The sequence below is a fragment of the Lampetra planeri genome, chromosome 27, assembly GCF_965212315.1.
Source record: "Lampetra planeri chromosome 27, kcLamPlan1.2.h2, whole genome shotgun sequence".
NCBI classification, from domain to species: Eukaryota; Metazoa; Chordata; class Hyperoartia; order Petromyzontiformes; family Petromyzontidae; genus Lampetra; species Lampetra planeri.
The window spans coordinates 10,602,244-10,669,632 of NC_136133.1; the positions used below are offsets into that span (position 1 = coordinate 10,602,244).

The window sequence follows — 67,389 nt, forward strand, 5'->3', positions numbered from 1 at the left end:
GCTGTGAGAGTCTATGGGGAAGAGGGGGGGGGGGGGCTGTGGGTATCTATGGGGAAAGGGGGGGGGCTGTGAGTGACTCTGGGCAAGGGGGGGGCTGTGGGTGTCTATGGGGAAGAGGGGGGGGGGCTGTGAGTGTCTATGGGGAGGGGTGGGGCTGTGAGTGACTCTGGGCAAGGGGGGGGGGCTGTGGGTGTCTATGGGGAAGAAGGGGGGGGCTGTGAGTGACTCTGGGCAAGAGGGGGGGCTGTGGGTGTCTATGGGGAAGAGGGGGGGGCTGCGAGTGTCTATGGGGAGGGGGGGCTGTGAGTGGCTATGGGGAAGGGGGGGGCTGTGAGTGACTCTGGGGAGGGGGGGGCTGTGAGAGTCTATGGGGAGGGGGGGGGGCTGTCAGTGTCTGTGGGGAGGGGGGGCTGTGAGTGTCTATGGGGAAGAGGGAGGGGCTGTGAGAGTCTATGGGGAAGAGGGGGGGGGGGCTGTGAGAGTCTATGGGGAGGGGGGGGGCTGTGAGAGTCTATGGGGAGGGGGGGGGCTGTGAGAGTCTATGGGGAAGAGGGGGGGGGCTGTGAGAGTCTATGGGGAAGAGGGGGGGGGGGGCTGTGAGAGTCTATGGGGAAGAGAGGGGGGGGCTGTGAGTGACTCTGGGGAGGGGGGGCTGTGAGTGACTCTGGGCAAGGGGGGGGCTGTGATTGTCTATGGGGAGGGGGGGGGGCTGTGAGTGACTCTGGGCAAGGGGGGGGGGGGCTGTGGGTGTCTATGGGGAAGAGGGGGGGGGGGCTGTGGGTGTCTATGGGAAAGAGGGGGGGGGGGCTGTGAGAGTCTATGGGGAAGAGGGGGGGGGGGCTGTGAGAGTCTATGGGGAAGAGGCGGGGGGGCTGTGAGAGTCTATGGGGAGGGGGGGGGGCTGTGGGTGTCTATGGGGAAGAGGGGGGGGGGCTGTGAGTGTCTATGGGGAGGGGGGGGGGCTGTGAGTGGCTATGGGGAAGGGGAGGGGCTGTGAGAGTCTATGGGGAAGAGGGGGGGGGGGGGCTGTGAGAGTCTATGGGGAGGGGGGGGGCTGTGGGTGTCTATGGGGAAGAGGGGGGGCTGTGAGAGTCTATGGGGAGAGGGGGGGCTGTGAGTGACTCTGGGCAAGGGGGGGGGGCTGTGGGTGTCTATGGGGAAGAGGGGGGGGGGGGGCTGTGAGTGTCAATGGGGAGGGGGGGGGGCTGTGAGTGACTCTGGGCAAGGGGGGGGGCTGTGGGTGTCTATGGGGAAGAAGGGGGGGGCTGTGAGTGACTCTGGTCAAGGGGGGGGGGGTGCTGTGGGTGTCTATGGGGAAGAGGGGGGGGGCTGTGAGTGTCTATGGGGAGGGGGGGGGCTGTGGGTGTCTATGGGGAAGAGGGGGAGGGGCTGTGAGAGTCTATGGAGAACAGGGGGGGGGGGCTGTGAGAATCTATGGGGAAGAGGGGGGGCTGTGAGAGTCTATGGGGAGGGGGGGGGGGCTGTGGGTGTCTATGGGGAAGAGGGGGGGGGGCTGTGAGAGTCTATGGGGAAGAGGGGGGGGGGGGGCTGTGGGTATCTATGGGGAGGGGGGGGGGCTGTGAGTGACTCTGGGGAAAGGGGGGGGCTGTGAGTGACTCTGGGCAAGGGGGGGGCTGTGGGTGTCTATGGGGAAGAGGGGGGGGGCTGTGAGTGTCTATGGGGAGGGGTGGGGCTGTGAGTGACTCTGGGCAAGGGGGGGGGGGGGCTGTGGGTGTCTATGGGGAAGAAGGGGGGGGCTGTGAGTGACTCTGGGCAAGAGGGGGGGCTGTGGGTGTATATGGGGAAGAGGGGGGGGCTGCGAGTGTCTATGGGGAGGGGGGGCTGTGAGTGGCTATGGGGAAGGGGGGGGGCTGTGAGTGACTCTGGGGAGGGGGGGGCTGTGAGAGTCTATGGGGAGGGGGGGGGGCTGTCAGTATCTGTGGGGAGGGGGGGCTGTGAGTGTCTATGGGGAAGAGGGAGGGGCTGTGAGAGTCTATGGGGAAGAGGGGGGGGGGGGGCTGTGAGAGTCTATGGGGAGGGGGGGGGCTGTGAGAGTCTATGGGGAGGGGGGGGGCTGTGAGAGTCTATGGGGAAGAGGGGGGGGGCTGTGAGAGTCTATGGGGAAGAGGGGGGGGGGGGCTGTGAGAGTCTATGGGGAAGAGAGGGGGGGGCTGTGAGTGACTCTGGGGAGGGGGGGCTGTGAGTGACTCTGGGCAAGGGGGGGGCTGTGATTGTCTATGGGGAGGGGGGGGGGCTGTGAGTGACTCTGGGCAAGGGGGGGGGCTGTGGGTGTCTATGGGGAAGAGGGGGGGGGGGCTGTGGGTGTCTATGGGAAAGAGGGGGGGGGCTGTGAGAGTCTATGGGGAAGAGGCGGGGGGGCTGTGAGAGTCTATGGGGAGGGGGGGGGCTGTGGGTGTCTATGGGGAAGAGGGGGGGGGGGCTGTGAGTGTCTATGGGGAGGGGGGGGGGCTGTGAGTGGCTATGGGGAAGGGGAGGGGGCTGTGAGTGACTCTGGGGAGGGGGGGGGGGCTGTGAGAGTCTATGGGGAGGGGCTGTCAGTGTCTGTGGGGAGGGGGGGGCTGTGAGCGTCTATGGGGGGCTGTGTGTATCAGCACGCGCGTTCCGCCCAACGTACCGTTATTTACCCAATCACATCCGGGGGTCTCCATCCCTCAGGACTGGAGTATGGGGCATTCATTCATCCTGATCACAGGTGATCATCCCGTGTTGACCCCGGGAGGGGAAAACAACTGTGAGGATATCCAATAATTACCTCCCCCTGCTCCCTGCCTCTCCCCCACTCCTCCTGCTCACCCTGCTCCCTCCCTCCCCCCCCTGCCCCTTCCCCCTCCTCCCCCTGCTCCCTCTCCTCCACGTGGCGTCCCAGTCGAGGCGGGGATCGTGGTCGCGAGTGACTACGAGCGGCACCACGAATCGGAGATCAGCGTGAGCGCTGGGCAGCGTGTCACGGTCATCGAGCGAGACCACTCGGGTGAGACATGGACACAGGAAGACAGAGACACAGAGACGGGGACACAGAGACACAGAGACAGGGATACGGAGACGGGGACAGAGAGACACGGAGACACGGACACAGGAAGACAGAGACACAGAGAGACAGGGACAGAGAGACAGTGACACGGAGACAGAGACACAGAGACACGGAGACAGAGACACAGAGACACGGAGACGGGGACAGAGAGACACAGAGACACGGACACAGAGACACGGACACAGGAAGATAGAGACACGGAGACACAGAGACAGTGACACGGAGACGGGAACAGAGCGACACAGAGACACGGAAACACGGAGACACGGAGACAGGAAGACAGAGACACGGAGACACGGAGACAGGAAGACAGAGACACGGAGACATGGAGACACATAGACACGGAGACACAGAGACACGGAGACACGGAGACAGGGACACACAGACGGTGAGTGCGGGTGAGCGAGTCTCCGTGCCCACTCCCTGTGCCCCCCCCGTGCCCCCACCCCCGTGCCCCCCCACCCCCGTGCCCCCACCCCGTGCCCCCACCCCGTGCCCCCCCCCGTGCCCCCACCCCCGTGCCCCCATCCCCGTGCCCCCACCCAGGCTGGTGGTTCGTGCGCACCGCCCACGCGCAGGGCTGGCTCCCCGCCACTCACCTGCGAGTTCAGCGCGCGCCCTGCGAGCACGGGGACAGCCACGATGAGACCTTGCGAGGTCAGCGCCGCGAGCTCGCGACCTGTGTGTGTGCTGTGTGTGCTGTGTGTGTGTGCTGTGTGTGTGCTGTGTGTGTGCTGTGTGTGCTGTGTGTGTTCTGTGTGTGCTGTGTGTGTGTGCTGTGTGTGCTGTGTGTGTGTGCTGTGTGTGTGTGTTGTGTGTGTGCTGTGTGTGTGTGCTGTGTGGTGTGTGTGCTGTGTGTGTGTGTGTGCTGTGGTGTGTGGTGTGTGTGTGTGGTGTGTGTGCTGTGTGTGTGCTGTGTGTGTGTGGTGTGTGTGGTGTGTGTGTGCTGTGTGTGCTGTGTGTGTGTGCTGTGTGTGGTGTGTGTGTGCTGTGTGTGTGTGTGCTGTCTGTGTGTGGTGTGTGTGCTGTGGTGTGTGTGTGCTGTGTGTGGTGTGTGTGTGCTGTGTGTGTGCTGTGTGTGTGTGGTGTGTGTGTGCTGTGGTGTGGCGTGCTGTGTGTGCTGTGTGTGGTGTATATGTGCTGTGTGTGGTGTGTGTGCTATGTGTGTGCTGTGTGTGTGTGTGCTGTGTGTGGTGTGTGTGCTGTGTGTGTGCTGTGTGTGCTGTGTGTGCTGTGTGTGCTGTGTGTGTGCTGTGTGTGCGGTGTGTGTGGTGTGTGCTGTGTATGTGGTGTGTGCTGTGTGAGTGATGTGTGTGTGTGCTGTGTGTGTGTGCTGTGTGTGTGTGCTGTGTGTGGTGTGTGTGCTGTGTGTGTGGAGTGTGTGGTGTGTGTGCTGTGTGTGTTGTGCTGTGTGTGTGTGCTGTGTGTGTGTGTGGTGTATCTGTGGGGTGATGTGTGTTTGTGTTGTGTGTGTGCTGTGTGTGCGCTGTGTGTGTGTGGTTTGTGTGCTGTGTGTGGTGTGTGTGTGTGGTGTGTGGTGTGTGCTGTGTGTGCTGTGTGTGCTGTGTGTGGTGTGTGGTGTGTGTGCTGTGTGTGGTGTGTGTGGTGTGTGTGTTGTGTGCGTGAATGCGGCCTGCGTGTGTGTGCGCTGCGTGCAGTGTGTGTGCGTGTGCTGTGTGTATGTGGTGTGTGTGCTGTGTGTGCCGCGTGTGGTCCGTGCGTTGCCTCACTAGATGTGTAGCATCTGTATATGCTGTGTGTCTCTCTGAGCCTATTTCTCTGTGTCTTTGTCTGTGTCTCTCTGTCTTTACCTGTGTATGTGTCTATATGTCTGTGTGTCTATATGTCTCTATGTCTGTGTGTTTATATGGGTGTGTGTCTATATGGCTGTGTGTGTCTCTGTCTGTGTGTGTCTCTATGTCTGTGTGTGTCTCTATGTCCGTGTGTTTCTCTGCGTCACGGTGGCTCTAGGAGTCCACGTGTCAAGTACCGGCTGTCTCGGTCGCCTGGAGAGGAGGTGGACCCTGGCTGGGCCCGGCAACAAAACGACGAAAAATGGTGACACCTCCTCACCATCGCTTCCTACTCCTCACCACTTCCACCCCCTCCAATACCCATCCACCTTCTCATCTCCACGTCAACTACACCTCACCTCCACCTTCTCATCTCCACCTCCTCATATCCGCACCTCCGCCTTCTCGTATCCTTATCTCGACCTACCCCAAACATCTCCTCACCACCTCCTCCTCCAATCCGCCTCAACTCCACCTCCTCGCCTACACCTCCTCTAATACACCTCCTCACCTCCCCTCGCAACGCCTCCGCTATGGAACTTTACCAGTAGGGAGTTCCACAACCGGGTGTCCACCACAGTAAACGGCCGATCGGCACAAGAAAGCAACGGAGACCGTGGTGTGTGTACAGAGCAGGGCCTTCGTAGGCTGATGCTAAAGAGTCTTGGGCTTGGCTTTTCGTTCTTCCACGAACCCAGATGGAACCCGGTCATAAAAGGTCGTGCTGATGAAGATGTTTGGTGGGGTGATTAAACACGACACGTTCCAGACTCTTTGAACAAAAAAGGAATATTTATTTTATATAAGATGAAAGTTTGCCAAATTATTGGGATTAAGTGAAGTTTTATTAAGAACAGGAAGGATGGAAAATCCGAGACACGACAGTGATGATGATGGGGGTAATGATGTTGATGGCGTTGTGTGGGAGTAGCTATGGTGCTGTTGATGGTTATGATGTTGATGAAGATGATGTCGATGATGTGGATAATGTTGACGGTGGTGATGTTGACGGTTCTGATGTTGATGGTGGTGATGATGTCGATGATGTTGACCGGGGTGATGATGTTAATGGTGGTGGCGTTGATGGTGATGTGGCAGGATGCCCGTGCGTATCTCTGGCGGGGGATCTGCTCCCCGTGGAGATTATCGGCACCATGATGGACGTAAGTAACTTACGCGGCCAGAGGCAGCAGCAGCACAGAGAGACTGCACTCAACAAGCCGCGGTTACAAACACAGCCGCATCGAAGCCTCATTCAGCACCACGGCCAGCAGCAACAGCAGCAGCATCCGAATGTACAACATCAGCTAAATCAGCACCATGGACAGCAGCAACATAATGTGCAGCAGCAGCAGAAAAATCAGCACCATGGAGAGCAGCCTCAGAATGTGCAGCAGCATCCGCAGCAGCAAAATCAGCCCCATGGACAGCATCAGGAGCCCACGGAGCAGCAGCTGCAAGCTGCAAAAGAAAAGTTGCCGCAGCGCCAGCAGCAGCAGCAGCTGCAGGTGCATACAGCTGTTTACCGACAGCTGCCCCTGCAGGTGTACCAGTGCAAGGGGGAGCAAGAGGAACAGCAGCCGCAAGCAGCTGCAGCAGCAGCAGAACAGCAGTTGCAACAGCAGCAACAACTACAGCCATCGCCACCATCGCACACAGAGCCAATATTACCCCAACACTCACCACTACAGCCAGACTCACACCAACACTCACCACCACAGTCAGACTCACACCAACACTCACCACTACAGTCAGACTCACACCAACACTCGCCACTACAGTTAGACTCACACCAACACTCGCCACTACAGTCAGACTCACACCAACACTCACCACTACAGCCAGACTCACCCCAACACTCGCCACCACACACGGCCTCCCTCCCATGCCCACACAAAACTCAACTCTCACCCTCACCGCCCCCTCCGTGCAACCCCCCGCCCCCGCTCCCGCCCCCGCCCAGCCCCAAGGGGAGGGGTCAGGGCCTGACACCAGCCGCCCTGGGGGCAGAACACGTGACGGGCAGATCACCAGCACGGATACCACCATCCTCGTCATCAGCAGCCCCATCATCGTCATCATCGTCATTGCGAGCTCTGAACGCCTCACCGGCCCCATCAGCACTTGCTCCGTCGTCACCTGCGCCATCATCACTGGCGCCATCATCACTGGCCCCATCTCCTCTGCCCTCTTCCTCCCCTCGGTCCTGCAAGCTGAGGGCAGCGCCACCGCGCCCCGGCATTCCACCACAGACCCCGACACGGACCCCGACCCTGACACAGACCCCGACACGAGCAGAGACACAGACCCTGACGCAGACACAGACACAGACACGGACCCCGACCCTGACACAAACCCTGACACAACCAAAGACACAGACCCTGACACAGACCGCGACCCTGACACAAACCCTGACACAACCAAAGACACAGGCCCTGACGCAGACCCCATCAGTCGCGCTGATGAAGCTAAAGTCGAGGTCACTGCCAGCCCAGGGGACATCGCGATCTCCTCCGTGCCGCCGCAGGATCCTCCGCCCCACGCTGCCTCCTCCTCCTCCACCGCCCCTCCATCCCCGAGCCCCCGCTCTGCCCCCCCAAATCGACGTGGACCGTGGGGGGCCGCCTCCCGCCACCAGCAGCATCAGAAAATCTCCGGCACCAGCGCCCCCACGCATAGCCCCCGGCACCGACACTCGCGATAGTGGCCGGACCCAGATCGTGACAGAGAACACGATCAGATTAGTGGCAACATCATCCCTAGCAACATCATCACTAGCAACCACATCACTCGCTACCACATCACCAGTGACGACCACAGCACTATCAATATCACGACCAGCATCATCACTACCATCACTGGTAATACCATCACGAGCAACAACATTGCTAGCAACATCGTTACTGGCGACATCATCACTAACAACACCATCATTAGCAACACCGTCGTTATCAACATCATCACTAGGATCATCATTTCCAACAGCACCACGGGTAACATCGTCACTACCAACAACATCACTAGGAACATCATCACTGCCAACAACATCATCATTAGCAACATTACTCGCAACATCATCATCATTATCACCAGCGCGCACTACATCAACAGCATCTCCGCTGCTCGTGTCCGTCGCTGCTGCTGCCGGGGTGAAACGCCGCGCTCCGGCGAAACCTCTGAGGCGTCTCAGCCGTGCGTCCCAGGGAGAGGGGGTCACAGCGGGGGGCCCGACCCGAGCCTCTCACGGGGACCCCGCGCCCGCGACCCCCGGCGCCGCTGCAGATGGAGGCGCTTGAAGCGGTGTTGCAGGGTGGAGGAGGCGGTGCTGGGTGATGGATGAGGTGGTGATGGGTGAAGTGGTGATGGATGTGATCGCTTAGGTAATGGACGAGGTGGAGATGGTAATGGAGGTGGAGATCGTGGCCTCAACTGCCATGAACACCATGTGTGACCGGCAAACACTTGTGTCCCAAAACCTAAAACGTGTCTCAGTATCGTCGTGTTCCCATTTCCACGAGTCCCAATATCCACGTGTTTGTATCACTCTTCTATTGCTCCTTCCATGGTTACTGTTCTCCTGAACTTCACTCGTTGATTCATCCGCTCGTGTTGAGGACTCTCATCCACCACACTGTGGTCAACCACCACACTGCAGGTCACAACAACAACAACACACTCACCCACTCTATGACACGCTAATGCGCTCATTCACTCACCCACCCATCCACTCACTCGCGCACTCACCCAACCACCATAAAACTCACCACACTGCCAGTCACAACACTTCTCTTTCTGCTTCTTCCCTCGCACTGTTCCACATTAGAATCCCTCCTCCCATCGCCTTTCCCCCCACGCTATTATAATAACCTTCAATTTAAGAAAGTGTTTACTCTTATCTATTACAACTTTGTTAGTGCTGTTTGCTGCTGGCCGCTCGAGCGTTTGCGTCTGTGCCCAGCAACTGCTAAAAACATAACGTGTCCCAGTCTCTTCGTGGCCCAGTCTCCACGTGTTTGTGCAATCACTTATCCCAATCTCCAAGTATTCTGATACCCATGTGTTCATATAACCATGTGTTCCTATAACGGCGTGCTCCATTCTCCACGTGTTCGTATAACCACGTGTCCCAGTAACTACGCCTTGGTATAACACGTGTTCCAACATCCACACTGTACACGCAGCCATCCGTGATGTGAAAGCGAAATCCCCTGTGACTGACACTGTAGTATTTAAAATGCTGTATTTAGTAATTCAGATATTTCATCTGCATAATCCCTTGAGATGCAAGGGTGTCCATGCTCTCAAGTGACACACATCATCACACGTGTATACATACATACACATAGGCACACATACACACTCTCACCCACACACAAAGACACACATGAAAACAGAATAATAGGTTGTACCCTTTCTGGTAATAACCCAGGCGTTACGATGGTCAAATACCAAATATACACCTATTACCAGAAAGGGTTCTTCATTTTTCATAATTTTGATACAGGGGAAAAAAGGTCCCACACAACACAGACCCATTCATTCGCCCACTCATTCATCCATTCACTCAAAAACTCAATCACAATCATACCTCACACACACACACACAAAGATATATACATATGTACACACACAAACATACACGCAATACAAATATTTAAAAATTGGTTTCTGAAATGGCTGACACCTAATGTGGTGGCCGACGCTGCGTGACTTCACTGCGGACAGCGTCTCGCTTTGTGCCCGACAGCGCGATGCATGTGTGCTGCCTGGCAGTGTGTAAGTGCAATTTCCGCGTGTGCTGTAGCACTGCCCTACGTGGACTGTGTGCTGTGCAGTTCACATCTCATGAATGTATAAAGAATCGAGCTGCGAAACTGCCATGTTAATCGATTAACTCTCACGCACACCAACAACAGCCGCCGAATAATTAATCGATGATCGACTGTAAATACATACAAGCGAGGTGCATTTGGAGGCCACGTGAAGTGTGGAAGACTCGCTGGCAGATCAAGGGACCAAGACCCAGGTGTAACAGGTTGACTGAGATAGCAGATAAACCACCTGTGCTCCCCACTGTGCCAACTTTCTGTATTTTAGCTGCCCGGCGCGAGCATCGCTGTTTCGAATACCTCCAGCTGCACTTTGCCTGGCACTGCCCAGTAGCGTCCTCCACGAGCCTCTTCCACAGAGGCCAATCTTGACACCGCTGATATCAGTCAACTCCACATCCTCACGTTCCGCATGAGCACGTCTCTTCTCCAGCCCGTGTCATAATTTATCCCCTTCTATCTGACCAACATAAGGTGCTTGAAACTTGATTTTAAGCTGTCGTGACTGCAGGAATCCGTACTCTTTGGTTCTTTCGGTAAAGTCACGTAGGTGTAAAATAAGATTATGACGGGCGCTTGTGTTCCGCCCAAAACGTCGTGATTTATTTTATTTGATACCTATGTAATGACACTTGTAGAGGTAGCTTCTTTATTACAATCCAACACTCCAACACTCCAACTCTCCAACTCTCCAACAGTCCTGATACTCTGTTACAGCCTAGGTACACAGCCTAGGTTCACAGCCTAGATACACTACTCTGGCTACGCTCTGGAACTCGCCCTCACAAGGTCGTAGAGTCGGGAGTTCCAGAGTCCCACCACTGGCCCTCACAGCGTCCCAGGGTTCTCAGATGGCTGGTCTTGGGTCTTGGGTCTTGAGCTACAACTGGCCCTGATCGTCCAGGGAGCTCCCCTTTTATGCCTAGTCCCCAACGAGGGGTGGGGCCGTGTGCGCCCCCAGATATCCCACAGAGCACACACAGCCCCCCCCGTTGGTGGCGCCAAGGGGCTCAAGCGCCTGGGCCGCCCGGGAACCCAACGCCTGGCGCCAAGAGGCTTAAGCGTCTGGGCCGCCTGGGAACCCAGCGCCTGGCGCCAAGGGGTCCAAGCGCCTGGGCCGCCCAGGGTCCCAGAGCCCCCAGCAGCCCCTCCCTTCTTATGTCACTACATTACCCCCCTCTACGTAGCCTCCAGCCGACCCGGCTGTCAAAAAATACAATTGTACAATAAATTATTTGTTAACCATCAGAATGAGTGTGTGACAAATCAAGAAAAAAACGAGAAGAAAGCGCCTCTCCCCCTACTGTGGTCACGAGTATAAAAACAAACTCGAGGCCACCGATGCAGAACAACACTGTATAAAGACATATATGCAGGATGAACGCACGCCCCAACCGCCCACTATACATGATGGCAAGGTGAGTGGCGGCGCGTTGGGACGAGAGTTCGTGGGCGGGGGTCATGAAAATCGTTTGAGTTTGGAGCGAGTCCGAGTGGCAGGTCCATCGGTCGCGATGGAGACGGGAGGGGACCGACGACCCGCTGTTGCACTTGTGTCCTGGGTCGCTGATCCCGCGGGCAAGCTTGTTCCCGCTGGGTCGGCCGTGGCGGGTTTCATTCCCGAGGCACCTGAGGGCGGGACAGTGGGACCTGCCCGAGAGTTAGAAGCAGCATCATCGCGGCGCGGCTCGTCGGACATGTCGCGCTCTCGGCCCCGGAGAAGTGAAGGAGGTGTGTAGGGTTGAATGTAAGGTTTTAGACGTGACGGGTGCACGAACCAACGTCGCTTGCCATGCTGGATCCTGACACACTGCGGGCGGAGAACGCGAATAATAACAACCGGGCCTCTCCAAGGCTTAAGCAGTTTTGAGGAAGTAGCCAATGGTACCTGCGGGCAGTGGAGCCAGGCGCGGTCCCCTTCTACCCAAACGTGGCGGGACGTGCGGAGGTTCCGCAACCGCTCGTTGGCAAGCTGACGAACTTCTGAATTATTTTGAGCAGCCTCCCGGGCATCCACGAGACGACGCACATTAGCACGGATGTGGTTGGCAATCTTAGCCTTAGGTGCGGGCTGTTTAATGCGCAATTGTACGTCAATTGGGGGGCAAACCTCCCTACCATACATAAGATAGAATAGCGAGTACCCCGTGGCAGCATGGGGCGCCATTCTATAGGCGGCCAAGACACCAGGTATGTGGAGATCCCAATCAGTCTGTGACTCAGACACCTGGTGGCTTAGCATGGAGGTAAGTGTCCTATGTAATCGCTCGACCATACCATCAGTCTGGGGGTGATATGGCGAGGTGCGAATTTTGTGTGTCCCTAGCAGGTTGCACACATCCCGCAACAGGGTGGAAGAGAAATTTTTCCCTTGGTCGGTCAGCAGGCGTTCGGGAGCACCCTTATCCAGGACGTAGCCCTGGAAAAAGGCCTCCGTAATGGCTGCTGCAGACTGGTTGGGGAGTGGTCAGGCCATGGCCCATCGGGTAAAATATTCCACCCCAACCAAAAGGTACTTATTACCCCGAGGAGTAGCGGGAAACGGACCCAAAATATCCAATGCGACGATGTCATTGACACGGGAAACCTTAATGGATTGGAGCGGCGGGCAGGACGGCCTAGCAGGTGGTTTCCGCCGTGCACATTCTGTGCAACCTTGCACAAGGTCAGCCACATCATTTGCCATGCCCGGCCAGAAAAATTCCAATTGAATTTTAGCTAGTGTCTTCTGAACACCCAAGTGCAAGAGGCGACTGTGGGTTTCCCACACAAGTCGCCCTCGCAGGGAGGTGGGCACCACCAACGTGTGGAATTGGGACCCCCCATCCCAATGCATGAGGACGCCTTCTCGGATGACATATGATACGGGGCCCCCCTGCCCCCTGTGGCCCTCGGCATCCCTAGCACGGCGTCTCAATTTGAGGAGGGAGACGTCTTCCATCTGAAGACGTCCCCAGTCGTCCAACCCGAGGCCCAGCAATGCGTCCTGCGGAACTTGCGTGGAGGGAGCCCCGTGGTCCCCGACCCCATCCCCGACCGCGGCCGCAAGGGATGGGGGCGGTACCCCGTCAGGCTGCCTACAACGCCCCGCACCCAAAAAACAAGCACAGCGCCCATTGGTCGGCAGTCGCGACAACCTGTCGGCGTTCCCGTGTTGAATCCCCTTGCGGTAAATGACAGTGAACGCAACGTCCTGGAGGATCTCCAGCCAACGCGAGAGCTGTCCAGATGGTTGGTCCACTCGCAAGGCGTATTGTAGTGCCGCGTGGTCGGAGCGTACTGTGAAATGCCTGCCATACACGTAGGGTCTGTACTGCTTTATGAAAAAAACGATAGCAAGCAATTCGCGGCGCGTCACGCTGTAACGTTGCTCCACGGGCGACAGCACCCTGCTGCCAAAGGCGACTACGCGCTCCACTCCATTGACAATTTGCGACAGCACCCCTCCAATTCCGGTGTTGCTGGCGTCTGTATCCAGAATGAACGGAGTGGTAAAATCTGGATAAGACAGGGGAGGAGCATCGACCAGTGCTTTTCGGACGGCATTGAACGATGCCTGTTCTAACTCTCCCCAATGGAATTTTACCCCTTTGGCCGTTAATGCGTGGAGGGGCGTCGTGATGGATGCGAATCCCGCAACAAATCATCGATAATATGAGGCAAAGCCGATAAAACTCCGCACCTCCCCAACAGAGGTAGGAGTTGGCCATGAGCGCACGCAATTTGTCTTTTCGGGGTCCGTGGCAATTCCCGAGCGGCTGACAATATGGCCCAAGTAACGAACCGAATCCCTCATGAGGTGGCACTTTTGCGGTTTGAATTTGAGGTTAGCCGCCCGCATTTTAAGGAAACTGCCTTCAATCACGTGAGGTGTTCATCAAAAGTTTTTCTGAACACGGTTACATCGTCGAGGTAGATTAGGCAAGAATCCCACTGGAGCCCAGCGAGGACCAGCTCCATCAGGCGCTGGAACGTCGCCGGGGCCGAGTGAAGACCCATGGGAAGTCTGTTGAATTGGAACAGTCCCTGCGGCGTGCGAAAGGCCGTCTTTGGTTTGGATGCGTCATCAAGGGGTAGCTGCCAAAACCCCGAGAGGAGATCCAAGGTGGAGAAGTAGTGCGCACCTGTTACGGCATCGAGCGACTCGTCCATCCTGGGAGGCGGGTAGGCGTCGGCCACAGTAATCTTATTAAGTTTCCTGAAGTCAACACAAAAGTGGAGGCTCCCGTCGTGCTTCTTAACAAGAACGATCGGCGCCCCTCATGGGCTATTTGATGGCGCAATGACATCGGCCGCCAACATATCGTTGACGGCCACCCGTACATGTTCCTTCTCGGCCGGGCTCAACCGGAATGGGTTTTGACGAATTGGAGCGGCACTCTCCAACAGTCCTGATACTCTGTTACAGCCTAGGTACACAGCCTAGGTACACAGCCTAAATACACTACTCTGGCTACGCTCTGGAACTCGCCCTCACAAGATCGTAGAGTCGGGAGTTCCAGAGTCCCACCACTGGCCCTCACAGCGTCCCAGGGTTCTCAGACGGCTGGTCTTGGGTCTTGGGTGTTGAGCTACAACTGGCCCTGATCGTCCAGGGAGCTCCCCTTTTATGCCTAGTCCCCAACGAGGGGTGGGGCCGTGTGCGCCCCCAGATATCCCACAGAGCACACACAGCCCCCCCCCGTTGGTGGCGCCAAGGGGCTTAAGCGCCTGGGCCGCCCGGGAACCCAACGCCTGGCGCCAAGAGGCTTAAGCGTCTGGGCCGCCTGGGAACCCAGCGCCTGGCGCCAAGGGGCCCAAGCGCCTGGGCCGCCCAGGGTCCCAGAGCCCCCAGCAGCCCCTCCCTTCTTATGTCACTACACCTACGTGACTTTAGCGAAAGAACCAAAGAGTATAGAAGTTGCTTGGGCAAACGGTGGCTAGCCATGCAGGCTACACAACCCAGCCAATGCAGCCTTGCTAGCCGGAGGAGCTGACCGATTTGACTGTGTCCAGATCTTTCAAGGCTCTGTGAGATCCTCACACAATCCACTTGAGTTAAACCCAGGAAGGATCCTAGGCAGGCCAGTCTGAACGTTTCAAACTGGCACAGATGTTCCATTTGAGGGGTCCACATTGAACAGACATAGAGCAGGGAGGGCATAACTGTGGCCGAAAAGACTCGGAGCTTTGTGTGGAGTTACAGGTTGGCTTACACACAGCATCACTCAGCATGAAAATAATGCCGTTCGACTGATTCGGAGTGAGACCTGTTGTATATGTAGTGACTAGCAGCGTCACTACTGTGTACACACACGCACACGTGTGACGTCACTAGGCGGGTCCAAACAGACACACATGATGTCATCCCGGCTGGAGGCAGGGATGACGTCAGGGCAGGTTCAGGGACCTGGAGGTTGGGTGAGGCCGTGGCACTCTTGAGTGAACCCGGCTGTACACGTGACCTATCAAGGTGGGGGCTGTAGGCCCCGGGGGGACCTTGGGTGGTCAGGTGGACAGCGAAGGAGCTTCGAGAGGGTTCTCGAAGGGAGGCATGGCCTCCTCACGGGGCTGGAGGTTGCCCGTGTCAAGAATGAAGATGGGTCATGAAGAAGCCTCCTAAGAAGAAGAGTCAAGCCTCCAGTCAGCGGACCCGCCAGTAGCCCACCTGGCTGGGTCATGCTAGTGTATCCGAGAGTCTGAGATAGAGAGTGACGGTGTTAGTCAGAGCAGGTCGGTGGTTACCACCCTATGTTAGTGTAACGTGTTTGGTGTTAATAAACGGTGTTGCCTCCCAAGAAGTGTGCGCGCCTATCTGAGCCCACTACATTTGGTGCCAGAAGTGGCTATCAGAAAGTTAAACTTAGCTTGAGGCGCTATGGCAACACGCCGTAGACAACCTGCGAGGCACTCCTCTGGAGAAGAAGTGGATGATGGAGGTTCCGTCCCGCCGACAGCCCCGGGGTCAGCAACCCCGAAGAGCCCGCCGACATGACACCGGCAGTGGAGCAGCACGGCACGGTCCGCCCGGCAGACCCGTCTCTGGCTGACGATCGCCAGACGATGAGCACCCACATCGGAGAGCTGCTGTGCGCCGTGGCGGAGTTGGTCGCCAAGTTGGACATCGGCCAGCCGCCGATGGCCGACCTGGGACCGCGTGACGATGCCGCTGCTGCGGCTGCGGTCTGACCACGCGGCAGCCATTTTGGCGGGAACGTGCGGTGTGGAGGCCGCCATTTCCCCTCACCCACCAGCCGCGCAGCGGGACGCCCCTCCGTCACATCGCCGACTCCCCTTCGTGTGAGAGTACACGGCGGCTGGCGGGGACTGGGAGGCGTTTAAACGCCGCTTCTCCGCGAGCTGCTCCTTGGCGGGGTGGACAGACAAAAAAGCATTGAAGGCGCTCCTCACGTGTCTGGACGACGATGCGTTTGGGGCGTTATACGCCATTCCGCCTGAGCGGTGCTCCTTGCTGGCGTTGGCCATTAAAGAGATGTTCACCATCTATGATCTCCCATCCACCATCCACAACAGATTCGTCGAACGACAGCGGGGGGAAACCGAGGCGCCCCTCGCCTTTAGGAGTGCCCTCTTGTCACTGGCACAAGCGGCATATCCGAATCTGGGGCCGTCGGGGGTCGACTCACTGGTGTTGGACCGGGTGTGTTGGGCTGGCTAAGGAGCTGAACGTTGCCCTGCTCGTGTCCGAGGACGTGATAGCACGATGCATCCAGACCCATCTTGGGTTGAGAAAGTGCTCGGCCCTCGTGGCCAGTGTTACGCCTGCGGGCGAGACGTCCGAGGAGGACGAGCCCGCTCCTGCTTGCGCCACTGTGGCCGGCACTGGAGGCCAGCGGCGAGTTGCCGAGCGCCGGGGGTGGCGAGACCGGCCTCCACGGGTCCCTCCTCGTCCGGGCTTCACTCGCGGCGTCTGCTTTAACTGCGGGCGACCAGGACACGCCGCTGTGGAGTGCCGGGCGCCGCGTCAGGGACGTCCCAGGCTGCCGTCTTCGTCTATTCGTCCGCCTTCGACGTCTAGGGGTCTCCAGGCGAGTCGCGGTGCACCACACATGCGGCCCTCGTTCCCACCTCACCCATCTTACGATCGTGCCGATCCGCGTACGGTCGTCGTTCCGTCGCGTTGGGTTGCGCCGCGTGGGGGTTCCGTCGAGTCTGGGGTGCTTTGGGCCTTGGGGCGTGCTCAGTGGTCACAGTTGGCCCGTCGTGTTGTGGCCGCGGCCGTTGGGTCGTTCAGGGTGTTGACGTGCAGATCCTCGTTGACACTGGTGCCTCCGCCACCATTATCTCTGAGTTAATTTTTTACATATTGCCGGCTTATGCCGTCTGTTGCGGCCCGTCCCCATTCCCTATTTTGCGGCCAACAAGGGATCATTGTGGATTTTTCTTGGGTCAAATTTTCGCTGAAATTTCCATCAGCGGAATTTCGCTGCACGAGCCCGTCCTAGTGTCTGAATCCCTGGCAGTGTCGTGTCTGTTGGGGACAGACTTCCTCGGGAAGATGCCCCTAAAAATCCTGACAGACCACGCCGAATAGCGTTTTTGTCGTCACCTAGTGACGCAGCCAAGGGCTGTGCGTCAGTGCAGGCCCTGGTGACGGACACTGTTACGATTCCCTCAGGGGGACAGATGCTCGTCCCCCTCCGGTTGCGCAAGCCACTTGATCGGGATGCCACCGAGGGGGGTATCGTGCTGACGCCCGTAAATATAGCGGCCCGAGTGATTACGTTCGTGGGGGCACAAACGTTGGTGTCTCGAGACCGTCAGCCCTTTATCCAGGTTTTAAATGTGGGCTCCGATGCGTGGGTCATTCAGGCGGGTATGGTACTCACGCACGCAACGGTCGCGGGTGTGGGGGCTGACTGTGTTGCGGCTGTTCATGGTTCGCGGGGTGACGTGCACGCGCGGCCTCGGGATATGGAGTGGGTGGGTAAAGTCCAGAGTTTTATTGGGTTCGCTTCGTATTACCGTCTATTCGTGCCGGGGTTCGCCACCATTGCCAAGCCTCTCCACGCGCTCATGGCTAAGGGGCAGAAATTTCACTGGGGCAGGGAGGAGGAGGCCGCCTTTGTTGCACTCTGGGATAGGTTGGTGCGCCCCCCTCCCCTGCGGTACCCTGACTTCAACCTGCCCTTTATCCTGGACACCGATGCCAGTAATACAGGCATCGGGGCTGTACTGTCCCAGGTGATTGACGATGTCGAGAGGGTGGTGGCGTACGGGAGCAGGGTGCTCTCGCCGGCTGAGCAGCGTTATTGTGTGACACAGAGGGAGCTGCTCACCATTGTATTTTTCGTTCAGCAGTACCGGCCGTATTTGTATGGCCGGACTTTTGAGGTGCGCTCTGATCACGCCACCTTACAATACGCTTTGCGTGTGGACAAGCCTTCGGGACAGTTGTCGCGCTGGTTGGAGATCCTCCAAGATTACTCCTTCCGGGTGTCACATCGTAAAGGGACCTGGCACACTAACGCCGATGCATTGTCGCGGCTTCCCTCGGGCGGCCATTGTGCCTGTTTGATGGGTTCACTCCGCTGTCGGTCTCCGGACGCTCAGTCGCCTGCTCCCGTTGTTGCGGCAGCTTCGATGTCCTCCCCTGAGACCCCGGTCCCTTGCGATGCTGTGTTACAGTTGTCCCACTCCGAGTGGAGGCGCCTCCAGGGTGAGGACGCCTCCCTCCTGAAGTTGCGCCGTGGGCTGCAGCAATATAACGTCGTGGTACCCACATGCCTCAGGGGCAGGTTGGTTGTCGCCGTTCATGAATGGCTGGTACATTTGGGCTGCCATAAGACGCTTGCCGCCCTGAAATTGAATTATTTTTGGCCCAGCATGGTGGCTGATGTCGCGAATATTATCAAAGGGTGTGTGCAGTGTGCACGCCGGAAGCCGCCGCCTGTTCAATGCTGCCCACCCTTACAATCCATTTCAGTATCCCGCATAAATAAGCTTGTGGCTCTTGACATATTGGGTCCCTTCCCTCGTGGGGGTAGAATATTTCTCACGGTGGCCTGTTGCTTGGCCGCTCCCCAATCAGACTGCTGTCAGCATTGCTGAGGCGTTCCTGCATGGATACGTCCTGGACAAGGGGGCCCCGGAGTGCCACCTCTCTGATCAGGGGCGAAATTTTTCGGCCACGTTGCTTAAGGAGGTGTGTAACCTTCTGGGCACCGAGAAGGCTCACACCTCGCCCTACCACCCACAAACAGATGGGACGGTGGAGAGGCTTAACCGCACCTTGGTTTCTATGTTGAGCCACCAGGTGGACGAGTCACAAAAAGATTAGGATCTGTGCATCCCGGGGGTGCTTGCGGCCTACAGAATGGCCCCTCATGTTTCCACAGGCTACTCGCCCTTCTTCCTAATGGGCGGGAACCTAGCCCCCCATTGATGTTCAGCTCAAGATGAGCCCTTCTAAGGCCAAGGTGGTCATTCCCGATCCGTTGCGAATCACCTTTCAGCGTGTTTCGGAGGCGCGCGAGGCCTCCAGGGCCCATTCGGCCGCCAAGTAGGCGGCCGACGAACGCTTGCGGGGCCGTCGGGTGTCGGGCAAACAGTGGGTCCTTGGGGACAGGGCCTGGCTGCACTGCCCGTAGATGCCAGTCGGGACGTCCCCTAAGTTATACAAACCTTGGTGGGGGCCGGTCGAGATTGTGGAAGCCGACCGCCCTCAATGTGAAGATTCGGTTCGGGCGTCGGTCTTGGTTTGTTCACCCATCGCGGCTTAAACTATTTGTTCCGCCCCAGGGCGTTTGTTCATCCCCAATCCCCGAGGGCCGTGTGTCTGGTGTGCCGGGCGAGCTGGGGCTCTGTGGTCCCGCTCGCAGGACCAGAGCCCGTGATCCCCTCCACGCTGTCAGGAGCTGCTCGTCCGGATGTCCCACTCAAGGTGGTGCGGGGGTCGTCCCATGGTCCTCCACCAGCCCCGCCATCCCCGCCGGAGGGCTGTGGCCACCTACCTTTGCTGACAGGGCCCCATCGCCCTCCGGCATGCTTCAGCTGGCCTCGCCTGGGGGTCTGGCCACGCGGACTCGCTCCCGCACCGCACTCTTTAAATGACATTCCATGCAGGTGTCTTGTTCTGTGTTCTTTATTATAGCAGGCGTGCATCGTCCTTGTTATTGCCCCCCCCCACAGGTTGATGGTTGGTTCGTTTCGCTCGCCGCGTTCATAGGTTGTCGCGTGTTCTGTTATGGTGTACATATGTTCTTGCGTTATTTATTACTTATGGTTATTTATGGACTTTGTTGTTGGGGCATACGGGTGTGGCTTGTTCGTACAGCCGGGTCGGCTGAAATTTTTCGTGGGGGGAGGGTATTGTAGTGACAGGCAGCGTCACTGCTGTGTACACACACGCACACGTGTGACGTCACTAGGCGGGTCCAAACAGACACACATGACGTCATCCCGGCTGGAGGCAGGATATGATGTCAGGGCCGGTTCAAGGACCTGGAGGTTGGGTGAGGCCGTGGAACTCTGTGTGAACCCGGCTGGACACGTGACCTATCAAGATGGGGGCCGGGGGCCCCGGGGGGACCTTGGGTGGTCAGGTGGACAGCCGAGGAGCTTTTAGAGGGTTCTCGAAGGGAGGCGTGGCCTCCTCATGGGGCTGCCGTGTCAAGAATGAAGGTGGATCATGAAGAAGCCTCCTAAGAAGAAGAGTCAAGCCTCCAGTCAGCGGACCCGCCAGTAGCCCACCTGGCTGGGTCGCGCTAGTGTATCCGAGAGTCTGAGATAGAGAGTGACGGTGTTAGTCAGAGCAGGTCGGTGGTTACCACCCTATGTTAGTGTAACGTGTTTGGTGTTAATAAACGGTGTTGCCTCCCAAGAAGTGTGCGCGCCTATCTGAGCCCACTACATTTGGTGCCAGAAGGGTGAGGCACACCCCCACCCCTCACACCCCAGCTGCCTTGCCACATTAAAGCAATCTGGGAAATCTCCAGATTGTCAAAGGACCATATGACACGGCCTCCACGGGCGTTTTGTACAGTTTCACAAAAAATCTCCAGACTCGCTGGCGCGGCAGAAACAACCTGGTCTCAAATCGAAACTTGTTGACACGGTCGTTGCACCACCCCATTCAGATCTCCACGGACGCAGAGCAGTGTCAATCAGACATTACAACTGGCGTTTTTTTTTTACAACGGTAAAGTTAGAAACTTAGCGATAAGAATAAATCCACATTATAGTCTGCCAGTACACTCTTAGATTAATAACCAGACTGCAGTCTACATTAGTGGCTTTGATTATTACTTACTTTATTTTACTCTTATTCACCGCATATATTGTTTTTTTTATTGTATCTTTCTATCTACGTGACTTTACCGAAAGAACCAAAGAACATTAATTCCGGCAGCCACAAAAGCTGAAGTCAAACACTTAGTTACATCTCCAACCTCAGGATATCAAAATATAACTCGAGAATTAAAGCACGGATCCCTGGATACAGACGGGGAACAAAGGTTAATACAACCCTAGGAATACCTGTGGTAACAACTATGGTAAATCACAAATCTTGGTTAAACATAAACCAAATAATAATTATGAAGTATTAGACCGAGGGTCATCCAGAAGAAATACAATGCAAAACAGGTCAATCACACACGACCAAGATGATTTGTATTCCATATGTAATAAAAGACTCCGTCAGGCACTGCTGGTCTCCGTTGGTCTTTTATTTAGGTTCTTTCTCCGCACCCCGCTGGTCTCGTCCGCAGACCAGCGTCGTCTCCTCCACTCTTCCTCACACCCTGCTGGTCCTGATAAGGGACCAGTGTCTCCTCTCGTGTGCCAAGCACGCTCCTCCGTTAGCTCCTCCACTCCCACACTCCGCTGGCCGACGGCGTGCTGAGGTCCTTCGGCCACGTGGCCGATGGCGCAGATCTCCTCTCGCCACCTAACGTGGCTCAGCCTCTTAACTTCCCCAACTGACCCCGATCTCTTCTGGGCTCCCACTTATATCCTCTCCCCCCACATGACCCTGACTCCTCCCCTTCCGGATCGTCAGATCCGGCCTTCCCATACTGCCCTGCTGGCTCCGCCCCCATTCACCTCGCCTCCCATTGGAGCCGAGGTGAACGGTGGCCCCTCCCACACGCCCCGCAGACCAGGCTCCGCCCCCCAATACCCCGGGCCGTGTGATTGGGCCAGAGCCCAGCAACAACCCCATTTACACTCGTATTACACATAGAATCAGTCTCCAAACCGCCTACATCTCCCAGCCGCACATGGTAGCAATAAATTACATACGCAGGGAGGGCGCCTCCCCTTGAGATATCAAACACCATGAAGGAATTCCAAACCATGACGGAAGTACTGTAAACATTACCCAAAACATACCTTGAGTCACTTACAGAGTCAAAACTGCGAAAAGTGGTACGGTATCAAGCTATAAGAGGTAAAGTAATATTTTTAACTTTCAACCGGTGCACGAGAGAACACGACTTCAAAGGCCACAGCACCCTCTTTGAGAGAGACAAACATTTAACACCCCCGATCATGAAGGAAGAGGGGGGGGAAATGCAACCGGACAGGGGGACCCTCCTCCCCCTCCTTCCAATTCAATTATTGCAGAAAGTTGAAAAACTAGAAAAACACACTTAGGGGCAATTGAAACCATCTGTTTACATAGATGGCGAGATGGCTTGAGGATGGGGACAGGAACCAGGCCTTGATGAGACTTAACAGATTACTTACGTCAATAAAATTAGAACAAACACAAACATACACCGGACAAACAGCTGTTCCCACAGGCTGAGAGCAATCGTGCTCCGCCGAAAGAGAGCACGGAGGAGAGAGAGCGCGTGACCAGCGCAACCGAGGAATATTGTCGGCGCTGGCGTCAGGGACGAGCTGCGAGCGGAATCGGGCACCTTCAAAGACGAGCAACGTGCCTGCAACAAAGAGGCCTGCAGCTGCACCTAAGAGAGAGAAAGCCGTGTGTGTGACACACACACACGACCCACCGCCTGGCAGGGAAGTCCTTATCTCAAAAAGTGGAGCACGGAAACAATACACACACACACTCACACATAACGCACATATCGAGACTAATAAGATTGCTCCGACAGTTCTCCTTGTGTTTCAAAAAGGTGGTCATCCAAAGTGAGTGCGTCAACTAAAAGCTGATCGTGGAAAGCATTGCTGCCCATTGAGTTACGTAGATACGGTCGTTTAGAAGTATTTTAGTCATTCTTGTTGTTAATTGCATAATCTGTACCAATGAATTCATTGATGAAACTAAACATTTATAAACATCTATGTTACCAATCAACACACACACAGGGATACTATTGTGTTAAAATCTTCCTTTTGATCACAGAATCTTGCCCGCGAATTTATTAAAGCCCTTAGCCAATTGATACACATTTGATAGACAAGCAGGCACACTACCGCACACCATTGTTCCAAGGCATTTCGTTAATTGCATAATCTTATCAATGAATTCATTGAGGTCTACCTTTGCCTTAGGCACATTTTTCTTTATTACCATTCGTATGAATAATGTCACATTAATTTTTAAGGACTTTTTCCTGTCGCCATGTATGGTCGCCTTACTCTGGGGAATTATCCGATTGTTCTGTTACCCAGTTTAACAAACGTAACCATTGAGGGTTAAATGTACGGATCAATGAGTAGGACATCTCGAGGAGTACCGTGTTGACATTTCTAGCATAAGAGTTCGCATATTACAATGTTATGGTTTTTTTTAGATATTAAGGTTGCTAAACACAGAAGTGTCTGAGTGGTGCCTTCCTAAGTTCATGCATAATAATCTTAATTATAAGAATTGTATCCTACGGAGAGATATCAATTTTGTGACCTGACATAAACACTAAAACATAATCAGTAAAAGTTAAAGCGAGCTTCATTGTATTATCCTGATTGATAATACTACCCGAGACAACAAATCCAAGCCTAATTATAAAAATTACATAAATTAGCATAATTACATGCACTTGCATAACTTAATGCAATTATACCTTAACATAATTACACATTTGTAGTTTTCATTACATTTTTATAATTTCACCTCACCCATCTTACGGCAGATCATCAGCATGCATAACATGGTTGACCAATAGGAAGCCATCCCTTGACTGCACCTGGGCATCGATCAGCTTCCCATTGTATCAGATGGCAATTCCTCTAGTACAGTCATGGAAAAAATCTTCTCAACCTACGTTGTCAAAAAAGATGCTCAATTATGTAGGAGCCAGAGGACATCCCTGTTGCACCCCAAGGTGAACAGAGAGTGTCTTTGACTCCTGGCCACACAACTTTACCCGGGCCTGCCCATCATCATGACGAATAACCCAGAGCCCTGGCCTATTCATGGTAACATAAGCCTTTACCAGCTTGACCAGGTCAATAAAGTACAGTTATAGGTCCTGTTGAAATTCCATGCACTTCTGTTGTAGCAGACGGACAGAGAATGTGGTGTCTGTCCAGGACCGCCCTGGCCTGAAACCACATTGGGGCTCCGCAAGCCTCTCCTCAGCGTGCCTGGCAAGGCGATGTGTTGAATAATCCTTGCCTGGACCTTTCCCGGAACACCTGCAGACAAAGACCCCAGGTATACATAGCCTCACTAGCATCACTAGGGTTGGTGTCACCCAGTGCGGTAACTCATGGTGTCACCCCTCATGGACCTCCGCCCGTACCATACCATACCGAATCTTTAGGAATGTTTTTTGTACTGTTACTCGTAAATCGTAATTCCCATATATCACTGAATGTAATAGAAATAGTGATATAAACAACTAGCAAAATTAAAATTACACCTTCAAATTACAATATTTCCTTTTATTACTACTTCATTCTAAAAAAGTTATCGATATAGGCTCACAAATACTAATTACCACAATATTATAGCTAAAACACCAGCAAATTTGACAAAACCAGCGACTATAAAAACATCAGCAGCGCGTGCTCGTGGCGCGTGCAGACGACACCACGTGACTTCAAGCGTCACTGGAGTTGGGTAACAATGGCAGCTCTGACCGGAGCGCATTATTAATGATGGTTCAAAAAGTAAATTCGCATCGAGTTTTATCCTTGTAGGTATATTGATACAGTGCGTGTAAGCTTGGCTTACGAATAATGTTTTTGTTATAATTAATTACAGGGATATTTTTTTTCATAAAAAAAGAATAAATTCCTATTGAAACACACAAATTGTATAGACAGTCATTTTGGTGTCACCCAGTGCGGCCCGCACCCCTAGAGACGCAACTGCATCGCCTTAACAAACGCCACGTAGATAGAAAATAAATACCGGAGCAGATAGTATTGCCGTCTTTGCTCTACTAACTGTTGGTCACCTAATATACAAACCAATAGCCCATATTTTCAACCTGTCCATCAAAGAAGCATCAGTTCCTCTAGATTGGAAACATTCCTATGTTCGTCCACTTCACAAAGGGGGCCCTAAAAATGATCCAAATAACTACCGACCTATCTCAATTTTGTCCCCGTTGATGAAATTTTTTGAAAAATTATTGAACTACCAAATTAGCAGTTTCCTGTCCGCCAACAATCTATTACATCTAAAACAATCTGGGTTCCGAAAAAAATACAGCACCACATCTGCTGCATTAGACTCTCTGAATCACATTTACAGTAGCCTTGATAATAAGCAGTACTGCGCCTGTCTTTTTCTTGACTTGTCCAAAGCTTTTGATACAGTAGACCACAACATCCTGCTTAGTAAAATAAGTTGCCTCGGTTTTTCCGAAAACACAGTAAAATGGTTAAAAAATGACCTCTTTTCTCGCACCCAAACTGTATTCACAGATGGTTGGAGGTCAAACAGTGTTAAGATAACAAAAGGGGTTCCACAGGGTTCCATTCTCGGCCCCTCTTGTTCTCTCTTTATGTAAATGACTTGGACACTGAACTGGATTATTCCAGGGTAAATATTCTTGCATATGACACGGTACTGATTACTGCTAAGCTCCAGAGTGATTTCAACAAACTACAACATCAGCTAGTTGCTCTTAAACTAGTCCTAAATCCTGCCAAAACCAAGGTGCTATGCTTCTCACCAGGACTAAAGCGGGAAGTTATTTTCCCCCAATTACATTCCTTAAATAATGATAAAATAGAGCAAGTCAAGATCTATAAGCATCTTGGGGTCATCCTGGATTCAAAACTGAATTTTGGAGATCACATTGATTATATTGGGAAAAAGACAAAAATTTAAATTGGTTTTCTATATCGACACAAGCACTGCTTCCCCCCTATGTTCCGTTTGGAATTGATAAAAGCTACCATACTGCCTCTACTTGATTACTGTGACATTGTGTATATGTAATGTAGTAACTCGGCGGGAGACGACTTCATGGGTAGCACACTCTTTATTTCACCAACTTCGTTCCACAGGTGACTAACACCCACTGTAGTATCTCGGGTGACTAACACCCACTTGGTTACTCGGGTGACTAACACCCACTTGGTTACTCGGATGACTAACACCCACTTAGCTACTCTGGTGACGAACACCCACTGAGCTACTCGGGTGACCAACACCCACTTAGCTACTCTGGCGACTAACGCCCACTGAGCTACTCGGGACACACCCTGCCGGGGTGTCCGTCTCGACTGTGGGTCCCCCAGTCCCGACCCACATGGGCGTTGGACCACGGGTCCCCCAGTCTCGCCTCCGAGCCACACAGGGCCCCGGTCCCTACAAGGACAGTGGGACTAGGGGTCTCGGGGCACTACGTCTTCAACTCCGTCTTCGATTTTCAACTGGTTAACAACAACCCCGAGTGCTCTCGCGCGTCCCCCTTTATACCCCACCTGCGGACGTCGCTGAGAGCACCCATCCTATTTGACCAATCACTGGGCGCTGGCTACGATCCTGTTTTCCCACATCTCAGCGCGCCTCACCACCCACGCCGCGCCGCCCCGTCATCCGTCACTCCTGGCGCACGCGTCCACACCACGCCCACAACGCGTGCCCAACCCCGCACCCCGTGCCGCCCCGTGATCCATCACTGTCACTGTCGGCGCACGTCAACACCACCACTACATCACCCCCTACCACATAGCTCGCAGCCGACCCGGCTGCTATAAAAATATACAACACCCCCTTCCCCCTGTGTGCCCCGTAACACAACAACAAGAACAACAACCAACGTAACAACGCAACACAATGCGAACACTGCCATCCGCAACCATCAACCAATGCCACTACAACAACAGAACAATATGTACAATCCGGCGAGTGACAATACCAAATGTGTATGCAGAAAAGAAAAATATATATATATTTTTTTCTTTTTTTTTTCTTCCGACTCGTGCAGCGTCCCATTCTTTCCGAGCGTCCCTAGAACGGGACATCACCCCGGCAGAGGGGAAACACCGGGCGAGCTCGGGGTTGAAAAATGTCTTCATGAAAAGTGTTGTGCCCTAGCCCGAGTCCGCCTTGCCGGTCCGTTGTACGGCACCAGACGCGGTTGACCGTCCGGTGGTGCCGGCAGTTCAGGAAGACATGGGCCAGGCATCGGGGATCCGCGCGTGCCGCGGGGTTCCGGTACCCGACGGTCAGCAGCCGTCAGGCCCGAGACACCTGGGGGTGGGTCAGGTGGAGACACGTGAGGATCAGCCTGCGACACATCCCTCCCCGAGTCGACGGTCACATCACACGCCCGGTCGTTACGGCACAGAACGGGGTCACACGGTGCCGCATAGGGTTTCAGTCGGGAGGGGTGCACGTACCAACGGCGTTTTCCCCATTTAATCTGTATACTCTGGGGTCGTGCAACCCGCACAATTTCCACCGGTCCCCTCCAAGGTCTCAACAATTTGGGGGACGTAGCCAACGGTGCATGTGGACAATGCAGCCAGGCCTTATCGCCTGGTTCCCAATCGTGCGTATGCACCCTCCGTCCATGCAATCTGTCGTTCGCGATTTGCCGAGACCGCGAATTCAATCTCGCTGCCTCCCGCGCTTCAGTCAATTTGGCGATATTAAATTTGATGTGGTCTGCCAATTTAGATTTCGCACGTGGCTGGGAAATCCCCAGTTGGACGTCCATGGCCGGATCGGCCTCCCGCCCATATATAAGAAAAAATGGGGAAAACCCCGTCGCCGCATGAGGGGCCATTCGATAGGCCGCGAGTACCCCCGGCACCTGTAAGTCCCAATCAACCTGATCGTCGCAGACCTGTTGGCACAGCATAGACGTAATCGTCCTGTTCAGACGTTCAACCATCCCGTCAGTCTGCGGGTGGTACGGGGAAGTACGCACTTTCTTTGCACCCAACAGGTCGCACACCTCGCGCAGCAAAACGCTCAAAAAATTCTTCCCTTGATCCGTCAGCAAGCGTTCGGGGGCGCCCTTGTCCAAAACATAACCTTGGACAAAGGCGTCCGCCACTGCTGCAGCCGACTGGTTGGCGAGTGGCCATGCCATGGGCCATCGGGTGAAGTACTCTACGCCAACCAGCAGGAACCTATTTCCCCTCGGTGTAGCAGGAAAGGGCCCCAAGATGTCTAACGCAACCAATTCGTTTGTGCGCGAAACTTGAATGGATTGCAGCGGTGGATTAGCCGCCAATGGTGGCGGTTTTCGTTGGGCGCACCCTACGCATCCCTTAAGAATGTTCGCCACGTCGTTACCCATCCCCGGCCAATAATAGTCTCGCTGGATTAGGGCGAGCGTTTTGTGAAAACCCAGATGCATGAGTCGTTCATGAGCAGCCAGAACGACCCTACCCCGCATAGCAAAAGGCACAACGAGCACGTGACGCCGGGACATGTTGTCCCACTTCATCAAGAGGCCCTGTCTGCACACCCAGGAACCGACCCGCGCATCCCCTACCTCGGGAGCGTCAACTTTCCGACGTAGTGTAAGTAGGGAGCTGTCGGACATTTGGAGATGGCCCCACTCAATGAGGGGCAACGATAACAGCGAGTCCCTCCCCGTGGGAGCGTCGACACCCGCGGTGTCAGTGGCGGCGAGCGCAACTCCCGCGGGGTGGGCGACCGGGGGTTTACACCGCGTCGATCTCAGCAAACATGCGCAGTCCGTGCGCGGTGGTAACCGCGACAAGGCGTCCGCATTTGAGTGTCGTAATCCCTTGCGGTAAATCGTCGTGAATTGGTAGTCCTGAAGGACCTCCAACCATCGGGACAATTGGCCGGATGGCTGCGCCACCCGCATAGCGTATTGAAGAGCCGCATGGTCCGTACGAACCGTAAAATGACGGCCGTAAAGATACGGCCTGAATTGCTGTGTAAAAAACACAATCGCTAACAATTCACGGCGAGTCACGCAATAGCGTTGTTCGGCGGGGGAAAGAACTCTACTACCGTAGGCGACCACCCGTTCAACCCCCCCGACCACCTGTGAGAGCACTCCCCCAATACCCGTGTTGCTGGCATCCGTGTCAAGCAAAAACGGTTGCGTGAAATCGGGGTAACACAAGGGGGGAGCCTGCACCAAGGCGTCACGAAGGGAGCAGAACGCAGCCTCCTCTTCCGCCCCCCAGTGAAACCGCACACCCTTAGCCATCAAAGCGTGCAGGGGCCTGGCTATGGTGGCAAACTGCTTGACAAAACGACGGTAATAGGAGGCGAATCCAATAAAGCTGCGAACCTCCGTGACCGAGGTTGGCGTTGGCCATGAGCTGACGCAGTGCGTCTTAGCAGGGTCTGTCGAGATCCCTGAACGACTCACAATATGGCCCAAATACCTGACCGATTCCCGAAGCAGAAAACATTTAGCCGGTTTAAATTTAAGCTTAGCGAAACGCATCCTGAGAAACACCGCTCTCAGTCGCTGGAGGTGCTCCTCAAAAGTCCGGCTGAAAACGATGATATCGTCGAGATAAATCAAACAGGTGTCCCATTGGAGGCCCGACAAAACCAATTCCATGAGCCTCTGGAACGTGGCGGGAGCGGAATGTAAGCCCATGGGCAAACGGTTGAATTCAAATAGGCCACCAGGTGTCCGGAAAGCGGTTTTAGGTTTAGATTCGTTATCGAGGGGCAATTGCCAAAATCCGGAAAGCAGATCGAGTGTGGAAAAAAACTGTGCTCCCGCCAAGGCATCCAGCGACTCATCCATCCTGGGGAGCGGATACGCATCCGCCATCGAGAATTTGTTTAAGCGGCGGAAATCGACACAGAACCGCAAAGACCCGTCCTGTTTTTTAACTAGAACAATAGGAGCATCCCACGGACTAGAAGAGGGCGAAATGATGTCGGCCGCCAACATGTCATTAACCGCCGACTGCACATGCTCCTTCTCGGCTGGGCTGAGCCGGAAGAGATTCTGTCGAATAGGGGCCGCGTCCCCCGTAGCTATGTGGTGGCGCAACAGGTCTGTGCAGCCGATATCGTACTTATGTCTGCTGAACACGTCAGCAAACTCGAGTAGCAAACCCCTCAATGCTCCCAATTGCACCTTGGACAAGTTAGCAGACCCGGCACACAACGAGTCCAACCACTCTGTCCCCTCATCACTTGGAGGATGCGACTCGACACTGAAATCGGCGTGAGCAACGAGCTGTTCCTCAACGGGTAGCGGCGCGGCGTGAGCCAGCACCGTTCCCTGCGTAATTATGGCCGGCCGCGACCCCGTATTCAGGACCATTACGAACGGCTCACTGTCCCCTCTCACCATGGTTTGAGCTACCGCCAAGTCGAGGCCACTTTTGGCCCTGTTAGACGGCCCCAACAGTACTCCCTGTGCCCCCGCACCCACCCCGAGTGGTTTCCTCAACCGAAGGGGTACCAACATTTGCGATCCCGGGGGCACCCGTACAGTCTGAGTTGCCAGCGCCTGCACCGTCGCACAAACCGTGCGTATTTTGGTAGGGCTCGTCAAGAACGGAACCCACAGTCCCGACGGAAGCTCAATGCAGGCCTGATCTATGAGAATGTTGATGGGCATTTTGGACAAAAAGTCCGTACCTAGCAAACAAGGAACGGCCAGCGATGATGATACAAAAATAGGGCCCGCCAATTTGATGTCACCAATGCAAATAGTCGCCCGAATCTGGCCGATGATCCCCAGGGATCCCCCATTCGCCGCATAAAATGGCACGTCCACAGGCAGAAGGGGTCGACTTTGGACGGGAAGAATGTTATAAATAAGGTCCGAAATGATAGTGGCCGACGCACCCGTGTCCACAAGCACCCGGACCTCAACCCCGTCAATAAACCCCGTTACCACGGACGACCCGGCCGACGCAGCCACTATCCTGTGGGCCAATTCGGACCATTCGACTGCTTGCGGGCCGTGTACGGACCCCACTCGCCGAAGTGAACCCCCAGCACCCAGACGCGGACCCCCCACCGCCAAGCGGCGACCCGAACGTGCCGCGTATGTGGACCGAGCGTGTGAGGTGCCGCGACTTGCCGGGTTTAGTTGGGATGACTTGTGGGCCTGGTCGTTGTCCCGACGTGGTCCCGTGGCGCGCTGACGCAGAGCCCGGCACCCGGCTGCGACGTGACCCCGAAGGCCGCAGTTGTAGCAGACGACGAGGGACGTCGTAGGTTTCGGTTGCTCCAGCTTGCGGGATGAACGTGTGGGTGAACGACCTCCCGTTCTCCACTCCCCCGGACGCGATACAGCGAAGGCCTGCTCCCGATCCGCAGCTGGCTGAGGCTCGGCGATCGTGGCGGCCGGTGCCGCGTTCCCCGCCAATTTGCAGACGACCGTCGGCTTGCGCTTGAGGACCTCGTACGCGTGAATACTCGTGGCGATCGCCAGGGAGCAGATATCCATTTCGTCCGCCACATTGATGGGGACTCCCAACTCGTGGGCCAACGCCAGCAGCTGCTCCGTCACCATGGCGTCCTTCCCCTCCTTGTCCATGCGGGGAAAAGCTGCGTCCGCCAGGGCGAGCAGCGCCGTGCGATAGGCGAGCGTTGTTTCTCCAACCACCTTCCGCCGATCGTAGAATTGGTGGCGGCAGGTCGAGGGCGGGCCGAACACCTTAGCCATTAGGTGTAGCGCAGCCTGGAGCGTTGAGCGAGACGACCTTGGGGCCGATGTGAAGGCTGCAAGCGCGTCGTCGTCGAACATCGCTGGCAGAGCGCGCAGGGCAGTGGTGTCGGACCACCCCGACATTTCTTGATGTGCGAGGAACCTTCGGTGGAAGGCTCCCCAGTCGCCTCCGTCTGCCTTGAACGCCGACAGCGCGGGCAATCGTTGCTGGAGGACTCGGTCGTCGTCGTCGTCGGAACGATTTTCCCCCGCGCCACTGTGGTTGTAGAAAATGTCGGCTCTGTCAGCAGTCGCACCCTGGAGAGCTCCGGCGCGCGCCGATGACGCGGGCCGCGCTGAGTGGAGGTCTCCGGCCACGTGGTGTCCCCGCTTCCCGCCAAACAATGGCGGTCCCTCAAAAACGGCGCCAACTTCAAAACTTTTGGCGCGAAGCGCCTTCTGGCGGGAACCCTCCAGCCGCGCCGCCTCCTCCAACCCCGCAGCCGTCTCTCCGCCCGCTGGAACGGAGATCTCCGCCAAAACTGCAGCGGCGGCGAGCAGCAACTCCGCCAGGCGGGAGTGTGCGTCCTGTAGGCTGGTGTCGGAGGCGAGCTGAGCGTCGGCCATCGCTGCGAAGTGCTGCATCGGCGGCAACTCCTCGTCCTCTCCTCCCGAGGTTGGTGTCTCCGGTACGCCGTCGTCTTCCCGATCTCGCTCGTGGGTACGGGTAGTCTTCCTAGTATCCATTCTTCTTGAAGACAGGTTTACTTCTGACGCCAGTTGTAATGTAGTAACTCGGCGGGAGACGACTTCACGGGTAGCACACTCTTTATTTCACCAACTTCGTTCCACAGGTGACTAACACCCACTGTAGTATCTCGGGTGACTAACACCCACTTGGTTACTCGGGTGACTAACACCCACTTGGTTACTCGGGTGACTAACACCCACTTGGTTACTCGGGTGACTAACACCCACTTAGCTACTCTGGTGACTAACACCCACTTAGCTACCCGGGTGACTAACACCCACTTAGCTACTCGGGCGACTAACACCCACTTAGCTACTCGGGTGACAAACACCCACTGAGCTACTCGGGTGACCAACACCCACTTAGCTACTCTGGCGACTAACGCACACTTAGCTACTCGGGTGACGAACACCCACTGAGCTACTCGGGTGACCAACACCCACTTAGCTACTCTGGCGACTAACGCCCACTGAGCTACTCGGGACACACCCTGCCGGGGTGTCCGTCTCGACTGTGGGTCCCCCAGTCCCGACCCACATGGGCGTCGGACCACGGGTCCCCCAGTCTCGCCTCCGAGCCACACAGGGCCCCGGTCCCTACAAGGACAGCGGGACTAGGGGTCTCGGGGCACTACGTCTTCAACTCCGTCTTCGATCTTCAACTGGTTAACAACAACCCCGAGTGCTCTCGCGCGTCCCCCTTTATACCCCACCTGCGGACGTCGCTGAGAGCACCCATCCTATTTGACCAATCACTGGGCGCTGGCTACGATCCTGTTTTCCCACATCTCAGCGCGCCTCACCACCCACGCCGCGCCGCCCCGTCATCCGTCACTCCCGGCGCGCGCGTCCACACCACGCCCACAACGCGTGCCCAACCCCGCACCCCGTGCCGCCCCGTGATCCATCACTGTCACTGTCGGCGCACGTCAACACCACCACTACATATAAATCAGCCCCAAGTACTGTACTGAAGAAGCTTGACTCAATGTATCACTCGGCCTTAAGATTAGCATTGAACTGCCCATATAGGACTCACCACTGTGATCTCTACATTGGGTCAAACTTAACATCTCTGAATGTTCGACGGCTTGTGCACCAGATCTTATTTATTCATGATGTACTTGCAAAAAAATCCGCAGATTACCTGTTGCATCTGCTCTCTGTTTCAAAGAACAAATTTGACCTAAGGTCTATACTCATTTACCAGCTTCATATTCCCTATTGCCGTACATATACTGGAGGAAGGGCCTTTGCTATTGAAGCCCCCAGGGTCTGGAATGCTGTTGCCAATAAATTCAAACTTGAGTCACTACCTATGAGATCCTCACTCAAAACTGCTCTAGAGGAGTTGTACACCCCTAGCTATCAGTGCTATTCAGTGGCCTAAAATAAAAATTTTCGCTCCGGATGATCGCTACAAAGTATGACCTGTGTTTTGATTTAGTGTGCTGATCTTAAAGGTGCATGAAAAATTATAATACTCCGATTGATGCTCCTGCTGTTGTGGAGTGACTCATGAAGCCAGCTATGGCTGCAGGGTTTTGGTAGTACATGTTGTTTATGCCATTTATTGTGAAAATTCCGTCACAGTTCCTATGATCACTGTTTCATTGCTTTCATGGCTTTATTTTAGTGATTTCGAAAAGTATATTGGTTTAGCCATGTTTGTTTGTTGTAGTACAGAGTTAGACTGATGGCCTTAATCTAAGTTGTCTTGTGGTTGTTGTTGGTTGTTTGACTTGCATCCCACTGGGATTTTTGCACACAGCGTTGGTGTACGGTGATTTTTATCTGCAATGTTTTGCTGTCTTTTCTTGGATTTCTGTTTGCACTTAGTCACATATTCACTTTAAGATGTTTTTTGTTCATGTTTTTTGTTTGCTGCGGTTGCACCCGATTCAAGAGCCGAATGGCTCACAGGGCTATACCAAATAAATGAACTTGAACTTTACCGAAAGGACCAAAGCGTATGGATCCCTGCAGTCACAAAAACTTCGAATTTACCTGAACACACTTTTGAGGTAAGTGCTGTTAGTGTGGCGATATTTACACATCGCACCAGGTACTGTACTCGTTTTCGACTTAGCAGAGGGTCGGGACCGGCGCAGATCATCGTCACCGGCGCTGGCCCTGAGCAGGAATCGAACTCGCGTGGCCGGGTCCGTGGCGCGTGGCGCTAACCGCTGCGCCACCGCTCCCCCCCCGGTGGATGAGTCATGGGGTGACGCGCCCCACGTGACGCGCGACTGCCAATCAGGCGGCGCAAGGCGCGGCGCTGAGGAACTTCCGGTATCAACTCCGTGTCTGTCCCCCCACCTCTGTCTGTCTACAGTGTCTCTGTCTCTGCGCGTGTCTCTGTCCCCCCACCTCTGTCTGTCTACAGTGTCTCTGTCTCTGCGTGTGTCTCCCTCTCCCCGTGTCTCTGTCTGCGTGTGTCTCCCTCTCCCCGTGTCTCTGTCTCTGCGTGTGTCTCCCTCTTCCCGTGTCTCGCTCTCCCCGTGTCTCTGTCTCTGCGTGTGTCTCCCCGTGTCTCCCTCTCCCCGTGTCTCCCCGTGTCCCTGCGAGCTGGGACATGAGCGTTGTCGATGCGTGGAACTGAACCCAAGGTAAGGAACACGGACCAGAGACACGGAGGGAGAGACACGGGGGGAAGCAGAGACACAGAGGGAGAGACACGGGGGGAGAGACACAGAGCCGCGGATATGGACACGGGGAGTGAAAGAGACGCGGCGAGACACAGACACTGAGACATGGGCACAGGAAGAGACGGAGAGAGGGATACGCGAGTCGGCACACCGAACAGCAGACATTTAGAGACGCCGCGATACAGACGACACGACGTCGTCGTGTACAAGGAGACAGACACGGACAGAGACACGGACAGAGACACGGGCATTGGCACGGGCAGCGTGGGGAGACATCGGGGAGCGTTCAGGGGGCGTGGAGGTGAGTGGGGGGTGTACAGTGCTTGTACAGTGTGCGTTATGTACAGGGCCTGAACGGTGAAAGTACAGTGCGCATACAGTGCGCGCCCCTGCGTGTACGCTACAGTGCGTGCACAGTGCGTGTGTGTACAATGCGTGTACAGTACGTGTGTGTACAGTGCGTGTATAGTGCGTGCGTGTACGGTGCGTGTGTACAGTGCGTGTGTGTACGGTACGTGTACAGTGCGTGTGCTTGTAGGGAGCGGGGCAGTGCGATCCGGGTTCGACTCCCGCTCACGGCCACTAACGCCGGTGGCGATGACCTGAACAGGTCCCTGGACCCTCACTGGGCTCTCAGCGAGTTCCGATGCGGCGCGTCGTCAAGCAGTCGGCAGCGGGGGGTGGTCGGGCGTGCTCCTGGCCACAGCGCCCCCTCCTCGTAGGCCCTCGCTCACAGCACCGGCCCCGGCAGGCTGCGTGGGCTGCACGGGGGTCTCTGTGTGTGGGTCTGTGTGTGGTGTCTGTGTATGGTGTGTGTGTGTCTCTGTGTGTGAGTGTCTGTGTGTCTCTGTCTCTGTGTGTGAGTGTCTGTGTGTCTCTGTGTGTGTATCTCTGTGTGTGGTGTCTCTGTGTGTGTGTCTCTGTGTGTGGTGTGAGCGGGGCGGAGGGAGTGGCCGTGTCGAATCCTCCATTGTCGCACTTCTTGTTTCTCACGAATGCCGACTCGCGCAGCCTCCAGCAGGGCACGTCGTCGTCCCCCGTGTCTCCCCGTGCCCCCGTGTCTCCGTGTTGTCTCCGTGTTGTCCCCGTGTCCTCTAGGACGCCGCGTGTCTCCCCGTGCCCGCGTGTCAACACGTTGTCTCGGGAGCTGCGTGTTCCGGTGTCTCCCTGTCCCCGTATTGTCTCAGTATTGTCTCGGCATTGTCTCATCTCTCTGTCCCCGTGTCTCCTTGTCCGCGTGTCCCCGTGTTGTCTCAGGAGCCGCGTGTCTCCATGCCCACACTCAGCAGCTCTGCTCCCCCCTCGCGCGCCTCCGTGCCGCTGAGCTACATCACAGGTGAGGGCACCTGGTGCGGTGTGTAGTAAACATCGCCACTGGGGAGATAAAGGCGGCCGGGCGTGGTGCTGGCCACCCACCCACTCGCTAACAGCACTTGCCACCAACAGTCTGTTCAAGGCGTCGCTCCTCTGCCGTGAGCGATGCTCACAACAACGAGCGGAGCTCAGCGGCTAAAACACAGCGAGTTGGCACAGTGGGGAGCACAGCTGGTGCATCTGCAAGCCATCTCAGAATCAGGAGATGTATTTATGCTGCAGGAATATGATGGCCTATACCGTGCATCTCTTTTTCACAGATGACCAGTAGGGGCAGGTCAGAAATTCACAACAACAAATCATACAAAAACACGCAAAGAGTTCAAAGCATAAAAAAGGGAAACAAATCACTTCATAAAATTGTAGAGGTGTAATTGTGTATGGGCGCGGATGGCTAACAAACACAAGGGGCGTGGTTAGGGCCGTACACAGAGGAGGTGCTCACACCGACGTCCGCACCTGCATCCCCCACGGGCCCCTCCCGGGGGCCGAGTACTATAAAAGGTGGTGAGCCGGAGTGCTCGAGGTCGGAGTATCAGCTTTAACCAGCGAAGACCGAAGACCAGCTAGCATAGGCCCCGGAGCTCCCCTGGCTCGCTGTCCTTGTCAGGGCCGACCAGGGCAAGCCGGTGGCGTGGCCCCGAGAGCCCAGACTCAGGGTGCCGGGATCCCAGCTTGACCAGGGCTGGGATAGGTAGCCTCCCTTAGCTCCGTAGTGGAGGACTTGGGCTTAGGTTAGCGGGGTTAGATGTCGTGTCTCCCTGTTAGTTGAGTAAAGGGGACGTTAACCCCTTAAGTACTGTGTGTACCCGCTACTGTACACAAGTTGGTGTCAATAAATAAGTGTGCCTCCGATCCCGTCGTCAAGCCTCCTGAATACTACTACATTTGGTGTCAGAAGTAAAACGTTCAACGATGGACACACGAGGGACGACACGTACCAGGGAGTCGGAGATGGAGGACACCGCGGCCGAATCGCCACCAGAGATGGCCGAGGTCGGATCGGAGCAGCCGGGGCCGAGTACACCCGCGCTGCTACGACAGGAAGGGGGGGGATGCGTCGGCCGAGGGACTTCGGCTGGCTCACTCCCGCCTGGCGGAGCTGCTCTACGCTGCGGCCGCCGCGTTGGAAGAGATCACGCGGCTGGGGGCTGGAGGGGCTGCGCGGGACGACGACAGCAGCCGACGCGCGGCGACATTTCCCGCCACCCCGACGCGGCTCGCGGTTAAATTTCCCGCCATCACTACAGTGCGAGCAGAGGGCGGGGCCGGCCCGCGTCAGGTGACTGCTGAGGGCCAAGCACGAGCCGTGACATCATCAACACCGGCCAGCGCGTCAACAACAGAGCGACCGGCGATGCCATGCTCGCAGCCCGCCCACACTGTAACGTCTGCTGGGAACGACGGAGCGCGATCCGCAGCCACGGACGCCGCGTTACAGCAGCGACTGCCGCCTCTCAAAGAATTCGTGGGCGCGGACGGAGACTGGGGCGGCTTCAAAAGGCGGTTCATCGCTCATCAAGAGATGGCGAACTGGACGGACGCCGAAGCACTACGCGCGCTGCCGGCGATGCTGGACAACGACGCCCTGGCTACTCTCACCTCGGCGCCTAAGGAAAAGCGCGCCACGCTGCACTTGGCGCTGCAGCTGCTGTCAGCTGTCTATGGCCCGCCTTCGGACTGCAGGCAGCTGTTCCACGATCGCCATCGGGGCGCCAACGAATCGCCCCTGGCCTTCCGGACGGCTCTCCTGGCCCTGGCGAAGGCAGCTTTCCCGCGGATGGACGAGGAGGGAGTGGACGCTATGGTGGCTGAAAAGCTGCTGCTACTCGCGGATGAGCTGGACGTCGCCGTCTTGGCTCAAGACGACGCAGAGATGTCGTCCTTGCTGGTCGCGCGCCACATCCACGGGGGCTTGCGGTCCCTGCGTCGCAAGGCCGCCAAGGGGGTGGCCGGCCATGCCATGGCGGCCACCACCCTCCCATCGGAGGAGGTCTGCGGAGTGGAGCGGCGGGGGGAATGGAGATCGGCGGCACGACAGGCTCGGAATGGACCGAGCCGCCAGGAGCAGCCCAGGCCATCTCGGGCGCTCACACGCTGCTACAACTGTGGCCTTCAAGGCTACGTTGCTTCAGGGTGCCGGGCTCCCCGCCAGCGCGGGGCGACACCTCGTCAGGACGCCGCGCCGTCTCCACCCAAGCTCCAGCAGAGAAATACGGCGAGTCGTGGCACCTCACACGTTTGGCCCATGCACACATCCGACACACACTCACGCGCTCAACCGAACAGGGCTCGAAAATCGACGGCCGTTGCGCCCGATTGTTCTGAAATGCGGCGAGCACTCCAACCGGGTCAGTGGTCGGAGCTCGCCCATCGTGTCGTTGCAGCGTCGGTGGGATCGTCGGTTGTGGTCGGTCATATTGATGGGGTAGAGGTGCGGATTTTAATTGACACAGGAGCGTCGGCGACCATTATATCTGATTTGATCTATAACATTCTTCCCGTTCAAAGTCGTCCCTTGCTCCCCGTTGACGTGCCATGCTATGCTGCTAACGGGGGCTCGCTAGGCATCATTGGCCAAATCCGCGCCAAAATTTGCATTGGAGACATTAAATTATCCGGCCCTGTTTTGGTTTCCTCCTCACTGGCGGTTCCGTGCCTGTTGGGGACGGATTTCTTGGCCAAAATGCCCATTCGTATCTTGATTGACCAGGGGTGCATCGAGCTCCCATCGGGTCGGCGCGTATCGTTTTTGTCTTCCCCCGCCACGGGGCGTCGGGCGTTTGCAACCGTGCAGGCGCTCGTGGCAAAAACTGTGCGCGTACCCCCGGGGGCTCAGATGCTCGTCCCTCTTAGGTTGCGTCGGCCGTTTGCTGAGGGGGTTGCGGATCGGGGGGTCTTGTTGGGACCATCTCGGGCCCGGGTCAATGGCCCCGATTTGCTAGCGGCTCAGACCATGGTGAAAGGGGATGGGGACCCCTTCATTGCAGTCCTTAATGTAGGATCGCGAACGGCCGTGGTTCCTCAAGGAATCGTGCTTGCACACGCAACGCCGGCACCCTATGAGGAACCACTCGTGGGTCAGGTAACCGCCGATCCTCCGTCGCGACCGCATTCGGACTGTGATGACGGATGGCTGGATGCACTTTGCGCGGGATCAGTGGACCTGTCCGACTCGCAGCGTGCGCAGCTGCGAGTTCTCCTGAAAGAATTTGCCTACGTTTTTAGTCAACACAAATTTGATATTGGTTGTACTAAATTGCTGCGACACCATATTGACACGGGTGACAGCGCGCCAATCCGCCAAAATCCCTTTCGGCTGAGTCCCGCCGAAAAGGATCATGTCAAATCGGCCGTTGATGACATGCTAGCCGCCGATATCATTTCCCCTTCCAACAGCCCGTGGGGCGCGCCGATCGTTTTGGTGAAAAAACACGACGGCTCACTGCGGTTTTGTGTCGACTTTCGGCGATTGAACAAAATTTCTGTGGCAGATGCGTACCCGCTTCTTCGAATGGATGAGTCGCTCGATGCCTTGGCGGGGGCGTGATTCTTTTCCACCCTCGATTTACTTTCTGGATTCTGGCAGCTTCCTCTGGATGACGAATCAAAACCTAAGACTGCTTTTCGTACACCGCAAGGTCTCTTCCAATTTAACCGCTTGCCGATGGGCTTACATTCTGCGCCGGCAACTTTTCAGCGGTTAATGGAACTGGTCTTGGCAGGCTTGCAATGGGATTCGTGTTTAATTTACTTGGACGATGTCATCGTCTTTAGCAAATCCTTCGAGGAACACCTCCAGAGGTTGCGTGCTGTTTTTCTCAAAATGCGGGCTGCCAATTTAAAATTTAAACCGCAGAAGTGCCATTTGCTCCGCGAATCGGTGCGGTATTTGGGTCACATTGTTGGGCGCTCGGGGATATCCACTGATCCCGCCAAAACGGAATGCGTCAGCTCCTGGCCGACTCCCACCTCGGTGGGAGAGGTCAGGAGTTTCATTGGGTTCGTGTCGTACTACCGACGGTTTGTGGCTGACTTCGCTACGATCGCGAAACCATTGCATGCCTTGACGTCCAAGGGAGTCAGGTTTCATTGGGGGCCGGAGGAGGAGGCTGCTTTTCGCGCCCTCCGGAATGCCCTGGTGGGGGCTCCGCCGTTGAATTACCCCGATTTCTCACAACCCTTCTTGCTCGATACAGACGCAAGTAACACGGGCATTGGGGGCGTGCTGTCCCAGCTCATTGGGGGCGTAGAGCATGTGGTGGCTTATGGTAGTCGGGTACTGTCTCCAGCGGAACAATGGTACTGCGTTACCCGTCGGGAATTATTGGCAATTGTTTATTTCATTCAGCAGTACCGCCCGTATCTGTACGGTCGGCGTTTCACCGTCCGTACAGATCATGCGGCTCTACAGTACGCCCTGCGGGTTCAACAACCATCGGGCCAGTTGTCTCGATGGTTGGAGGTTCTCCAGGACTACGACTTTGTCACCACATATCGTAAGGGCGTCCGCCACACGAACGCTGACGCCCTGTCGCGGTTGCCACCCACTTCGGAGTGCGCTTGCCTCTTGGGTTCGGGGCGTTGTAGGCCCCCGAACGTCACCATCGATTCGGTCCTCGTGGCCGCCGCCGATGCGCCTTCGGCTTCGGGTCCTATCGAGCAAGAAGGGAGGGATTCGTTGCTGGGGTTGTCGGTCGCGGAGTGGGGACGCCTCCAAATGGAGGACACCTCCCTCCTCGCTCTGCGCCGTCGCACCGGGGGGGTTGGTCAGGGGGTGGCGAACGTTGACTCGTGGGGGTTGTTCCAGGGTCTTTTAATGCACTGGGACGGAAAATCCCGCCGCCAACGGCTCGTGGTGCCTGCAGCATTAAGGGGTAAGGTAGTATGGGCTGCTCATGAGCGGCTCCTGCACTTGGGGGTTCACAAGACCTTTGCCACGCTCCAGCTCGATTTCTTCTGGCCGGGCATGGCAAAGGACGTGGGGGATCTCCTGGGGTCGTGCACGCAATGCGCGCAGCGGAAGCCACCAGCAAGGGGGTCCAACCCTCCGCTGCAGTCCATAAAGGTTTCCCGGGTTAACGAGCTCGTTGCTCTAGATATTCTCGGGCCATTTCCCGCTACACCCAGGGGAAATAGGTATTTGTTGACAGGGGTCGAATACTTGACGAGATGGCCTATGGCCTGGCCCCTGGCCAACCAGTCGACAGCAGCCATCGCGGAGGCCTTTGTCCAGGGCTATGTCCTCGACAAAGGTGCTCCGGAACGGCTGCTGACTGACCAGGGTAATAATTTTTCGGGGAAACTCCTCCGCGAGGTGTGCGACCTCTTGGGTACGGAGAAAATTCGGACCTCCCCGTATCACCCACAAACTGATGGGATGGTGGAACGGCTGCATCGGACCATCACGTCCATGCTGTCCCAGCAGGTATCGGAATCCCAGACAGATTGGGACCTTCGCATTGCCGGTGTGTTGCAAGCCTACAGGATGGCTCCCCATGCGGCCACCGGATTTTCCCCTTTCTTTTTAATGTATGGCCGCGAGGCTAACCCCCCTGTGACGACCCAGCTGAAGCTCTCGGCGCCTTAGGCGAAGTCTACATTGTCCGAACACGTTCAATTTAACATCGGCAAATTATCTGAGGCGCGGGAAGCGGCCGTGCAAAATTCTGAACTCCGCCAGAAGGCGAACGAGAGGCTTCGGCTGGGGCGGGTACATGTGTTGAAATGGAAACCAGGGGACAGGGCATGGTTGCACTGTCCCCAGGTGCCGCTGGCGACCTCGTCAAAGTTGGTACGGCCGTGGCGGGGGCCCGTGGAGGTCGTACAGGTCTTGCGGCCGCAATGTGTACGCGTCAAATGGGGGAGGCGTCGGTGGTACGTGCACCCCTCAAGGTTGAAACCGTTCATTGCGCCGCCCCGTGGTTCGCACACACACACGCATGGCCAAACGTGTGAGGGGTCTGCCGACTCCCCGACGTCGCTGCTCTCGCCTAACCTGACATCAACTGTTCCATCTCCAGCTGCAACTGGAGTGACGGGTCCACGACCGCCAACCCCCCCCGGGGGGGTCGGGGGTCACTCGGCAGCGAAACCAGACTCTCTCGCACCCGGACCGTCAACAACCGCCACTGAGCATGCCGGGACGGGCCCTTGTGACGGGCCCGCCGCGAGGACGCGCGCCAAAACGCGCAGACTATTGTGAGGTCGGCCGTTGGGGGGCCTTTGCGGACGAGGGGGGGAGGCGTCCGGAGAGCGTGTATATATGTTGGGTTTGCGGAATGGGGTATTTATTCGGGGGGGTGCGCCGGGTTATTTTTTTTCTTTCTCTTTCTTCTTCTACCTGTTTCCTGTTGTTGTTGTTGTTATGGTTGTCATTGTTCTTGTTAAAATTACGCGAGGCACACACGGTTTTGGGGAGGGATGCACCTTTATTCTGATTTTGTTGCAGCCGGGGACGGCTGCGAGCTGTACAGGGGGGGGTGATGTAGAGGTGTAATTGTGTATGGGCGCGGATGGCTAACAAACACAAGGGGCGTGGTTAGGGCCGTACACAGAGGAGGTGCTCACACCGACGTCCAGGCTCCGCCTCTCCAATACACCGGCCCGTGTGAGTGGTGCAGAGGCAGCGCCCACCCTGTCCTTGCTCGCATTACACTACCCCCCCCCCCTGATGAAAAAGCCAGCCGACCTCGGCTGCAACAGAACAACAATAATGCGAGCAACACATGACACACCGGCATAAGAAGACAACGGAGAGAAGAACAATAACAATTAATGAAAGGGAAGGGATTTCGAACGCTTGCGAGTCGCCGGGCCGTCCTGCACGGGGGTGCCCCCCCGTGCGGACCGTGGCCGTGACGGGGTTTTAGGAGCGGCGGGACTGGAACCGCCCGCCGCTGTTGGAGGCCCGTCACTCCCAGCATCCCGTTCCCCAAAGAGGCCCGTCATCGAGCCCTCCCGCAACTGCGCCCGAGGTGGGGTTGTAGGGGCAGCGGGGTCAAGGCATCGAGGGAGTCATCCATATGCGGCAGGGGGTACGCATCCGCAACCAACACTTTATTTAACCTGCCCAAATCGACACAAAACCGCAATTTCCCATCCTTTTTCTTCACAAGTACCACTGGTGCGCCCCACGGACTGTTGGACGGGGAAATAATGTCAGCGGCTAGCATATCCTCCACCGCGCCCCGTATATGATCCCGCTCCGACGGACTCAACCAATGCGGGTTCATCCGAATCGGAGCGGCATCCCCCGTATCAATATGGTGGGAGAGCAGAGAAGTGCGTCCCAAATCTAAATCGTCCGAACTAAAAACGTCGGAATACTTTCCCAACAGCGTGTGAAGCGCGGACCGTTGGTCGCCAGTTAAGGACACATTCTCCCGGCACAATTCTGCAATCCAGCGATCGTCCTGTGCCGTCGAGACCCCCCCTATGAGGCCCCGGGGGCCCCCATCGCTATGGGCCGTGAAAGCAGTCGTAGCATGAGCTAAAACCGTTCCAGCCGGCACACTAACATTATCCGCGGTCCCATTCAACACTTGTAAAAACGGGGGTTGACCCGGCCGAACAATCGTCTGCGCCCCGACCAGCGTCAAACCCCCCGCTATAGCATTGGACGGCAACAACAACACACCTTCCGCCCCCTCGATTCCCGGCACCGGTTTCCGATAACGCAGCGGAATAAGCATTTGCGACCCAGGTGGAACATCAACCGATACGTCGGAGAGCGCCTGCACCTGGCGGTCAGGAACGGACTGGCCCCAGGGTGATGGCAAGAAGGCAATTTGGCGGCCCCCCGGTAATTGGATACAATTCTGATCCATCCTAATCTGAATGGGCATTTTCGCCAGGAAATCCTTTCCCAACAAGCAGGGCACAGCGAGGGACCTAGAGATCAACACCGTTCCAGAAACCAAAACCCCCCCAACCGCAATGCTGGCGTCCACTTGACCCACAATGCCCATACTTCCCCCATTCGCCGCTATGCACGAGTCGTAAACCGGTCGCACCCGCTCTGGAGGAATGGACAGGAGGTGAAATATAACATCCGAGATAATGGTCGCGGACGCACCCGAGTCCCCACCAAAATACGCACGTCCACCCCTTGGATGGAACCCGGCACAGTGGACGACCCGGTAGCGGCCGCAACCACCCTCCGTGCCAATTTACGCCACTGCGTCAGCGAGCGACGCGGCCCTTCCAGCGTTCCCCCGCCAGTAACATTAACCGAACCCCGCGGTGAAAGTGATGCATGAGATGACAGGCCTTGCCGGGTGTCTGATGCGTACCGACTTGCCTGTCGTGGTTGTTCTTGACGCGTCACCTCCTTGGCAGGGGCCTCCTGCTGGAGCGGCGGGCGAGGGCGAGCCCAACATTCCCTGGCAAAATGGCCCCAACGGCCACAGCGGAAGCACAACAGGTCGGGCCGCCGTCCGGCGCCCCCCCTGTCCTGGCGATCTCGCAACGGTGGCCCCGGCCCCAACTCCGCACCCCTGCGAGTAGGCGGCTGGGTCGCGGCTGCCGTCAACTCCGCAGGCCCCCTCTCGTCCGGCACGTACACGGCCTTGGACGGGTCCCATCCCGCGGCACCTCCCTCGATCTTGGGGCTCCCCATCCAGGCTGTTACCTGCTTCCAACGGCGCAGGTTGAATTGCGCGTCCAGGCACTTAGCCGCTATCCGGGAGGTCAGTTGTTCGTGGCCGCACACAGGCATGGGGATGCCCAAATCCCTGGACAGCTCCAACATTTTTCCTAAAATCAAAGGCTCTAGCAAGTCAGGCTCCGTGTCCGGGTATGCGGCCATAGCCAATTCCAAGACGGCACCCTGGTAAGCCACGGGAGATTCCTCCGGAGCCCGTTGCCATTGAATAAACCTGCGATGGGCATCGTCGGGGGGCTCATAAGCTTCCGCCATCTCTTCAAATACAGCCTTCAGCGTAGTCTTTCTCGCGGCTTTAATGGAATGGAAAAACTTGACCGATTCGTCATCTAGAAGCGTCGGCAGGACTTCTAGAGCCTCCGCATCCGTCCATTTCGCCGAGCGGACTGCCGCCTCAAAGCGGCAGGCAAACGCACTCCAGTCGCCGCCAATAGAGAATTCCTTGAGCGTTGTCAGCCGATGGCTGCGGGACCCCGAATCGCCGTACTCCGCCGACGGTGTTTGACGCGGTGGCGACACGACAGCGTCCTCCCGCATAGCCAAGATGGCGGCCTCCCGCGGTGACAAGATGGCGGCTTCCCGCGGTGACAAGATGGCGGCTTCCCGCGGTGACAAGATGGCGGGTTCCCACGCTTCGTCCGCGGCCCCGCCCAAGATGGTGGCGTCTTGCCGCGTGGCGGAGAGGGCGGGAAGCGTCGTGTGGGCCCCAATGGCGGACGGCTCCCCGCTCAGGCGATCCGGCCTCGCCGCCGTCGTCACCAGGGCGCACAGTTGTGTCAGCGTGGCCCGCAGCAACTCTAGTTGAGTCGTCACGTGCCGCCAGCATTCCTCGGCGCCTGTCGAAGCAGACGGCCCCGCCGTACCGACAATTTCTTGCACCCCCGGCGTGTCGGCCGTCCGCACTTCGCCCACTCCTTCCATCGTTGGGAATGCCGCTTCAATTGGAAGCTCGTCTTCGTCGTCCGAGGATGGTGCAGGTACGTTCTTCGTCTTAAGATGCTTAGACATCTTGGTTCACTTCTGACACCAGTGTAATAAAGGACTCCTTCACACGTTGTCGCTCTCCGTTGGTCCTTTATTGGGTTCTTTTCCTTTCACCTGCTGGTCCTCGCTCCGACCCTCGCCGTGCGCCCCGCGCACGCTCCGTGTGGCTCTCTCTCTCTCCGTACGCCGTTACTTCCGGCCCCTCCGTGTGCTCTTCCTGACCCGCTCGGGTCACACCACCCTTCGGGTCCCCCACATCCGCTCCGGCTCCCTCTCTCCCGTGCGCACCCGCACGCTCGTGGCAATGGCGCCACTTCTCCCTTCACCGCCAGCGTGGCTCCCCTCTGTCGTTCACTCTCTTCTCCCCCAGCTCCTCCTCCGTCTCTCCCTTATATCCCCTCTCTCACGTGACCCAAACTCCACCTTCTCATCCTGCCCCTGTCTCCGCCCCCACTCACCCCGACGACCAGGCTCCGCCTCTCCAATACACCGGCCCGTGTGAGTGGTGCGGAGGCAGCGTCCACCCTGTCCTTGCTCGCATTACACCTTTATTAGAATCATAATATTTATTTATGGGAGGCTCAGAAAGCTACAATACAACAACAATTGTTGTGTGTGCGTGCGTCACCACCGAACCTCGTGTGTGCCATGCCAGCCTCCATAGTCCAAACAGCACTTGCCCCGCCAGTCTGTCTGAGGTTCCGCGGGGACCGCTGTCTCCACTGTGTGCGCGTGCAGCATGGAGCGACGGGGGTGGGGGTCCCGAGGAGCCCCCCGAGCGCCTGGCCTGGCGCCAGCAGATGGAGCGGCGACTTCGCGTGCTAGAGGAGCTCCTGGAGACGGAGCGCGACTTCCTGTGCGACCTGCGCGTCTTTCGCAAGCGCGTGTTCATGCCGCTGCAGCAGGTGAGGCTGGCCGGCCGCAGCCACAGCGGCACTAGCGGTAGCAGTATCAGCAGCAGCAACGTTATCAGCAGCAGTAACGTTATCAGCAGCAGTAACGTTATCAGGAGCAGTACATTTATCAGCAGCAGTAACATCAGCAGCAACAGCAGCTGCAGTAAGATTATCAGCAGCAGTGGTAGCGTCGTTATCAGCCATAGTAGTAGCATCTTCATTATCAGCAGTAGTACCATTATCAGCAGCGTCCGCAGTGTGTGACTCTAGGTCTCCGTGTTAGCACACTGCACGGCAAACCTGACGACACAAGTTCCATCCCCGCTCTCGGGCAACATCCGTGACGAATATCTGGACTGGTCCTGAGCCCTTCCTCTAGGTCTACTCAACCTTAAATGAGTAACTGGTGTGGTGTGTATACAACATAAGCACTGGGAGACAAAAGCAGCCAGGCGTGGTGCTAGCCACCTAACCCCTCGTGCACCGTGCCAGCCTTCATGGGTGTTGTTCGCTAACAGCACTTGCCCCAACAGTTTGCTAAGGCTACATGGGGATCTTTGTCTTGGCACAGCTGGGCTGTGCCAGCGCCCTCAACGGAGACCTGGACAGTGTGATCGCGCTCTCGTCGCGCCTCTTCTCCGAGCTGCGCCATCTCGTCATCACCAACGACACGCCCTCGCAGATCGTCGGTGAGCGGTCGCCGTGGGCGGGCCGCCCAGTGGTGGAGTATCATCGCAGTAGTGGGGATGGTAGTGGTGGTGATGGTGGTGGTTGTGGTGGTGATGGTAGTGATCAGGATATAGTGGTGATGGTAGCTGTTGTGGTTGATGAAAAGGATGGTTGATGGTAGTTGTCGTGGTTGTGGTTAGTGCTGGAAACACCCAAAGTTAACTCTATGACAAAGACATTGACGATGATGACGATGCCGCTGTGGATGGCGGCGTGTGCAGGGAGCGTGTTTTTGGGCGTACGCGACGAGGTGGAGGGCGTGTACAAGTCGTACTGCGCGCACCACGAGCAGGGCCTGGCCGAGATGGAGATGTGGTCGCACGACCCCCACTCCTGCGACTGCCTGCAGGCCAGCATCACCGCACTCCGGTGTGTCTCCGCGTGTCGCCGTCTCCATGTGTCTCCGTGTGTCTCCGTCTCCATGTGTCTGCATGTCGCCGTCTGTCTCCGTCTGTCTCCATGTGTCTCCGTCTGTCTGTCTCTGTGTGTCCCCGTCTCCATGTGTCTGCATGTCCCTGTCTCCGTCTGTCTCTGCATGTCGCCGTCTCCGTCTGTCTCTGTCTGTCTCTGTGTGTCCCCATCTCCGCGTGTCTGCATGTCCCCGTCTCCGTGTGTCTGCGTGTCCCTGTGTGTTTCCGTGTGTCTGCGTGTCCCCATGTCCCTGTGTCCTTTCTTGGCTGATCTGTGATTATAAATGCCCTCCCCTCTCCCTGTCTCTTTGTTGTTTCCACAGGGAGATTTACACTCACGTGTGAGTAATGTGTACACACACTCGCTCACACGCTCACACAAATGCACAAATGCACATCCATGCACAGACGTGCACACAGATTGACACATACACACGTGCTTACACATGCACGATTGGTGATAATGGTGTCATTGTGGTAGTGGTGTTAGTGGTGATGGTGGTGGTGCTGGTGGTGGGGAGCCATGGTGTAATGGTTAGCATGCTGCGGTATGAACCCAGTGACCTGAGTTCGATCCCCCCTCACGGCCAACACCAGTGACAATTATCTGAACTGGTCCTGGGCCTCTCCTAGGTTGACTCAGCCTGAAATTAGTACCTGTGTGTAAACATCACCAGTTGGGAACAAAGGGTGTGGTGTTGGCCACCGACCCCCTCGTGTGCCGTGCTGGCCTTCATAGGTGCTCGCGAACAGCACTTGCCCCTCCAGTCTGTTAAGGCTACACAGGGGACCTTTAAAAGTCTTGTTTTTCCAGTGCCGGTGGTGGCGAGGGTTGGGCTGAGGGTTGTGGTGGCGAGGGTTGTGCTGAGGGTTGTGGCGAGGGTTGTGCTGAGGGTTGTGGTGGTGGTGGCGAGGGTTGTGCTGAGGGTTGTGGTGGTGGTGGCGAGGGTTGTGGTGAGGGTTGTGGTGGCGAGGGTTGTGGTGAGGGTTGTGGTGGTGGTGAGGGTTGTGGTGAGGGTTGTGGTGGTGGTGGCGAGGGTTGTGGTGGCGAGGGTTGTGGTGAGGGTTGTGGCGAGGGTGGACGTGGGTCTGATGAGACAGACGAGACTTGGGCAAGTTGCTCCTGGCAGTCGTCTGTCTCTTGTGTCACGTGTCTCCGTGTCCCCGTCTTCCCGTGTCCCCCTATCCTCGTGTCCCTGTGCCTTTGCTTGCCCTCCCCGTGTCTCCGTGTCCCCATGTGCCCGTGCAGGGGTAAGCGTCGCTTGGTGGACGTTCCGTCGTTCCTGATCCTCCCGGTGCAGCGCGTGACGCGCTACCCGCTCCTGCTCACCGAGCTGGCGCGTCACACCCCCCTCTCGCATCCCGACTGCGGTGCGTACTCCCCACGGACCCCCAGGAACCCCCAGAGGCCCCGAGAGATCCCTAGAGATACACAGAGATACACAGAGATACATAGAAACACATAGCGATACAGAGATTCCCACAAGTATCCAGAAACCCAGAGGCACACAGATACACCTCGACTCACTTGAGACACACATATAAAACTAGACACCCTAGAGACACACAGATATACCTCGACTCCCTAGAGAGACACAGATATACCTAGACTCCCTAGAGACACACACAGATATACCTGGACTCCCTAGAGAGACACACACACTTAGCCCCAAAAGACGCCCCTTAGTCCCCTCTCGAGCCCCCAGTAAGGGGGAGTCTCGATGGCTGCCATGCCTTAATAGGCGCTTGCTAACAACACTTTCCTCAATAGTTCACGATGTTTGGGAGATCTTTGCATCTTTGCGTGAGCTATAGCACGGCGGTTATCACACTTGCCGATGAACCCAGCGACTTGAGTTTGATTCCCACTCGCAGCCAACATCGGTGATGAAATATCTGAAAATGTCCTGAGCTTCCCCTAGGTCGACTCAGCCTTATGTGTATGTTGAACTTCTTTCGCACTGTACGTAGCCAACTGTACTAATCGGAGGTATGGGGGAAGGACAACAAACTAAACACAAAAAGCAGTTCTAAAGAAATTATTTCAATTTAGATTGAAAGGTGCATAGCTTCAGTGGCTTCCTAATATCGGAAGAAAAAGCGTTCCAGACGGCCGCAGAAGCGCATCTGAAAGCGTGCGATGCAGTGACCATCTTTGTTTGATGGCGAGCCAAAAGCCGCTGCAATGATGACCGGATTAAAAGAGTACCTGGTGCAGTGTTAACATAGCAATGGGGAGACAAAGGTGGCTGGGCGTTTTGTTTTCCACCCACCCCCTCGTGTTCTGTTCTAGCCTTAATAGGTGCTACACACTAACAGCACTTTCCCCAACAGTCCCTAAAGCCTACACAAGACATGGTTGAGTTGTGTGTTTGAATGTGTCGGTGTGAATGTGTCGGTGTGAATGTGTCGGTGTGAATGTGTTTGTGTGCGCGCATGCAGAGCCATTGGCGAGGGCTGTTGCCAGCTTGCGGGAAGCCAACATGGCCATTAATAACGCTCAGCGCTTAGGTACCCGCAGTGTTCACCCCGCTCACCCACTCAACCCACGCACCCACTCACCCACGCATCCACTCACCCACTCACACCACTCACCCACTAACCCCACGCACCCACTTACCCCATGCACCCACTCACCCCACGCACCCACTCACCCCATGCACCCACTCACCCCACGCACCCACTCACCCCACGCACCCAATCATCCCACGCACCCACGCACACCACTCACCCCATGCACCCACTCACCCCACGCACCCACTCACCCCATGCACCCACTCACCCCACACACCCACTCACGCCATGCACCCACTCACACTATGCACCGCACTCCCCCCACTCACCCCGCTCACCCACTCACCCCACGCACCCACTCACACCACTCACCCCATGCACCCACTCACCCCACGCACCCACTCACCCCATGCACCCACTCACCCCACGCACCCACTCACCCACTCACACCACTCACCCCATGCACTCACTCACCCCACGCACCCACTCCCCCCACGCACCCACTCACCCCACGCACCCACTCACCCCACGCACCCACTCACCCCATGCACCCACTCACACTATGCACCGCACTCCCCCCACTCACCCCGCTCACCCACTCACACCACTCACCCCATGCACCCACTCACCCCACGCACCCACTCACCCACTCACCCCATGCACCCACTCACCCCACGCACCCACTCACCCACTCACACCACTCACCCCATGCACTCACTCACCCCACGCACCCACTCACCCACTCACCCCACGCACCCAATCACCCCACGCACCCACGCACACCACTCATCCCATGCACCCACTCACCCCACGCACCCACTCACCCCACGCACCCACTCACCCACTCACCCCACGCACCCAATCACCCCACGCACCCACGCACACCACTCACACCACTCACCCCACACACCCACTCACCCCACGCACCCACTCACCCCACGCACCCACTCACCCCACGCACCCACTCACCCCATGCACCCACTCACCCCACGCACCCACTCACCCCATGCACCCACTCACACTATGCACTGCACTCCCCCCACTCACGCCGCTCACCCCACGCACCCACTCACCCCGCTCACCCCACTCACCCCACCCACACACTCACCTCACCCACTCACCCCACGCACCCACTCACCCACTCACTCAACGCACCCAATCACCCCACGCACCCACGCACACCACTCACCCCATGCACCCACTCACCCCACGCACCCACTCACCCCATGCACACACTCACCCCATGCACCCACTCACACTATGCACCGCACTCCCCCCACTCACCCCGCTCACCCACTCACCCCACGCACCCACTCACACCACTCACCCTATGCACCCACTCACCCCACGCACCCACTCACCCACTCACCCACTCACCCTATGCACCCACTCACCCACGCACCCACTCACCCACGCACCCACTCACACCACTCACCCACTCACCCCACGCACCCACTCACCCACTCACCCCACGCACCCAATCACCCCACGCACCCAATCACCCCACGCACCCACGCACACCACTCACCCCACGCACCCACTCACCCCATGCACCCACTCACCCCACGCACCCACTCACACTATGCACCGCACTCCCCCCACTCACCCCGCTCACCCCACTCATCCCACTCACCCCACGCACCCCACCCACACACTCGCCTCACCGACTCATCCCACGCACCCACTCACCCCACTCACCCCACGCACCCACGCACCCACTTATCCCACTCACCACCCCTCCCCCCACGCACACCACGCACCCACGCACCCACTCACACCACTCACCCACTCACCCACTCACCCACTCACCCCACGCACCCAATCACCCCACGCACCCACGCACACCACTCACCCCACGCACCCACTCACCCCATGCACCCACTCACCCCACGCACCCACTCACACTATGCACCGCACTCCCCCCACTCACCCCGCTCACCCCACTCATCCCACTCACCCCACGCACCCCACCCACACACTCACCTCACCGACTCATCCCACGCACCCACTCACACCACTCACCCCACTCACCCCACGCACCCACTCACCCCACGCACCCACTTATCCCACTCACCACCCCTCCCCCCACGCACACCACTCACCCCACGCATCCACTGACCCCACTAACCCCACGCACCCACTCACCCCACTCACCCCACGCACCCAATCACCCACTCACCCCACGCACCCACGCACACCACTCACACCACTCACCCCATGCACCCACTCACCCCACGCACCCACTCACCCCATGCACCCACTCACCCCATGCACCCACTCACCCCATGCACCCACTCACCCCACGCACCCACTCACCCCACGCACCCACTCACCCCATGCACCCACTCACCCCACGCACCCACGCACCCACTCACACCACTCACCCCATGCACCCACTCACCCCACGCACCCACTCACCCACTCACCCCATGCACCCACTCACCCCACGCACCCACTCACCCCACGCACCCACTCACCCCATGCACCCACTCACACCACTCACCCCATGCACCCACTCACCCCACGCACCCACTCACCCCCACGCACCCACGCACACCACTCACCCCATGCACCCACTCACCCACGCACCCACTCACCCACGCACCCACTCACACCACTCACCCACTCACCCCACGCACCCACTCACCCACTCACCCCACGCACCCAATCACCCCACGCACCCACGCACACCACTCACCCCACGCACCCACTCACCCCATGCACCCACTCACCCCACGCACCCACTCACACTATGCACCGCACTCCCCCCACTCACCCCGCTCACCCCACTCATCCCACTCACCCACTCACCCCACGCACCCACTTATCCCACTCACCACCCCTCCCCCCACGCACACCACTCACCCACGCACCCACTCACACCACTCACCCACTCACCCACTCACCCCACGCACCCAATCACCCCACGCACCCACGCACACCACTCACCCCACGCACCCACTCACCCCATGCACCCACTCACCCCACGCACCCACTCACACTATGCACCGCACTCCCCCCACTCACCCCGCTCACCCCACTCATCCCACTCACCCCACGCACCCCACCCACACACTCACCTCACCGACTCATCCCACGCACCCACTCACACCACTCACCCCACTCACCCCACGCACCCACTCACCCCCACGCACCCACTTATCCCACTCACCACCCCTCCCCCCACGCACACCACTCACCCCACGCATCCACTGACCCCACTAACCCCACGCACCCACTCACCCCACTCACCCCACGCACCCAATCACCCACTCACCCCACGCACCCACGCACACCACTCACACCACTCACCCCATGCACCCACTCACCCCACGCACCCACTCACCCCACGCACCCACTCACCCCATGCACCCACTCACCCCATGCACCCACTCACCCCACGCACCCACTCACCCCACGCACCCACTCACCCCATGCACCCACTCACCCCACGCACCCACGCACCCACTCACACCACTCACCCCATGCACCCACTCACCCCACGCACCCACTCACCCACTCACCCCATGCACCCACTCACCCCACGCACCCACTCACCCCACGCACCCACTCACCCCATGCACCCACTCACACCACTCACCCCATGCACCCACTCACCCCACGCACCCACTCACCCCACGCACCCACTCACCCCATGCACCCACTCACCCCACGCACCCACTCACCCCATGCACCCACTCACACTATGCACCGCACTCCCCCCACTCACCCCGCTCACCCCGCTAACCCCACTCACCCCACGCACCCCACCCACACACTCACCTCACCCACTCATCCCACGCACCCACTCACACCACTCACCCCATGCACCCACTCACACCACTCACCCCACGCATCCCACGCACCCACTGACCCCACGCACCCACTTATCCCACTCACCACCCCTCCCCCCACGCACACCACTCACCCCACGCATCCACTGACCCCACTAACCCCACGCACCCACTCACCCCACTCACCCACTCACCCCACTCACCCCACCTCCCCCCACGTACCCACTAATCCCACTCGCCACCCCTCCCCTCCCCAGTGGTGAGGAGGGTGCCCCCCCCTCCCGCCCCCCTGTCGGTGCTGGCTGAGCGACTGTTCCGGCGTGGAGTCTCCTCCCTCGCCAAAACCACGGCACAGATCCGGCAGCTCGCGGGGCTCACGGTGAGGCGGCGTGCACAGGGAGTGCTCGTCTTGTGTGTGTGTGTGTACACGTGTGTGTGTGTAACCGTGTGTGTGTGTGGGAGAATGTGTGTGTACCCATGTGTGTGTGTGTGGGGAGCAGTAGTGTAGCGGTTAGCACGCTGCGCTACGAACCGGGCGACCTGGGTTTGATTCCCGCTCACAGCCAACACCAGTGAGGATTATTTGAACCAGTTCTGGGCCTCCCCTAGGTAGACTCGGTCTCAAATGAGTACCTGGTGTAGTGTGTAAACATCGCCACTAGGGAGGCAAAGGCGGCCGGGCGTGGTGCTGGCCACCCACCCCCTGGAATGCGTGCTGGCCTTCATAGGTGCTCGCTAACAGCACTTGTCCCAACAGTCTGTTCAGACTATACGGGGGGATCTTTGTGTGTTTTTGTTTGTGTGTACCCGCATGTATGTGTGTGTGTACGTGTGTGTGGGGGGGAATGTGTGCGTGTATCCATGTGTGTGTGTACCCGTGCGTGTGCCCAGTAGGCCTTCATAGGTGCTCGTTAACAGCACTTGCCCCAACAGTCTGTTACAAGATATGGGGGGGATCTTTGTCTTTGTACCCAGTGGGGAGTGGTGGCGCAGTGGTTAGCGCGCTGCGCCACGAACCCGGCGACCCAAGTTGGATTCCTGCTCACGACCAACACCAGCGATGATTATTTGAACCGGTCCTGGGCCTCTTATAGGGCAACTGAGCCTCAAATGAGTACCTGGTGCAGTGTGTAAACATCGGCATTGGGAAGACAAAGACAGCCGGGCATGGTGCTTGCCACCCACCCCCTTGTGTGCCGTCATAGGTGCTCGCTAACAGCATCTGCCCCAACAGTCTGTTTCGGCTATACGGGGGATCTGTATGTGCATGTAACACGTGTGTGCGGTGTATTCATTTTGCTGCCTGTCAGTCTCGCGATGACGATGGTGGCGAGGACCTGGCGAAGCGTTTCCGTGTCTTGCACATTGACGTTAAGACGTCTGCAGCAACCGCCGCCACCTCCCCTGCTGCCATCACCGCCACCACCTCCACTGTCATCGACAACGAAAACAGCAACAACAACAATAACAACAACCACACCCGCCAGGAGAAGGCGGAGGTGGCGGTGGCAGCCGTTGGCGTGAGCGGCGAGCGTCTCGTTGCTTCTCAGCCGGAGGGGGAGGCAGTCGGTCGTCACGGTAATCGCGCCATGTGCCGCGTCCCCCCGCGCCGCCACTCGGACGCGGAGGGGGAGGCAGCGCCTCGGTCTCCGTGGCGACGGCACGAGGAGCGGTCCCACACGGATGGGGAGATGGACGACGACGACGACGGCGGCGGCGGCAGCACCCGCAGGACACGTGCAGGCTTGGGCCTGGCCAAGTGCGCCGGTGACGCCAAACGCAGGGCGAGGTCGCGGCCTCCGGGCCCAAAACAGGAGTCGAAATCAAAACAGGAAGAGGAAGTGAATCCAAAACAGGAACAGGAACCGAAACAGGAACTGAAGCTGAAACCAAAACAGGAAGGGAAACCCACGACCGAGCGGAGATTGAAACCGCAGAAAAACCGCGCAGAGAATCCGGGGGCCGAGGTGGAGGAGCGAGTGGCACGGTGGCACCTCGCCGGCTCGGAGGAGGCCACAGATTCGGACCGCACGGACTCTGTCCGCACTGGGTCCGACTCGGGGTTCGACTCCCTGTCACGCTCGCGCAACCTCCCCCGCCCTCCCGCCCGGGGCCTCCACCCCCTGCACCCTCCCCTCCCCTTACCTCCCCCTGCCTCCCCCGAGGCCCCCGAGGCTTCGTCAGGCCGAGCCCCGCGGAGAGCCCGGACCGACGGGGATCATCGGGGGTCGCCGCCACGGGGCCCCCCCCGTTTCTCCGACGAGCGGCGAGACGCCCCGCCTCCACTGCGCCGCCCCAAGTCCAGCCACGACCTCCTGGGCTCCGGATACGACTACAACGACGACTACGGTCGCCCGCGCTCCGACTGCCCGGCGCTCCGCCGCGACCGCCGCCCCCGGTGTCCCCCTCTTCACGGCGACCCCGCGGGGCCCCCGCCCCGGGCCCCCGACTACGGCACGCTGCGGCCCCTCCACCACGCGGCACCCGCCCCGGTGTTCGTGCACCACACGACCGACCGGGTGCTGGGGCGGCAGCACCGCCACCGCTCGCCGCGAGGCCTCGACGTGGTCGACTGCGGCATCCGCCTTCCTCCTCCTCCCGCTGTCCACCGCCCTCCTCCCGCTGTCCACCACCGCTCTCCTCCCGCTGTCCACCACCGCCCTCCTCCCGGTGCCCACCACCGCTCTCCTCCCATTGTCCATCACCGCTCTCCTCCTCCTACCGCCGTCCACCCAGACCGCGGTCGACAGCCCCCTTACCGAGACAGCACAGTCGAGCGGGGGTGCCGTGGGGACGGTTACCATGGAGACGGTTACCATGGAAACGGTTACCGCGGAGACTGTTACTCTGAAAATGAGTACCATAGAGATGGGTACCATAGAGAAGGGCGTCGTGGAGATGGTTACCGTGGGGATGGAATTTATGGAGATGGTTACCGCAGTCAGGGAAACTATGAAGACGGTTACAGCAGCCTTGGAACCTATGGAGATGGTTACCGCGGTGACAGAACCTTTGGGGATGGTTGCTGTGGTGACAGAATTGATGCAGACAGTTACCGTGGAGCTGGTTACCATGGTGATCGCGGAGATGGGCGCCGCAGAGATGGGCGCCGCGGAGACGGACGCTGGGGAGACGGTTACCATGGAGACGGACGCCGTGGAAACGGTTACCCTGGAGACGGATGCGGCTCCCCTTCCAGTGCAGACGGGGCCCCCAATTCCAGGCGGCGCCGTGAGCACGAGAAGCAGGCGACAGGCGGTGCTGATGGAAGGGAACTCGTCGTCAGTGAATATGTGAGTAACCGTGTGCTGGTGTCGGTGCATGCCCCCAAGCAGCTTCTGTTAGGCCGGATAGAGGAGGCTAAACGGGCACGGCACAGACTAGAGAAGAGATGGGCTGACGCGGTACAGGAGAATGTGGAGCTGAATGGACTTGCCGATGACTGGTACCAGCGGTGTCAAGATTGGCCTATGTGGAGGAGGCTCGTGGAGGACGCTGCTGGGCAGTTGGAGGCAGTCGCCCTCCAGCAACAACGGAGGGCGGAGGAGCGAGTTTGCGCAGTATGGAGCACAGCTGGTGCATATTTGCCAGTCGTCTCAGTCAGTCAATCCATGGCACCTGGGTCTGTCCCGTGACCTGTCAGCGAGCCTTCGACATTTCACATGGTAGCCTGAGCGTGCACCTATCCTGGCACCAGGGCTGTTGCGACGTCACCACCACTTAGTGGCGGCGAATGTTGGCTATTGTTGCGGGTGTTGCGCGTGTGTGGTTGTGAGTGGCTATGCGCGTCTGATGGTGTCACTTGTCTCGTACCCTCTGATGGTGTCACGTGTCCCCGTACCCTCTGCCCTCCGTGCTGTCCTGGCAAGGCCGCACAGCTCGGTGAGTATTGCTGCCGTGTGACCCCGTGTGACCCCATGTGTGCGAACTTCCTGTAGGACTGCCTCAACTTACTGTGCCCTGCTGTGTGTACCAACTTACTGTGCGATTCCCTCGTGTATGACCCCGTGCATCTCATTTTGATCACTCATATCCCCGTGTCGCACCTGTGTCTCAGTTTTAACAGGCCGTTTTTCCTCGTCTCACTTGTGTCTCACCCCCGTGTCCCCGTGTGTCTCAGTTCTACCAGGCCGTGTTCTCCTTCTCGGCGCTGCTCCCCAACCAGCTGAGCGTGCGTGCGCGTGAGCGCGTGCGCGTGCTCTCCTTCCACGACGAGGCCGGAAACTCTGCGTGGTGGCTGGCGGAGGGGCCGGCCGGCCAGGGCTACCTCCCCGCGGCATACCTCCGCGCGTCCCACTACACGTAGACAACACGGACAACACAACACGTAGCCACCACAGCGCAACACGTAGACAACACTTCGTCCCACTGCACGTAGACAAACGGTGTCCCACTGCACGTAGACAACATGGCGTCCCACTGCACGTACACGCCGCAGCGCATGTGGACACAGCGCCGCACGTGGACACGGCATACAAAGACAACACAGCGCACACAGATTCTCCATGCGCACGGCATACATGGACACGCATGCGGCAACACAAATGCAAGCATAGACAAAGATTCCCTCCAATGGCGTGCACAGGCTGTTGGGGCGAGTGCTGTTAGCGAGCATCTGCGAAGGCTGGCACCGTGCACGAGGGGCCGGCGTGGCTGTGACCACTCCTCCGGTGGCCTTATTCTCCCGGTGCTGATGTCCTCATCCATCGCACCAGGTACTCGGTTGAGGCTGAATCAAGCTGGGGGGCGGAGGCCTTCTCTCGCTTAATTGGCACTCTCCACTGACCAGGAATCAAACTGAGGTCGTCAGGTTCATAATGTCGTGTGACTATAATGCAGATGAGCGCGTGAATGCGTCCTTGTTTGTGTGTGTACCCCTGTTTACGTGTCTACCCCTGTGCATGTGTGTTTATACTTGTGTGTGTTTATACCTGTGTGTGTACCCCTGTGCATGTGTGTGTGTGTTATACCTGTGTGTGTGTGTGTGTTTATACCTGTGGGTGTGTACCCCTGTGCATGTGTGTGTGTTTATACCTGTGTGTGTGTTTATACCTGAATATGCATTTAGAAGCTAGTGTACCATTGCGTGTGGTACCATATGTGGGTCATGTAACAGGGTCTAACATGCTACTGGGTCTTAACGTGCCACGGGTCTTAACGTGCAAATGGGTCTAACGTGGCACTTGCTCACGGGGTAGAGACTGTGGGTCTGACTTTCCACGCAGGATACAAACTGTGGGTCTCACGTGCCTTGGGGTTGAACGTGCTGAGGCGGGCACGGACTCGTGCCGATGGGTGCTCTGTACAGTTTATATTTTCCATGCGCTGTATTTGCATTAAACTGCGAGGATTTTGCCTCTAATGGCCTCCTGTGTGGAGTTAAACCAGACATGACGGTCGCGATCATTACACCGCTGACGGAGTCGTGGATACTGCCACCGCCGCCATCTCCACCACCACATTGCCAATGCGTTAGACCCTCCAACTTCTGCCCTGACAGCCTCCCACCATCTGCTCTTAGACATCCATAGAACCTACAGACTCACATAGGAACATATAGGGTAGCACAGTCATAGACACACAGAGGGCCAGAGATTCGCACCACCCGGCTTTAGGTCTTCTCTTCCCTTTGGTCACTGGTCTGGTAGAGACCACTCCAATGCCTGCCTTGACAACCACCCTGCCTGATCACACCGACACCGCTCACCCACCACTTTCCCTTCCCAACCTACAAGTTGCTTGCACTATTTGAGCTGATTGTAATCCCTGGCGAAACGTTAACTCAGATTGTAAATGTTGCGGGGTTTGCTGTACAATTGGCGCGTTTTGTTCCCGTGACCAATTTTGCTAATTGGTCGTGTCGGGTGGTGGTGGGTTTTACGACAGTTACATTTACACGATGTAACCCCCCCCCCCCAAAAAGCACCCTTAATTTATGAGCAGCTAGCGGTAAGTACCCAGCATTGCCCGGGCGAAAAAGACACGCACACATCGACTTCAACACAGACATTGACCCACACATAGAAACACATCGACTTACACACACATGGACTCGCACACAGACATCGACTTTAGACACGCAGCCATGGAGTTGCACACACATCGACTCGCACACATACATAGACTCACATGCAAACAGACCTACACACACACAGACTTACAAAGACACATCGACGAAGACACACATGGACCCACGCACACACATCGACGCACACACATGGATTCTCACACATTGCTGTACACACATTGCTGTACACACATCGACTGACACAGACTCGCACACAAGCACACACATCGACTCGCACACGCACATAGAGCCACGCACACATCGACCTACACACACGGAGAGAAATGGACTTAGACTGACTCACATGGAGCCACGTACTAACACGCACATCGATGTCACACACAGACACATTGACTCGCACACACACTGACTCACACGCACACATGGACGTAGACCCGCATTATTGTTAAAATAAGTAATTTAATTTTCAATTAGTTGTCCACACACCATGCACACACATTGACTACCACACACATCGACTTAGACGCACACACATCGACGGTATGCACTGCTATCACTACAGCAGTGCCTCCCGACTGGTGGTACCTGCTTTCACTACAGCAGTGCACACTGACTGTGGTGGTACCTGCCTTGACGACAGCAGTGCACACTGACTGGTGGTACCTGCTTTCACGACAGCAGTGCATACCGACTGTGGTGGTTGCTGCTATGACTACAGCAGTGCATAGCGACTTTGGTGGGACCTGCTTTGACAACATAAGTGCATACTGAATGTGGTGGTACCTACGATGATTACAGCAGTGCATATTGTGGTGGTATCTGCAATGATTACAGCAGTGCATACCCGACTGGTGGTACCTGGTATGATTACAGCAGTGCATACTGTGGTGGTACATGTGTAGTAAGATGCAGGAGGCTCGGACGACGTAGTTGGAGGCACACTCATTTATTAACACCAACTTATGTACAGAGACGGGGATACACAATACTTGAAGGGGTATCGGCCCCTTCACCCATCTAACAGGGAGACCCAATGTCTAACCCGGCTAGCCTACGCCCAGGTCCTCCACTACGGAGCTAGGGGAGGCTATCTATCCCAGCCCTGGTCAAGCTGGGATCCTGGCACCCTGAGTCTCCAGACCGGCTCTTATAAGAACGTCAGTCTGGGCTCTCGGGGCCACGCCACCGGCTTTCCCTGATTGGTCCTGACAAGGACAGCGAGCCAGGGGAGTTCCGGGGCCTACTCTAGCTGGTCTTCACTCTTCGCTGGTTAAAGCTGACACTCGACCCCGAGCCCTCCGGCTCACCACCTTTTATTGCAATCGGCCCCCGGGGGGGGCCGTGGGGGATGCAGGTGCGGACGTCAGTGTGAGCACCTTCTCTGTGTACGGCCATAACCACGCCCCTTGTGTTTGTTACCCATCCATGCCCATACACCTTCACAATTACACCTCTACATCACACCCCCCCCCCTGTACAGCCCGCAGCCGTCCCCGGCTGCAACAAAATCCCAACACGATGCCTCCCCCCCCCCCCCCCCCCACGAAATTGCGTGTGCCTCGCATAACATCAACAATAACCACAACAATGAAGAGCGGAAAAAAATAAAAAAAAACCCGACTCGACGCACCCCCCCTGAATAAATACCCCATCCCGTAAAACCAACATATATACACGTACCCAGGACGCCCCCCCCCCCCCCGCAAGGGCCCCCCAACGGCCGACCTCACAAAAGTCTGCGCGTTTTGGCGCGCGTTCTTGCGGCGGGCCCGTCACAAGGGGCAGCCCCGGCTTGCCCAGTGGCGGGTGTCGACAGTCCGGGTTTGAGAGTGTCTGGCGTCGCCGCTGAGCGACCCCCGACCCCCACGGGAGGGGTTGGCGGTCGTGAGCACGTCACTCCTGGTGCACCTGGAGGTGGAACAGTCGGTGTCAAGTTAGGTGAAAGCAGCGAAGTCGGGGAGTCGGCGGACCCCTCACACGTTTGGCCACGCGTGTGTGTGTGAGGAACATGGGGTGGCGTAATGAACGGTTTTAACCTGGAGGGGTGCACGTACCACCGACGCTTCCCCCACTTGACGCGCACACATTGCGGCCGCAAGACCTGTATGACCTCCACGGGCCCCCGCCACGGCCGTACCAGCTTCGACGAGGTCGCCAGTGGCACCTGGGGACAGTGCAACCATGCCCTGTCCCCCGGTTTCTATTGGAGCACATGTGCCCGCCCCAGCCTAAGCCTCTCATTCGCCCTCTGGCGGAGTTCAGAATTTTGTATGGCCGCTTCCCGCGCCTCCGTTAATTTCCCGATGTTAAATTTGAAGTGGTCAGACAATTTAGAGTTTGCATGCAGCGTCGAGAGCTTCAGCTGAGTCGCAACAGGTGGGTTAGCCTCGCGGCCATACATTAAGAAGAAAGGCGAAAATCCGGTGGCCGCATGGGGAGTCATCCTGTAGGCTTGCAAAACACCCGCAATGTGAAGGTCCCAATCGGTTTGGGATTCAAAGACCTGCTGGGACAGCATGGACGTGATAGTCCGATGCAGCCGTTCCACCATCCCGTCAGTTTGCGGGTGATATGGGGAGGTCCGAATTTTCTCCGTACCCAAGAGGTCGCACACCTCGCGGAGGAGGTTCCCCAAAATGTTTTTACCTTGGTCGGTCAGAAGCCGCTCCTGAGCACCTTTGTCGAGGACGTAGCCCTGGACAAAGGCCTCCGCGATGGCTGCTGCCAACTGGTTAGCCAGGGGCCAGGCCATAGGCCATCTCGTGAAGTATTCGACCCCTGTCAATAAGTACCTATTTCCCCTGGATGTAGCGGGAAATGGCCCGAGAATATCTAGTGCGACGAGCTCGTTAATCCGGGAAACTTTTATCGACTGCAGCGGAGGGTTGGACCCCCTTGCTGGTGGTTTCCGTTGCGCGCATTGAGTGCACGACCCCAGGAGATCACCCACGTCCTTTGCCATGCCCGGCCAGGAGAAATCGAGCTGGAGCATGGCAAGGGTCTTGTGAGTCCCCAGGTGAAGGAGCCGCTAATACGCAGGCCACACCACTCTACCCCTCAATGCTGAAGGCACCACCAGCTGTTGGCGGCGGGATCTCCCGTCCCAGTGCATTAAAAGCCCCTGGAACAACCCCCACGAGTCAACGTTCGCCGCCCCCTGACCAACTCCACTGATGCGACGGCGCAAAGCGAGGAGGGAGGTGTCCTCCATTTGGAGGCGTCCCCACTCCGCCACGGACAACCCCAGCAAGGAATCCCTCCCTTCTTGCTCGATAGGACCCGAAGTTGAAGGCGCATCGGCGGCGGCCGCAAGGACCGAATCAGCGATCACATTCGGAGGTCTACAACGCCCCGAACCCAAGAGGCAAGCGCACTCCGAAGTGGGCGGCAACCGCGACAGAGCGTCAGCGTTCGTGTGGCGGACGCCCTTACGATATGTGGTGACAAAATCGTAGTCTTGGAGAATCTCCAACCATCGAGACAACTGTCCCGATGGTTGTTGAATCCGCAAGGCGTACTGCAGCGCCGCATGATCTGTACGGACGGTGAAACGTCGCCCGTACAGATATGGGCGGTACTGCTGAATGAAATAAACGATCGCCAATAGTTCACGACGGGTAACGCAGTACCGTTGTTCCGCCGGAGACAACACCCGACTACCGTAAGCCACCACATGCTCTACGCCACCAATGAGCTGCGAAAGCACGCCCCCAATGCCCGTGTTGCTTGCGTCTGTATCGAGCAAGAAGGGTTGTGAGAAATCCGGATAACTCAACGGCGGAGCCCCCACCAGGGAATCCCGGAGGGAGCGAAAAGCAGCCTCCTCCTCCGGTCCCCAATGAAACCTGACTCCCTTGGACATCAAGGCATGCAAGGGTTTCGCGATTGTAGCGAAGTCAGCCACAAACCGTCGGTAGTACGACACGAACCCAATGAAACTCCTGACCTCCCCCACCGAGGTGGGAGTCGGCCAGGAGCTGACACATTTCGTTTTGGCGGGATCAGTGGCTATCCCCGAGCGTCCAACAATGTGACCCAAATACCGCACCGATTCGCAGAGCAAATGACACTTCTGCGGTTTGAATTTCAAATTGGCAGCCCGCATTTTGAGGAAAACAGCACGCAACCTCTGGAAGTGGTCATTAAATGTTTTGCTAAAGACGATGACATCGTCCAAGTAAATTAAACATGAATCCCATTGCAAGCCCGCCAAGACCAGTTCCATTAACCGTTGAAAAGTTGCCGGCGCAGAATGTAAGCCCATCGGCAAGCGGTTAAATTGGAACAGGCCGTGCGGCGTACGGAAAGCAGTCTTAGGTTTAGATTCGTCATCCAGAGGAAGCTGCCAGAATCCAGAAAGTAAATCCAAGGTGGAAAAGAATCGCGCCCCCGCTAAGGCATCAAGCGACTCATCCATTCGAGGAAGCGGGTACGCGTCGGCTAGTGAAATTTTGTTCAACCGCCGAAAGTCGACACAAAACCGCAGTGAGCCGTTTTTTCACCAAAACGATCGGTGCGCCCCAAGGGCTGTTGGAAGGGGATATGATATCAGCGGCTAGCATGTCGTCAACGGCCGATTTGACATGATCCTTTTCGGCGGGACTCAACTGAAAAGGATTTTGGCGGATTGGCGCGCTGTCACCCGTGTCAATGTGGTGTCGCAGCAATTTAGTACAACCAATTTGTGTTGACTGAAAACGTGGGCAAACTCCCGCAGGAGAACTCGCAGCCTCTTACGCTGTGAGTCGGACAGGTCCACTGATCCCGCGCAAAGCGCATCCAGCCATCCGTCATCACGGTCCGAATGCGGTCGCGACGGAGGATCGGTGTGCACCTGACCCACGAGCGGTTCCTCACAGGGTGCCGGCGTCGCGTGTGCAAGCACGGTCCCTTGAGGAACCACGGCCGTTCGCGATCCCACATTAAGGACTGCAATGAAGGGGTCCCCGTCCCCTTTTACCAAAGTCTGAGCCGCTAGCAAATCGGGTCCATTGACCCCGGCTCGAGATGGTCCCAACAAGACCCCCTGATCCGCAACCCCCTTAGCAAACGGCCGACGCAACCTAAGAGGGATGAGCATCTGAGCTCCCGGGGGTACGCGTACAGTCCTCGCCACGAGCGCCTGCACCATCGCAAATGCCCGATGCTCCGTGGCGGGGGAAGACAAAAACATTATACGTCGGCCCGACGGGAGTTCGATGCACCCCTGGTCGATCAATATACGGATAGGCATTTTGGCCAAGAAATCCGTCCCCAACAGGCACGGAACCGCCAGTGAGGAGGAAACTAATACCGGCCCGGATAATTTGATGTCCCCAATGCAAATTTTCGCGCGGATCTGCCCAATGATGCCCAGCGAGCCCCCGTTAGCAGCATAGCATGGCACGTCAACGGGGAGCAACGGACGGCTTTGAACGGGGAGGATGTTATAAATCAAATCAGATATAATGGTCGCCGATGCTCCCGTGTCAATTAAAACCCGCACCTCAACCCCATCAATGTGACCGACCACGACCGACGACCCCGCCGACGCGGCAACGACACGATGGGTGAGCTCCGACCACTGGCCCGGTTGGAGCGCTCACCGCATTTCGGAACACTCCGACGCAACACCCGGCGATTTGCGAGCCCTGTTCGTTTCAGCGAGTGAGTGTGTGACAGATGTGTGCATAGGCCAAACGTGTGAGGTGCCACGACTCGCCGTATTTCTCTGCTGGAGCTTGGGTGGAGGCGGCGCGGCGTCCGGACGAGGCGTCGCTCCGCGCCGTCGAGGAGCCCGGCATCTTGAAGCCACGTGGCCCTGAAGGCCACAGTTGTAGCAGCGTGTGAGCGCCCCAGATGGCCTGGGCTGCTCCTGGCGGCTCGGTCCGTTCCGAGCCTGTGGTCCCGCAGATCTCCACTCCCCCAGCCGCTCCAGCCCGCAGACCTCCTCCGATGGGAGGGTGGTAGCCGCCATGGCATGGCCGGCCACTCCCTTGCCGGCCTTGCGATGCAGGGACCGCAAGCCCGCGTGGATGTGGCGCGCAACCAGCAAGGAAGACATCTCTGTGTCGTCTTGTGCCAAGACGGCAACGTCCAACTCGTCCGCGAGTAGCAACAGCTTTTCCGCCACCATAGCGTCCACTCCCTCCTCGTCCATCCGCGGAAAAGCTGCCTTCGCCAGGGCCAGGAGAGCCGTCCGGAAAGCCAGAGGCGATTCGTTGGCGCCCCGATGGCGATCGTGGAACAGCTGCCTGCAGTCCGAAGGCGGGCCGTAGACAGCAGACAGAAGCTGCAGCTCCAACTGCAGCGTGGCGCGCTTTTCCTTAGGCGCCGAGGTGAGGGTAGCCAGGGCGTCGTTGTCCAGCATCGCCGGCAGCGTGCGTAGTGCTTCGTTGTCCGTCCAATTCGCCATCTCCTGATAAGCGAGGAACCGTCTCTTGAAGCCACCCCAGTCCCCGTCCGCGCCCACGAACTCTTTGAGAGGCGGTAGTCGCTGCTGTAATGTGACGTCCGTGGTCGTGTATCGCGCCCCGTTGTTCCCGGCACTCGATACAGTGTGGGCGGGCCGAGCGCATGGCATCGCCGGTCGCTCCGTTGGCGACGCGCTGGCCGGTGTTGATGACGTTGCGGCTTCTGCTTGGCACTCGGCAGTCACCTGACGCAGGCCGGCCCCGCCCTCTGCTCCCACCGTAGCGATGGCGGGAAATTTGACCGCGAGCCGCGTCGAGGTGGCGCGAAACGGTGCTGCGTGTCGGCCGCCGTCGCCCCGTGCAGCCTCTCCAGCCCCCAGCCGCGTGATCTCTTCCAACGTGGCGGCCGCTGCGTAGAGCAGCTCCGCCAGGCGGGAGTGAGCCAGCCGAAGTCCCTCGGCCGACGCTCCCCACCCTTCCTGTCGTTGCGGCGCGGGTGTACTCGGCCCCGGCTGCTCGGATCCGACTTCGGCCATCTCTGGTGCCGAGTCGGCCGAGGTGTCCTCCATCTCCGGCTCCCTGGTACGAGTCGA

General features: G+C 57.4%; 1 protein-coding gene across 1 annotated transcript; it reads left to right on the top strand.

Moving 5' to 3' along the window:
• Positions 1 to 34,601: 34,601 nt before the first annotated feature.
• LOC144728159 (uncharacterized) lies at positions 34,602 to 59,738 on the top strand. Its single transcript, XM_078607492.1, has 11 exons — positions 34,602 to 34,971; positions 36,268 to 36,346; positions 46,772 to 46,938; positions 47,501 to 47,618; positions 47,880 to 48,027; positions 48,392 to 48,409; positions 49,318 to 49,439; positions 50,511 to 50,579; positions 54,634 to 54,755; positions 55,687 to 57,669; positions 58,497 to 59,738. The coding sequence occupies exons 1-11, from the start codon at positions 34,951 to 34,953 to the stop codon at positions 58,680 to 58,682; spliced, it is 3,033 nt and encodes a 1,010-aa protein (XP_078463618.1). The 5' UTR covers positions 34,602 to 34,950; the 3' UTR covers positions 58,683 to 59,738.
• The last annotated feature ends 7,651 nt before the right edge of the window (positions 59,739 to 67,389 follow it).

Excerpts from the sequence above, each read along its gene's own strand:
- LOC144728159 (XM_078607492.1), top strand. The coding sequence starts at position 34,951 with ATGCGTGGAACTGAACCCAAG. Across the intron at positions 34,972-36,267 it reads TGCGTGGAACTGAACCCAAG|GAGCCGCGTGTCTCCATGCC; the intron begins GTAAGGAACACG and ends GTGTTGTCTCAG. Across the intron at positions 47,619-47,879 it reads CACGCCCTCGCAGATCGTCG|GGAGCGTGTTTTTGGGCGTA; the intron begins GTGAGCGGTCGC and ends CGGCGTGTGCAG.